The sequence below is a fragment of the Neoarius graeffei genome, chromosome 10 (genome assembly GCF_027579695.1).
Source record: "Neoarius graeffei isolate fNeoGra1 chromosome 10, fNeoGra1.pri, whole genome shotgun sequence".
In the NCBI taxonomy this organism is placed as follows: domain Eukaryota; kingdom Metazoa; phylum Chordata; class Actinopteri; order Siluriformes; family Ariidae; genus Neoarius; species Neoarius graeffei.
Window position 1 is genome coordinate 17,236,996 of NC_083578.1, and position 72,089 is coordinate 17,309,084.

Sequence of the window (72,089 nt, forward strand, 5' to 3'; positions counted from 1 at the left end):
GAACTTTGACCAGGTGGACAACGATAACAAACGCGGAAGGTTTGAAAGTAAAATACTGTACAGTGAATGTAAAGTGGACAATGGCAGAGGAATCAGATGGCAGTAATATAAGAGATCATTATGGTTTGGATGATGATGAAATGTTTTGGGAGGAAGTGAGGAAAAAACAAGCGAGACAAAGATTAGATTCTAACAGCAGCAATGAATCCGTAAACACTGTTAAAAGGAGCAAACCTGAACTAGACCGGACAATTCCCCGGGGGAAATTGTGAGAGGATGCAGTGCGCGAAGCAATTCGGTCACGCACGTTCGCTGGCCGTGAACGTGTGACCCGCAATGATGTTTCAATGCAATGATTATGTGTGTGCTTGAGACAGCAGCCGTCATGAAGAAGAGCTATTCAACAGTATAACCAAAGTGACTACAGGCGGAAATTAGCACGTACTGCTATAACCTGGGACAGACATCTGTCCTTACCACAAGGATAATGTTTAATTTGTGCACTGTCCCTTTTAAAAATAAAATAAACTCTAAACTCTAAGAAGAGTGTTTGTAGTTTGTATGTACGAACAGAAGTGTTCCTAATAAAGTGGGCGGCTAAGGTGAGGCCTGTCGGCTGCCCTCTTCTCAGTTTCTCAGAGCAGCGGATGTTTGAAAAAGTGCTTTTTTTTCCAATTAATTCCATAGAAATGAATGGGGTTTTTTTGGGACAAGTGTGACTACTACTTTTGAGAAAATTATGTCTGTAGTGTGAAATTTGTGGCTGAAAACAGTTTAAGTTTGAAATTTTGAGCATGATTTGTGTGTGTGCTTGAGACAGCTTTTCCCTCTGCCCCGTCACTGGCCCCAATCGGCATGGTGACGGGCCTGAACAGGAGAGTTAAGACACACACACAAGATTTCGTCAGGTGTCTGCTGTTTTGCTAAGGAGTAGGCCTCGAACAATCACAAATAACTCGACAACGAAAGCAGCTATTCACAAAATTCTTTCACAGTGAGCGCTAGAAGGGTCTCCTGAATAGACTGATGTAATTTTATTGTCTGTATTCTTAAAAATGAGGATGCTACAGGGAGTTAAAAACGAGTGACTTTTCAGCCACATTTATAATTGGAGTCAATGAGGCCGCTCACCTGTGCTCTCCTCACTTTGAGGCTTCTCATTTAAAAACTATAAATCCTATCATTTAGGTAGACACATTGTGTGAATCAGGACAAGTTTTCCTACTACTTTTGAGAAAATCATGTCTGTAGAGTGAAATTTGTGGATGAAAACACAGTTTAAGCGAGAAAGTTTGAGCTTTATTTTCAACCTCTCTCCACTCTGAGCTTAACGAGGTCCACTGGTGTGTAACGCAATAGACACCCATTCAAAAGCCGGATTTTCTCCCAGAACCCACATGGCGTTTGAACTGGGACTGATCCGAAAGTGTAGAACCTAGCAGAAAAGTTGAATGCCAGATCCACAGAGGAGAAGTTTTCCTACGTTTTAGAGTTTGAATCACGTCTCTAGGTTAAAGCATGCCAGAGCAGCGGACGTTTGAAAAACGTTGAAAAAGTGCTTTTTTTTCAATTAATTCCATAGAAATGAATGGGGTTTTTTTTTGGACGATTTTTTCGCGACTACGTCGCGAAAAAATCGTAATCTGTAGAGAAAAGTAATAGCATAGCGAGTCCGATCGAGCCGCACGTTTTGATATATTGTTTGTCTGTGTGCGACGTACGGTTATTGAGTTATTCGAAATCAAAATTTGCGTAGGAATAATAATAAATATAAGAAGAAGAAGAAACACGTAGAAGAAAAATAGTTGCAGTGCTTTGCACTGCAACCTATGGGCTCCCCTAGGGGAGCCCATAGGTTGCTGTGCTGCAGCACTGCATCCTAATTAAGAACTAGAACCAAGGAGCCAGACAAAGAGGTTTGGAAAGTAATCATAGTGTTTGATCAACAAGGAAGGCCAGATCTACACCCCATTCATGTTACCAAAGCAATAGAAAAAGAAATAGGTAAAATTAATCATGCTCGATTTATGGGAAATGGTAGGCTACTGATTTTTGCAGCGTCTGAAGCTCAGCGAGATAAGATCTTAAAGAAGAGTACATTAAATCGTTCTAAAATAACATCACGCATCCCAGGATTAGCGGCAAAGAAAAGAGGAGTTATAACTGGGATTCCAGTTTCAGTGTCCACTGATGAGGTCAAGAACAATCTGAAAGGGGGAGAAATAGTTGATGCAAAATGCTTGTCTAAAGGCAAAGAAAAAACAGTTTGTCAGTTTTACTCTTTTTTTAAGAATGAAATGCCTGCCAAAGTCCAAATGGGTTTCATGAGCTACCCAGTGCGAGAATTCATTCCCCCTCCGATACGATGTTTTAAATGTCAACGTTTTTGCCATGTAGCAGCACAATGTAGAGGTAAACTTAGATGTGCAAAGTGTGGAGGTGAACATGAGTATGGGAAATGTGGGCAGAATGTTCAGTTAGAATGTTGCAACTGTGGAGGTCAGCATAGTGCTGCTTATGGAGGATGTGAGAGACAGAAAGAGGCAAAGAAAGTTCAGAAACACAAACTAACTCATCAGGTGTCATATGCTAATGCACTAAAGGAGATAAATAGAAATAAGAAAGACATGAAACATTAACAGATTTGTATCTCCAACAGAGCAAAATTCTTGGACTCCAAGACAGAATGGTGGGAACCATATACATCAACAGACAATGGTAGGCCTGCCAAGGTCTAACCCAATGATAGAATGTTGTGAATGCAAAACAAGAATTTCAAAAGAGACTCTACTGATCAAGAAAAATGAATCCATAGCATTTATCTGTTCTATAGTTAATGTCACAATACAGCACTCTAGGAAGAGTGACAGAATTAGATCAGTTGTGGAAACAGCAAATGAATTTTTGGGTACCACAACCAAAGCTGATGAAATTCATGAAATTTTAAATAATAAATATGGAGAATCTCAAATTGGTTAAATGTCTAATGGTGTTGATCATTCTTCAGTGGAATGCAAGAAGTCTGATTACAAATGGACAAGAGTTTAAAATGTATGTGCATGAATTAAATAGTAAACCAGATGTTATCTGTATACAAGAAACATGGTTAAAACCACATTTGGATTTTGTCTTAGAAGGTTATAACAACATTAGATATGACAGGGGGAAAGATAGAGGAGGAGGGTGTATGACCTTTGTCAGAGAAGGAGTGTCAAACAGACATTTGAGTACAGCTGAGGAACATGAATGTATTGTGACTGAAATTTTGAATGGAGATAATGGTAAATACACTGCCGTTCAAAAGTTTGGGGTCACTTTGAAATTTCCTTATTTTTGAAAGAAAAGCACTGTTCTTTTCAATGAAGATCACTTTAAACTAATCAGAAATACACTCTATACATTGCTAATGTGGTAAATGACTATTCTAGCTGCAAATGTCTGGTTTTTGGTGCAATATCTCCATAGGTGTATAGAGGCCCATTTCCAGCAACTATCACTCCAGTGTTCTAATGGTACAATGTGTTTGCTCATTGCCTCAGAAGGCTAATGGATGATTAGAAAATCCTTGTACAATCATGTTAGCACAGCTGAAAACAGTTTAGCTCTTTAGAGAAGCTATAAAACTGACCTTCCTTTGAGCAGATTGAGTTTCTGGAGCATCACATTTGTGGGGTCGATTAAATGCTCAAAATGGCCAGAAAAATGTCTTGACTATATTTTCTATTCATTTTACAACTTATGGTGGTAAATAAAAGTGTGACTTTTCATGGAAAACACAAAATTGTCTGGGTGACCCCAAACTTTTGAACGGTAGTGTACATAATTGTTAATTACTATAACCCATGTAAAGCTTTAACAAATTAACTGTTGAGAAACATTATTAAAAGATCTCATAGAGAGATATGGTGTGGGGATTTTAATGCCCATAATAGCTTACGGGGAAGTAAACACACAGATCTAAATGGGGAGACTGTTGAAGAAATGATAAATGAAAGAATGCTAGTATGTCTAAATAATGGCAGTGGTAAACGGATGAATATATACAAGAATGAAACCTCATGTATTGACCTGACTTTAGTTGATAGGAAATTAGCCAGTAAATGTGAACGGGAGGTAGACCAGAAAACAAGCATTGGTAGCTATCATTTTCCTATCTTTTGTAAAATTGAAGTTGAAATGAAGACTGAAGAAAGTTACATTCATCATAAATGGCATTTTATGAAAGCAGACTGGGAGAAATTTTTAAAAAAAGTTGCAATGAAGAAATGAAAAATATTCCAAAAACTGATCAAACTATAGAGCAGATGAATGATAACCTAAGCATCCTCATTCTTACTGCAGCTAGTCAGAGCATTCATACCCCTTGAACTTTTTCACATTTTTCCACCTTACAACCACGAACTTAAAAGTTTTTTATTGAGATTTTATGTGATAGAGCAACACAGAGTAGCACATAATTGTGAAGTGAAACGAAAATGATAAATGGTCTTCAAAATTTTAAACAAATAAAAATCTGAAAAATGTGGTGTGCATTAGTATTCAACCCCCCTGTACTCTGATACCTCTAAATACAATCCAGTGCAATCAATTGCCTTCAGAAGTCATCTAATTAGTTAATAGAGTCCTACTCCGTGTAATTTACTCTCAGCATAAATACACTTATTCTGTGAAGGCCTCAGTGGTTTGTTAGAGAACACTGAAGATCAAACAGCATCATGAAGACCAAAGAACTCACCAGACAGGTCAGGGATAAAGTTCTGGAGAAGTTTAAAGCAGGGTTAGGTTATAAAAAAATATCCCAAGCTCTGAACATTTCAAGAAGCACTGTTCAATCCATCATTCAAAAATGGATAAAGTATGGCACAACTGCAAACCTACCAAGACATGGCCGTCCACCTAAACTGACAGAGCGAGCAAGGAGAGCACTGGTCAGAGAAGCAGCCAAGAGGCCCATGATCACTCTGGAGGAGCTGCAGAAATCCGCAGCTCAGGTGGGAGAATCTGTGCACAGGACGACTATAAGTAGTACACTCCACAAATCTGGCCTTTTTGGAAGAGTGGCAAGAAGAAAGCCATTGTTGAAAGACAGGCATAAGAAGTCCCGTTTGTGGTTTGCCAGAAGCCATGTAGGGGACACCGCAAACATGTGGAAGAAGGTGCTTTGGTCAGATGAGACCAAAGTTGAACTTTTTGGCCTAAATGCAAAGCGCTATGTATGGCGGAAAACTAACACTGCTGATGACCCTGCACACACCATCCCCACTGTGAAACATGGTGGTGGCAGCATCATGCTATGGGGATGCTTTTCTTCAGCAGGGACAGGGAAGCTGGTCAGAGTTGATGGGAAGATGGATGGAGCTAAATACAGGGCAATCCTGGAAGAAAACCTGTTGGGGGCTGCAAAAGACTTGAGACTGGGAAGTAGATTCACCTTCCGGCAAGACAATGACCCTAAACATACAGCCAGAGCTACAATGGAATGGTTTAGCTCAAAGAATATTCATGTGTTAGAATGGCCCAGTCAAAATCCAGACCTAAATCCCATTGAGCATCTGTGGCAAGACTTGAAAATTGCTGTTCACAGACGCTCTCCATCCAATCTGGCTGAGCATGAGCTATTTTGCAAAGAAGAATGGGCAAAAATTTCAGTGTCTATATGTGCAAAGCTGGTAGAGACATACCACAAAAGACTTGCAGCTGTAATTGCAGCAAAAGGTGGCTCTACAAAGTATTGACGCGGGGGGGGCCTGAATACTAATGCACATCACATTTTTCAGATTTTTATTTGTTTAAAATTTTGAAGACCATTTATCATTTTCGTTTCACTTCACAATTATGTGCTACTCTGTGTTGGTCTATCACATAAAATCTCAATAAAAAACTTTTAAGTCCGTGGTTGTAAGGTGGAAAAATGTGAAAAAGTTCAAGGGGTATGAATACTTTTTCAAGGCACTGTATGTTCCCAGAGTTCGATAATAGCAACTTGTTTCTTATTAAACTTCAAAGCCGTGAATAATTTTCATCTTCATTCTTTGCATACTCTAAACAAGGAAGTCTAAGACTAAACCCATACAACAGGGGTGCCAGGGTGAAATTGGTCAGGGGGCCAGATTGTTTTCAAGTGGGACCTCAGGGGGCCGCATTACCGGCGTGACAAGACCAAACACTAAATAAATAGACATACTATTTGATATCATTTATGAATATAAATATTATTTATAAATGTTTGTTTTTTTAAATAATAAAAAAACAACAAAATGGACAAGGACACATAAAAACACAACTAAACTGTAAATTACTTTGATCAGATTTATTGACAACTTGCACATAAAACCATGTCAATACACAGGCCTAATTAGGCCAATTAAAAAAGATGGCCCTAAGTAGCCCTAAAGAAGTCAAAAGATGTGCCAAGGTTAAGTACTCCACCAACAGGCCAAGTGACTAAATATTCACTAGAACTTAATAATAAAAAGACATAAATAACAGATGGTACATTAACTTAAACAACTCCCACAAACTCCCACTCCCACAAACATACCCTCCCAATCATTACTTCACAGCACTATGTTACATGGGCAGACAAGCCAGCTACGTTTTACATGTCGAAGCCAGAAGCCTTTTATTTTTCACCAGCTTGTCCACATTGGGGGACAGGCTCTGGGCCGTGGCTATTTTCATGACATCATTGAGATGTCCATGTGTCATACAATTGCGCATTTTCGATTTACTAATATTCATAACTGAAAATGCCTGCTCACATAAATATGTTGTCCCAAACATACAGAGTATTTTACCTGCAAATGCAGTGATAGTCGGGTACTCAGGTGGCAACGATTGGTAGAATGATTCAATACCAACAGATTTGTACATGTCCTTCAACCGCGTGCAGCATTGCAAGTCTATCAGTTCCATTTGCATTGCCTTGGGGACCTCGGAAGCATCCGTGGTGAATGGAGAGCCAAAAAACGCAAAGTCCTTTTCCAGTTCAGTGAAAACCGTGAATCGATTGGCAAACTCGTGCATGAGACCGGAAAGCAAGTTTGCATACTTGTCCATGCTCTGATGACTGACAGACAGAGATTTCAAACAGGGGAAGTGGGCTGCATTGCGCTGACAGAGCTGTGCCTTCCATAACGCAAGTTTACATTGAAACGCACGGACACCGTCGTATTATACTCGGTAACGAGTTTGTTGCGACCTTGCATATTAACATTCAATAAGTTCAGGTGTTCGGTAATGTCCACTAAAAAGGCAAGGTCCCTGGTCCATTCGGTGTCATCCAATTCCTCCACAGGCTTCCCTTTAGCCTGCATGAACTCGGCTATCTCTTTGCGCAATTTGTAGAACCGTTTGAGCACTGCGCCTCGGCTCAACCAACGCACATCGGTGTGATAGGGAAGGCCCTGGTGGATGTCATTTTCAGATAAAAATGCATCGAATTGCCGGTGGTTGAGCCCTCTCGCTCTGATAAAATTGACAGTGGCAATATAATTTAAAATTTAAACAGTCTGTGGCGCGAATTGGACCGATGCAAATGGCAGGGCCATCAGGCAAATCTCCGCCTCTGACGTCAATGCGATCGGCAGTGAAAGACAGGTAATTGTTCTGTAATAATTGTTCGATGGGGTGCGGCAGACATTGATGGCTCTCTGCCGGCCGAACGATTAGAGGGCCATCAGCAAGGGGGCCAGATTAGATGTTCATTCGGGCCGGATCCGGCCCGCGGGCCGCCACCATGGCACCAGTGCCATACAAGTTTATCAAGGTATCACAACAGGTATCATGAGGTATTATTCTTACAAAAAAAAAAAACATGTAGACATTTGCTTAAAAATGCTTATTACATACAGACAAGGGAAAATTGAAATATTCCACTGTATTCCATTTATCTTGCTGCTGAGCAGGAAATCACTGAGTAGAACAGATGGTAAGAGTCGATCATCCCAGTTGAGTGTACACGAGTGTGTATCGTAGGTCAGTATGCAGTTGTACAAGTTTAAGCGAAAGATGGTTAAATAAAGAGTGTGTGTTGTTGGGTTTTGCATACATGGCAGACTGCTGATTACGTTAACCCCCTGATTTATAAATCTGTTGACGTTGTATATATACCGTATCTCCAAAACTCATGTTTACATTGAGTGTTGAAAAAAGTAAAATTTTGTCAATTAAATTCCCTGTTAATCCACATTTACTGTTAAAGATAACAGACAGTGAATGAGATATTATATGTTGCATAATGGATTTTTTTTTTCTGGTTAATCTTGCCTCACAGCCGCATCTGAATCTTGGTTAACATGTTTAAGAAGTTATTACTCAGTTCAGTTCAAAATGTTATGCGCCTAGCAAATTTAGGGATAGATACTGCCACATAAGCTACTTTACAGCAATCCAGATCTTGATTTAGATGCCTAGTGAGCAACCAAGTGGAAACAGGGGCAAGGACAAACTCCCAGAGACAACATGAAGAAACTTTGAGAGGAACTAGATTCAAATGGGAAACCATCTTCTTCTGGGTGACACCTTAGAAATATGTATGAGAAGTAAAATAAATAAATAAATAAATAAATAATAGCCAAAGCATCCCAAAACATCTAAGCATCTTTTGTTAACCTTTAGGAGAGATGTGTTAGCGTGAGTACAGCTTATCTCAAGGCTTGAAAATTACTCAATAAGCAATTTTACTATTAGCATGACTTCATATCCTTGACTCTAAGGTGAACATTTTCTCATGAAAAAAGGTCCATTCATGTTCAAGGAAGCAAGTAAAATGGGTGGGTTGTCAGGTGTTAACACCCTGAAAATCTCTCTGAGACCTTCTTCTGATATTGGGCTTTATAAATAAATTTAACTAGATAACAAAAATGCACCTATTTATCTTGCCCTCAAATATGATGACAGCTAGGCAGCCCACAGTGTCCTGAAGTTTTTCATACTGTAATTGTCCCAGAAGAGTCCTGGTTTTTTTTTTTTTTTTTGCCTTTACCTGGCATTTACCTCCATATTTATACACTGATCATCCATAAAATTAAAAAACAGTGACAGGTGAAGTAAATTACATTGATTATGTTGTTACAATGGCACCTGTCAAGGGGTGAGATATCTTAGGCAGCAAGAAAACAGTCAGTTCTTGATGTGTTGGAAGCAGGAAAAATGGGCAAGCATAAGGATCTGAGTGACTTTGACAAGGGCCAAATTGTGATGGCTAGATGACTGGGTCTGAGCATCTCCAAAATGGCACATCTTCTAGCGTGTTCCTGGTATGCAGTGGTTAGTACTGAACGAAAGTGGTCCAAGGAAGGACAACTGGTGAACCAGCGAGAGGATCACGGGTGCCGAAGGCTCATTGATTCGCATGGAGGACGAAGGCTAGCCCATATGGTCCAATCCCACAGAAGAGCTACTGTAGCACAAACTGCTGAAAAAAGTTAATGCTGACACCTTTCTGTTTTAGCCAGCATTAAATCTTTTCAGCAGTTTGTACTACAGTAGCTCTTCTGTGGGATTGGACCATATGGGCTAGCCTTCATGCCCCATGAGAATCACTGAGTCTTCGACACCCATGATCCTGTCACCGGTTCACAGGTTGTGGGGGAACCAAAACACCAAGAACAGCAGCAGACATCCAAAAACATTTCAACATTTACATGAATACAGTGCAATACATTTTCAACATACCCACAATTTCACAACAAGCATTACATTACACACACATATCAAACCGGGAGCTAACAAATAGCCCCATCAAGCAGTGCAACAGTAAGACAGAATTAACATGTACAAGCAGGAAAACAAACAAACCCAACAAGAACAGCAGCAGCAAACGAACAAAAACAGAGTATACATGAGACAGCAGTTGTATATACAGTTGTGAATACAGGATATACACACCAGACCATCACATCCATACATGGATACATGGACCTTCCCCAAAGTGGCTTCACAAAGTTTGATGCACACAATATTTTTCCCTTCTTTTTCCTTCACTAAATCCAAGAAGCTGAAACCTGTTCCAGAATGACACCTGTTCCAACCCCACTGAACACCTTTGGGATGAATCTGAATGTTGACTTCACTCCAGGCCTCCTCACCCAACATTACTCCCTGACCTCACTAATGCTCTTTTGGCTGAATGGGCACAAATCCCCACAGCCACATTCCAAAATTTAGTGGAAAGGCTCCCAAGAAGAGTTGAGGTTCTTATAGAAGCAAAGTTGGACCAACTCCATATTAATCCCAATGTTTTTGGAATGAAATGTTCAACAAGTACATAGGGGTATGATATTCAGGTGTCCACAAACTTTTGTCCATATAGTATGCATGTATGAATTTAATGATACTGTTTTAGCGCTTTGTTTCTGAGGTACTTCTCCAAGCATCGAATGGTGATTGGGTCAAAATCTGTGTCAAATTTATTAGCAAATAAATGATGCTGCTCTGTTATCCACTGCAGGTCCCCCACCCCATATACACAAACACTCCGAACATGAATACCCTGACAGGCAGGGTACACTGCATTGATGTTCCCCTCATGTCCTGCCCATTTGATTAGCCGGGAGATGCTGTAAGAGTCCGTGATGTCAAATTTAGAGTGTGCACGAAGAAACCCTGGGACACCAGGAATGCGTTGCATTGTAGCCCAAATAAATTCATCAGGGCTGTATGTATCATTTAACCATGACATCAACACCTGGGCTTTGGGGTCCTCAAGCACATAACGCACAAAATCACGACTCACCACTATGTATGCACCACCTGTGAATATCTTCATGCCAAAGGGTGGCGGTTTTTTATTTTGGTTGGTTCTCCGAATTCTGCCATTTATCACTTGGTATCTTTTTTTCCATCTATGCACCTTATTCTGGGGTGTGATCACAGTCTCCAGGCTGTTACCACCAGCTAGTGCTTTAAGGGCATGTACTATCTCCAGGTTGGTTTTGATGGGGAAATCCTGCCCACACAGGTTGATGAAGTACTTCCAACGGTTGCTAACCTGGTAAAGATCCTTCATGCAATTGATGTCAGCCTGGACACGACTCCAGCTGGCGTAGACCACCTGTTCAAACTGGCTAGCCAAGAAAACGTTATCAATGCAAGAGACAATGGCATTAATCGCCCTCATAGTGGACTCGGGGGCTTTTTTGTCCACATGGATACAGTAAAAATTCTGAGGGCTGTATATGGACCTAAGGAGCCTCTCAAAATTCTGTACCTTGTGGTGAATGACAATGGAATATGCCACTGGGAATGCCTCTTCCTCCTCACTCAGTGGGGACAGGAGGTATTTCCGAGTCCTCAGGAACTTTTCACAGTCTTTCGTCTGCTTGACATATTGTTCATCAGTAATCCGTGTTATGTTCTTAAAGCTCTTTGTGATGGTCAGAATCTTAGCACGTTTAATCTCATCAGTGTCTCCTTGTAAAATTTTCTTGCAGTCACACTCGTCCTCTGGAGTTTCATCATCTCTGAACATCAGTGATTTGTAATTCATCTTTGACTTTTCATAGATGATCAGAGAGCCCAAGAGTATGAGTACACAAACTCCAGATAACAATGACCTCCAGAATCTTCTCTGTTGGACTTTTATTGACGCCATCAGCAAAACTGTTAGTAGTGTCACCTGTAACAATCAGAGTGCATTATGTTAGGACTGGGGATATTGTATTCCTAGTAACAAGACTTGTGCAGGCTTTTGTATGTCTAGTCTGTATCAACATTTAATTGATAGAGAACAAAACTAGATTTACAAAGGACCATTAGGAAAGGACTACCACAGAGTTCACTGGAGGCCATTTAATGCATTTCCAGAATCTGGCTGATATAACTGGGGGAAAAAAGTGTTACTTAGCATTTGATGACTCTGAGGAGAGCTGTGATGAAAATCAGTAAAACTTATTCATGTGGGACTGAAAATGTACAAGTCAACCAGTAACAATTAATTTGTAAACAAAAGTACTGATCACAATGAAACACTCTGGTGCAGTAAGTTTAGTTTGGTGCCAATCCAAAGATATGCACATTTATTCTATCCACATTCACTGAATATGAGCAATCGCGCACTCTGATTGGCTATCAGCTCATATACCATGAGTAGAGAAAAACAAAATGGCGGCGCATGTTGCTAAACCTACCAAAGACGAAATAAAAACTCTACTTGAAAACTTATTTTGAATGTGGAAAGAATAAAACAATTATTCCACTCAATCTCGTCATACATGGCTTATAGCCAACTCGGCGCTATGCGCCTCGTCGGCTATCAGCTCATATATGACTCAATTTCGTGGAATAACTTACCTGTAAATGCTGCTGTGGGTGAATTAGTGTTGAATCATTATTTATTATTAATGCACATCTAACACAATAAAGGACAATGACTTTCTCAAACTGTAACAAAATTTTAATCCATTTCTGCCAAATGTTTGATAACCCATATTTCATTACTGATAAACTGACATATCTTACCAATTTCAGCATCTCTCCAAAATAACAGCTTCCTGAAAACTAGTCAACTCAAGCTGGAGTCTAAATAAGTGTATGATTCTCTAAAAATGTACTGTCTAGCTCTATGCAGTAAATGTCTAACCAAGCTTTTACATACAGTGTTAGGGTTTTGCTGGGATTCGAACCTGGTTCGTTGGTGTGATGATCCAGCAAACCCCCGCTAGGCCACCAGGGGAATGACTCAAATGCAGAGGCGTGAGGCGGAAGTAGAAAAAGTAACAAAAGGTTTATTTATACTACGTACACTATATACAATCCAGGGCAAAACAAAAAAAAACAAAAACAAAGAGTATAATTCAAAAAGAAAAAGGCAAAAATGCAAAAGCTCAGAAGATCCACAAAACACAGTACAAAGGAAACTGGAGATAAACATAACAGCACAAAGACTCCGTGACAAGAGGACTGAACTCAGGGGTATAAATACACAAACTAATTAAGGACACAGGTGAAGATAATTAGGACTAAACAGGCAATTAACAAAAACACAAAACACAGGAACAGTGGCGGCCTCTAGAGGCCAAAATAAACATGACACGAAAAGGAAATAACAGCGGCCTCTAGAGGCCAAAACAGTCCAAGTCCTAACAGGACCCCCCCCTCTAGGAGCGTCTCCTGACGTTCCCAGGGCGATCCGGATGGGCCGAATGGAAGTCCCGACACAGTTCTTTATCCAGGACATCCCGAGCAGGAACCCAGCAGCGCTCCTCAGGACCATAGCCCTCCCAGTCCACCAGATATTGCAACCCGCCGCGGACCCGGCGGGAGTCAAGCAGGCAATGCACAGTGAACACAGTCTGCCCCTGGAAGATGCGGGGGGGGTGGGGGGTTCCTAGGGGCAGGGGCATACGTAGACGTCAGTACAGGCCGCAACAGGGAAACATGGAAAGTGGGGTTGATCCTCAGAGTCCGGGGCAACTGAAGCCGGTAGGAGACAGGGTTCACCCTGCGCACCACCTTGAAGGGGCCAATGTAGCGAGGAGCAAGCTTGCGGTTCTCCACCCGCAGCGGAAGGTCCTTAGTGGACAGCCAAACCCGCTGCCCAGGGCGGAGAGTGTGTGCAGGTCTTCTGTGGCGGTTGGCCTGAGTCTGGTTGGTTCTGGAGGTCTGTATGAGGGTCTTCCTGACCTTGCTCCAGGTCTTGCGACACCGTCTCACATATTGGTTGACCGAGGGCACCCCCGCGTCCTCCTCCTGGTCCGGGAACAGAGGTGGCTGGAACCCGAATTGGCACTGGAATGGCGACAGCTTGGTGGCCGATGACTGCAGGGTGTTGTGGGCGTACTCTGCCCATGGCAGCCAGGTGCTCCACGATGTCGGGTTATCCATAGCCAGGCCTCGCAGGGTGGTTTCCAGGTCCTGGTTGAGCCTCTCCGTCTGACCATTGGACTGTGGGTGAAACCCAGAGGAGAGGCTGGCAGTGGCTCCGATGACCTTGCAGAACCCGTGCCACACTCGGGAGGAGAACTGGGGCCCTCGGTCTGAGACGATGTCCTGTGGAAGACCAAAGACTCGGAAGACATGATTAAATATAAGTTTCGCTGTTTCAAGAGCAGAGGGGAGTTTGCACAGAGGTATGAAGCGGCAGGCCTTGGAGAATCTGTCAACAATGACCAAAATGACCATGTTACCTTGTGACTCAGGGAGACCCGTGATGAAGTCGACTGCCACGTGGGACCAGGGACGCCGGGGAATGGTCAGAGGATGCAGGAGACCCTGGGGACGCTGTCATGGGTTCTTGGTTCTGGTGCAAACCTCACAGGACAGGACAAATGACCTTACTTCCTGCTCCATGTTAGGCCACCAGAAGCGTCTTTTCAGGAAGTCCAGGGTCCTCCGAGCTCCCGGGTGGGCGGTGAGAGGGGAAGAGTGACCCCACTGGAGAACCTTGGCCCGGGCTTGATGTGGGACGTACAAGAGGCCCGGTGGCCCCGTCCCAGGACTGGGGTCCTGGCGTTGGGCTCGTCGAACAGCCTCCTCAATACCCCAGCGGACAGGGGCCACAATCCGGGACACCGGGATAATAGGCCCGACTTCATTCTCCCTGTTAGTGGCAGAGAACAGCCTGGACAGTGCGTCAGGTTTGGTGTTCTTGGAGCCGGGACGGTACGAGAGGGTGAAGTCAAACCGACTGAAAAACAGGGCCCACCTAGCCTGTCGAGGGTTCAGTCTCTTGGCTTGCTGGAGGTACTCCAGGTTCTTGTGGTCAGTCCAAACCAGGAATGGATGTTGCGCTCCCTCCAGCCAGTGCCTCCACTCCTCAAGGGCCAGTTTGACTGCTAGCAGTTCTCGATCCCCCACATCGTACCGGGACTCCGCAGGACTCAGGCGGTGGGAGAAGTAAGCGCAGGGGTGCAGCTTTCCTTCCGAACGTTGAGAGAGTACCGCGCCGACACCACTGTCCGAGGCGTCCACCTCCACGATGAATGGTTGGGAGGTGTCCGGGAGGACCAGAATGGGTGCCGTGCAGAAGCGGGCCTTGAGGTCTTTGAACGCCTTTTCTGCCTGAGGAGACCAGCCATAAGATCCACCTGTCCCTTTGGTGAGGTCTGACATGGGTGCTGCCACAGAACTGAAGTTCCTGATGAACTTGCGGTAGAAGTTAGCGAATCCTAAGAACCGCTGAACCTCCTTAACGGACTTGGGAGTAGGCCAGTCCCGGACGGCCAGGGTCTTGGCAGGGTCCATTTGGAGTTGGCCTGTCCGTACAATAAATCCCAGAAAGGAGACCTCGGGAACATGAAATTCGCATTTCTGGGCCTTGGCGAACAGATTGTTCTGCAGCAGCCTCTGGAGAACCTGGCGGACATGGTGGCGGTGCTCCTGCACGGTCTTGGAAAAGATAAGGATGTCATCGAGGTAGACAAAGACGTACAGGTTAATCATGTCCCTTAAGACGTCGTTGATTAGGGCCTGAAAAACAGCTGGTGCGTTGGTGAGTCCGAAGGGCATCACCTGGTATTCGTAGTGCCCAGACGGGGTGTTAAAGGCAGTCTTCCACTCGTCTCCCTGTCGGATACGGATGAGGTGGTATGCGTTCCGTAGGTCCAACTTAGTGAAGACGGTGGCGCCTTGGAGCAGGTCGAAAGCAGTGGACATCAGCGGAAGGGGATATCGGTTGCGCACAGTGATCTTGTTCAGGCCCCTGTAGTCAATACATGGTCGAAGCCCCCCATCCTTCTTGCCGACAAAGAAGAAGCCGGCACCAGCAGGTGAGGTGGAGGGTCGAATAAACCCAGAGACCAGGGCGTCTTTGAGGTATTCCTCCATAGCCTTGCGTTCTGGCTGAGAGAGGGAAAACAGTCTGCCACGAGGAGGGGTAGTCCCAGGGAGCAAGTCGATGGCACAGTCGTAGGCCCGGTGCGGAGGAAGAACGGCGGCCCTGCTCTTGCTGAATACCTCCTTGAGATCCCAGTACTCTGTGGGAACTTGAGATAACTCGGTGAGATCAGGGGGCTCGGCAGGAGACACAGGAGAGCTAGAGAGCAGACAAGAGGCATGGCATGCAGGGCCCCATTCCACAACCTGGCTTGTTACCCAGTCTATGCGAGGGTTGTGGCGAGTAAGCCAAGGAAGGCCTAGAATAACTGGGAACTCAGGTGAAGGAATCAGGTGCAGGGATATTTCTTCCTTGTGACCTTGAGACTGGAGGAAGACTGGAGAAGTAACTTGAGTGACTCTTCCATCACCTAACGCTTGGCCATCGAGGGCAGACACACACAGAGGGACTTCAAGAGGTGCAGTAGGTATATTGATGCTTTGGGCGAAGTGAATATCCATAAAGTTCCCAGCCGCCCCTGAGTCTATCAAAGCTTGACAAGAGTGGACAGACTCACCCCAGGAGATGGAGACCGGGATGTAGATTCCTTGGCCAGGGAGTCCGGGAGAGAGGGTAGGCCCCATCACAACCCTCCCTCGGCTGGACGGGGCGGTCCTTTTCCCAAGAGTTCGGGACATGATGCTCGGAAGTGACCAGGCTTGCCACAGTAGATGCAGCACTTGTCCCTCCTTCTGCGCTCCCTCTCAGATGCGGAGAGGCGAGTACGACCCACTTGCATGGGTTCTGGACAGTCACTGAAGGAGGTAGACGGTCTCCAGGTAGAGGTAGGGAGGCTGGGGGGGCTCAAGGCTTGGTGGCGTTCTCTCATCCTGTTGTCCAGACGAATAGCATGTGAGATGAGGGTTTCGAGGTCACTTGGGCATCCAATAGAGGCCAGACCGTCCTTGATGGGGTCAGACAGACCATGGTGGAAGGCTGACACCAGGGCAGTCTCGTTCCATCCACTTACTGCTGCGAGTGTTCGGAACGAGATGGCGTAATCTGCGACGCTTCCTCCTTGCCGGATGGACATGAGCTTTCGGGCTGCGTCGGTACTGATGTCTGCCTGATCGAAGACCCGAAGCATCTCTTCAGAAAACAGCTGGAAATCAAAGCACTCAGGTCCCTGTCTTTGCCAGATAGCAGTAGCCCAGGCTAGCGCCTTACCAGCTAATAAGGTGATCACAAAGGCAATCTTGCGGCAATCCGTAGTGTAGGTGGTAGGCTGAAGCTCAAAGGTGAGTTGACACTGGGTAAGGAACTCTCGGCACTCACTGTGCTTGCCGTCATACCTCTGTGGTGCAGGAAGGCTGGGTTCGCGAGGTGAAGAAGGCAGCATGGCAGGAGGCACTGGAGCAGGAGCTGGATCAGGATGAGGAGATGCAGGCAGAGATGTCAGCTGTGCCAGGGTTTTCCCAATTTGCTGAAGCAGTTCCTCGTGGCGAGCAAGGGCCTCACGTTGGCTGGTGAGCGTACGTCCATGAGCGTCCATGGTCGCTCCGAAGCGTGTCAAAGCTGCCATAATTCCCTGAAGGTTGGCCGGGTAGACAGTTGAAGCAGCCTCTGCTGAGTCGGTCATGACGGAGTCTTTCTGTTAGGGTTTTGCTGGGATTCGAACCTGGTTCGTTGGTGTGATGATCCAGCAAACCCCCACTAGGCCACCAGGGGAATGACTCAAATGCAGAGGCGTGAGGCGGAAGTAGAAAAAGTAACAAAAGGTTTATTTATACTACATACACTATATACAATCCAGGGCAAAACAAAAAAAAACAAAGAGTATAATTCAAAAAGAAAAAGGCAAAAATGCAAAAGCTCAGAAGATCCACAAAACACAGTACAAAGGAAACTGGAGATAAACATAACAGCACAAAGACTCCGTGACAAGAGGACTGAACTCAGGGGTATAAATACACAAACTAATTAAGGACACAGGTGAAGATAATTAGGACTAAACAGGCAATTAACAAAAACACAAAACACAGGAACAGTGGCGGCCTCTAGAGGCCAAAATAAACATGACACGAAAAGGAAATAACAGCGGCCTCTAGAGGCCAAAACAGTCCAAGTCCTAACATACAGAACCAATACAATTCTGTTTATATTCTATTTATACTATTTTATCAGTGCAATCTGTGTACATATAGAACCAATACAATTCTGTTTATACTATTTTACCAGTGCAATTCTGTATACTTTACTATTTATTTTTATACTTTATTTGTTCTTATTTTTTCTATAACTCATAATGAGTCAACAGCACCTTCAATTTCGTTGTACCTTTGAAAAAGTGACAATGACAATAAAGACTTATCTTAAATGTCTAACCAAGCTTTCCTTTGACCTTTTGTTAACTTCATACACTTCATACTGCACAGTGTTTCCTATTTGTTCCTGAATATTTAACCCAGTCTTTCCAAGCCATTGTATGATATTTGAAACTCCGCCCCCCCGAGTCTTTCAAATGCTTACTAAACCCAAGCTCAGCAGTCCACATTATTCTACTGATGACAGAAAATATCTCTTACCATGACCATGCTGTTGATATATGACACAAAGTGGTTGGTTTTACAGCTGTAATAGGTCCAGAATGTAGCAGCCAAAGATCTTATGAATCAGTTTGCTATTAATACCCTGGTTACCTATGGACCCTTTTCAGTCACGTGACCTTCGTAAACGCGACCGCCATTTTGGACATGTAGTGGACTTCGGCTCAAATCGGTTTGAATGCGAGGAAGGCGACAAACATAAAAGAAAAAGGAGCGAGATGCAGAAAACTGTATTTACTAGTTCACTGTAATTATGATCTGGCAGCTATTTACACCGGATCCAGTGTAAATAGTTGCCGGAGCCAATGTCCGAGGTTCCGGAGCGCACGCGCTGGCTCCGGCCGGAGCCGCGAGCGAGCGCGCTCCGGAACTTCGGACGTTGGCTCCGGCAACTATTTACACTGGATCCGGTGTAAATAGCTGCCAGATCATAATTACAGTAAACTAGAATGGAATGTTAACAGCAATGTAATGCCTTTTCTGGCTAATTTTATTCGTCTTACCTCCAACAAAGTGGTCACTACACAAGCGTTGGTATGCCGCTATCCATCTTCTCCGTCGGTCAGCATCTACCGGGATCCGATAAAATGATAACCCTTGCCTTGTTTGTTGATGGTTACTACATCCAGGTGCACAACAATATAGTGGCATGATGGAAGTCTTGCTGAAAATAAACACTTTCTTTGCTGCCGTTCCTCAGTGTTGGCTGTGGTAAACTACTGGTAGTACACGTCCAAAATGGCGGCCGCGTTTGTCGTGACGTCACGTGAAAAGGGTCCATAGCCATGGACACCGCACTGTTCTGGAGCATTGCGAAAATAAAATAACCTCCAGTCTGTTCCATTGAAAACTGCCTTCATATTTATACAGTGTGTTCCTGAGCCTCATTTGCTTACCTGTGGGTCGAGCTTATCATACTGCTGATATCTGATACAGAGTGGTTGGTGGTTCTGCTGTGTAATCTGCTATAGGTCAGGCATGTACACAGCTAGAAATCTTATTAGTTTTGTTAATCTTGCACTGTTTACCTATTTCAGTGATTCTTAAACTGGGAGCCAGGTCCCTTCACCATAGACAGTCCATATTTTGCTTTTGCACAGCTCTTAGCACACCTGTTCCAAGCACAGAGTGTATATACCAGAGGTGGGCAAACTACGGCCCGTGGGCCACATCCGGCCCGTTGGCGTTTTTAATCCGGCCCGCAGAAGACAATCATATAAACACGATTGAGCAGATCTATAAACTATAAGTGTCAGTGTTATCACGTAGACAGGTGTTCTAGAGATCCGTCTTTCGCCGAGATCTTTTTTTTTGAAGATCCGTCTTCAACCAACACACAACATTCATGCATAAGGGGAGAAGCCCCCAAAATTATCCCCGATTACAACATCCTTCCCCCCATAGTCCAAACAAGGACCCCAGCATCTTTTTTCTTTTCTTCTTATTTTTTTTCATATCTACTAAAATAACTGAACACATGAACTAGAACTACCTGAGAGTGAGGGGTAGACTGCCCTCACTCTCGCGGATAGGCCGGGGGATTATTATGCCCCCGTCTTGAGGCCCTCCGCCCTAACTACAACTACAAATCTAAACGAGAAGGTACTTTCCTCGCTCTAGATGATCTCTGGGGCTCAACAGCAGGCTCGGTGTCATCTGCTTCTGCCAACTCCGGGCCTGGAACCTCATCCGCATCTGATGGCTCCACAGCGGAGTCTGCCGGAGGAACAGGCTCGGGCTGGTCACTGCTCTCCAGCTCCCAGTCCTGTCTGGCTTGAGGAGAAGTGCTTCTGCATAGCAGGTGGTCGACATGCCTACGCCACACATTTCCTGCTACCTCCACCCTGTAAGACAGCAGCCCTGTCTTGTCGATCACTGTGCCTGGCAGCCACTTTTCCCGTCCAGAGAAGTCTCTGACCCACACAGCAGCCCTGAGTGGTACGTCTCGAATGACTGCGTTCCTTTTAGAGTTGGCTACCATCGTCTCTTGACCACGGAGAACCTTCGCTTGTACATCCGGTCGCAGCAGATCCCATCTGGTGCGCACACGCTGACTGAACAGCATCTCTGCTGGAGACAGCCCAGTGGTGGCATGCGGAGTGAACCGGTATGTCGCCAGGAATCTTGCAAGCTTTGCCCTTAGTGTCCCCCCTGCCATCTTCTTCAATGATTTCTTTAGTGTCTGCACTGCCCTCTCCACCAGCCCGTTGGAGGATGGGTGATAGGGGGCAGAGGTCAGGTGGTGAACACCATTCACCTTTAGAAACTCCTCAAATTCAGAGCTGGTGAAGACAGAGGCATTATCTGACAACAGTGTACTGAACACATCACGCAGATGGTCCACGGTAGCTGTCGAAGTGGTGGATTTCACTGGAAACACTTCCAACCACTTGGAGTGAGAGTCGACCAGCACCAGGAACATTTCACCTAAAAAGGGGCCAGCATAATCGACATGTAGGCGTGTCCAAGGCTTGCCAGGCCACTCCCATGGACACATGGGCGCCACTGGAGGGGCGTTCCTGATTTGCTGGCAAGCTGTGCAGGACTTCACTAGATCTTCTAGGGCCGCATCCAGTCCAGGCCACCACATGTACGCATGCGCTACAGCTTTCATTCGCGATGCCCCAGGGTGAGCCTCATGCAGCTCCTCCATTAGGGCTTGCCGCCCCCGTGGAGGAATTATGACACAGAGCCCCCATAACAGAGCCCCGTCTTCAACAGTGAGTTCGTCACGCCTCTTGAAATATGGCAGCAACTCACTTGTCGGACATGTCAGAGGCCAGCCCCCCATCACATATTGGCATACTCGGGCCAACAGGGGGTCCCGTCGGGTCCACTTTAGCTGTCCACTCGTGATGGGCGCCGTCTGAAGCTGCTGCATCAGACACACCAGCTCCGAGGGAGTGGGGGGGTCTGGTGCATTGTGAGGCAATGGCAGCCTACTCAACCCATCTGCGTGCGCAATCAGTGCCCCCGGTTTGTAGGTCAGGGTGTATTGGTATTGCATCAGGAGGAGAGCCCACCTTTGCAGGCGTGCCGAGGCTGTGGGCTGTATATTTTTCAGCTCCCCCAGCAACCCAAGAAGGGGCTTGTGATCTGTTTGGATTGCGAATTTGTGCCCATAGACAAACTGGTGGAATTTCTTAACAGCGTAGATCATGGCCAAAGCCTCTTTTTCCACTTGGGCATACTTCCTTTCGGCTGAAGCAAGGGCTCTGGAGGCAAAGCACACTGGCCGTTAGGTTCCATCTTGGTACTTGTGCGACAGCACCGTGCCCAGACCAAATGGTGAAGCGTCATCAGCAATCACCAGCGGTAGTGTAGGGTTGTAGTGAGCCAGCAGCGCCTCTGATGTCAGCATGGCCTTTGATTTCTTGAACGCTTTGTCATGTACAACAATCCACTCCCACTTCGCTCCTGCCCGGAGCAGGGCATGCAGGGGGGTGAACACCGAGGCTAAGTCCAGAAGGAAACGTCCATAATAGTTGAGCATGCCCAGATATGCTCGGAGCTCGCTGACATTCTGTGGCCTTGGAGCATCTTTGATTGCCTGTACTTTTCCAGGGGCTGTAGCCCCCTCGCTGAAATCTTATGGCCCAGATATTCCACCTCAGGGGCCATAAAAACACATTTGGACCTTTTTAGTCGAAGCCCTGCTCCCTCTAGTCGCGACAACACTAGGTCTAGGGTATGCAGGTGTTGGGCCTCACTGACACCCGTCAATAGTATGTCATCGAGGTAAACAGGGAAGAGCCGAGGTAATTATGCTAATTAACGGCGGCTGTGGCCTGCGGAGCTCCGTGGTTTTCGTCTGTGTTCTCCTTTCTTTTTATTTTCTTGACGACGTGAACTGTCGGCGGCCATGTCTAAGTGGTCATTGGACATCTTGGAGTATGAAACCAACGGAAAACCTTGAAAACTCTTTTGAAATTCCACCATTTGCAACTTGGGCTTCTTTGATTTCGCTAGTCGAACTTTGGGATGTTTTTCCTATAAACAATTGGAAGGATTCTATAAGCAATGGGCTATTGTCATCTAGGCTGTTCTGGAATGCTGACACGGCTATTGTCCATTGTCAACTCTCTTGTTATGCCTGGAAACGCGCAGTATTCAAGAAAACGCTAAAGCGCTCCAAGCGCCCGTGCTCATATTATTCAAATTCCTCGGCAACATTCCATTGCTTATTGGTTGGTGATCTCGTTTTCAAGCTTAATCCGGGACCCGTGTGCACTTTTGGTATTCCATCCATTCACTCGTATCGCTTGAGACCATCCTGTAATCAGTTGTCAGCACAGTCACGCAACCATTCTAATCTGGTTTCGGTGAACAGAGTGCTGAATGTAAATCAGCTAAATCAGTTTTTGTCTCTGTGTTTGCTGAATTCGCGCTCGGTTAGGAACAAAACCGCTGACATCCTCGATTATGTGTGTGATTGTAAAGCGGATTTGGTTGCTGTTACTGAGACGTGGCTCGGCCCTCAAGACGCTGCTGTTCGAGCTGAACTTTGTCCGGATGGTTATAATTTATTAGATCATGGGAGAAATGGGCATCGGGGCGGTGGGACTGCTTTGATTTTCCGCGATTCGCTGGATGTTAAGAAGGTGGCCGTGGGTGTTAAAGAGTCATTCGAGTTCTCGGAGTGGACAGTACAAAGTGTTTCTCATGATGTTCGTGTGGTTATTTTATATAGACCACAAGTGGATGCAGATGAGCGCATAATTCCTACGTCGAAGTTTTTCAGTGAATTTAGTGATTATCTGGAAACTATTGTACTATGCAAGGAACAGTTAGTGGTCGTTGGCGATTTCAACTTTCATGTTGATGTTCCTGAGGACAGAGACACGATAAAATTGTTGGACCTTTTGGAGTCATTTAGTTTGTGCCAACACGTTGTTGGCCCTACTCACATTCACGGCCATACACTGGACCTAGTGATTACTCGCCAGTCCGATCAGATTATTCGGTCTACTCCAATTATTGATCGTTATTTCTCTGATCATGCGTCTGTCCTTTGCTGCTTGTACTCTGTGAAGCCTTCTCTTTCATTCAAGACTGTTTCTTATAGGAAGATCAAGTCAGTTAATGTGGATGCCGTTAATGCTGACCTTTCTAACTCGGACTTGTGTTGTAATCCACCGGATGATATTGAAGAGCTCGTTGCCTGCTATGAGAATACTTTGCGATCCGTCATAGATAAACATGCACCTGTACAATCTCGTATGATTGTTGTGCGTCCCCGGGTGCCTTGGTTTTCGGATGAAATCAGGCAAGTGAAAAAAGAGAGACGGAAAGCTGAGCGCAAATGGAGATCTTCTAGATTAGAGTCTGACCTGGTTGCGTTTAAGAAAAAACGCAATGCGGTCACTCATTTATTGAACAAGGCCCGGCAGGAATTTTACACTAACGTTATCGCGGAGAACAGTGGTGATCAACGGAAGCTATTTAATGCTAGTAAACGCCTTCTCAATATGTCACGAGACGATTGTCTCCCTCCAAATTTGCATGCACCAACATTTGCCAACGACCTTGGGAGGTATTTTGTGACTAAAATTGACATCATAAAGAGAAAGCTTGAAAACGATCCTGTTACGTTATTGTCGGACTTCGTCTTTGTTGACAATCGATCTGCTCCTGCGCCCGTGTTCACGGAGTTTAAAACCTTGACCATCAGTGATGTTTCCTCTCTCATTCGGAAGTCTTCCTTAAAGTCCTGCCCACTAGACCCCATGCCCTCGCGGTTGGTCAGTGACTGTGATGCTCTCCTCCCAATAATTACATTGATTATCAACAAGTCTCTTCAGACGGGACATTTTCCTGAAGGCTGGAAAGAGGCCTTGGTCCATCCTTCACTAAAAAAGCTTGGACTTGATGCTGGATTTAAGAACTTGAGACCAGTCAGCAACTTGCAATTGGTTTCTAAGCTCATAGAAAAGGCAGTCTTTAATGGGACTTACAATCATATGGTCACAAACGGATTATTTCCTGTTGCACAATCGGCCTATCGAGAGAACCATAGTACGGAGACTGCACTGCTTAAAGTGATAAATGACATTCTATTAAATATGAACAAGCAGCATGTGACTCTTCTCGTTCTACTTGATCTAAGTGCCGCGTTCGACACTGTGGACCACAGAATCCTTTTGAAGACTCTTGGCATGCTTGGTATTGGTGGGAGAGTACTTGAGTGGTACAAGTCATATTTATTGGGGCGGGGCCAACGTGTATCTGTCCGTGGATGTACTTCGGAGAGGTTTGACTTGGACTGTGGGGTACCTCAAGGCTCTTGTCTTGGTCCCCTTCTGTTTTCCATCTACACTAGTTCTCTTCTAAGTGTTGTCCAAGATCTCTTGCCGTCGGTCCATTGTTATGCTGATGACACGCAGCTGTATGTCTCTTTTAGCCCTGCTGATGAGTTTGGTCAGTTCGATGCCATTGTCGCTATGGAGAGATGCGTTAGAGTAATTAGAGACTGGATGCGTGAGCATAGACTTTTGATGAATGAAACAAAAACCGAGTTTTTGATAATTGGCACAAAACAGCAGTTAGCTAAGGTTGACCTAGATCATGTTAGAGTCGGAGATGCTGACATAGTTCCACACTCCCCAATTAAAAATTTGGGTGTGTGGTTTGACTCAAACCTGTCAATGAAGGACCATATTACTAAGGCTAGTTCTGCGGCATTTTTCCATCTTTACAACATATGTAGAATTAGAAAGTACCTTTCAAGAGAAGACACAGAGACCCTAATTCATGCATTTATTTCTAGTCGCATTGATTATTGTAATAGCCTTTTGAATGGCACGCCTAGCTGTCACTTATACAAGCTACAGAGAGTTCAGAATGCTGCTGCGCGCTTAGTTTATCAAGAAAGTAAATACTGTCACATAATGTCGATTTTAAAATCATTACATTGGTTGCCAGTAAGTTATAGGATAATTTTTAAATTGTTGTTAATTACATTCAAGTCCATTCACGGTCTGGCACCAGTTTATATCAATGATCTTTTGTCTGTCAGAAATGTTGCTAGTAGTAGATATAGTCTGCGCTCTAACACTTCGTTGATGCTTAATTACTCTAGTCTTAAATCTTACAAGACACTTGGGGATCGTGCTTTTTCGATAGCTGCCCCTAAGCTATGGAATGAGCTCCCTGGCTATATCAGGGATATACAAAGTGTTTCCAGCTTTAAGGTTGCCCTTAAGACGTATCTTTTTAGAAAGGCATTTCAATAATTATAAATGATATTTTATCCTAGGTACCTTATTTTTAATATTATTTGTTGTGTGATATTGTATATATATTCTTAAATTTTATACTTCTATAATGTTTTTATATTTATATATATGTCTATATTTTGATTGTAATTATTGTAATGCGCAAGAGAAAATTCATATTGATACTTGCGCAATATAAATTAATACAATTATTATTATTATTATTATTATTATTATTAAACAGCGACATGGTCTATCCCTGCAAGCAAGCCTTCCATCACCCTCTGAAAAATGGCACATGCGGATGACACACCAAATGGAAGGCGTGTGTACTGGAACAAGCCACGGTGGGTATTGATTGTCACCAGCTTCCGTGAGTCTTCTGCTAAAACCAGCTGCTGATAGGCATGGGACATATCTAACTTGGAGAAACAGACGCCTCCAGCCAGCTTGGTGAACAGTTCATCGATGCGTGGGAGCGGGTAGTGCTCCACTCGAGATGCCACGTTCACTGTCAGTTTATAGTCACCACAGATGCGGATGGAGCCATCTCCTTTTAGAACTGGCACGATCGGAGCAGCCCACTCTGAGTAAGTCACAGGTTGGAGGATTCCCGATCCCACTAGCCGAGTCAACTCTGTTTCGACTTTCTTTTGCAAGGCCAGCGGAACTGGCCGGGCTTTGCAGAAACGCGGTGGCACACTGTCTTCCATGCTAATGGTTACTTTTGTCCCTTTTAACTCCCCTAGCTCGTCTTTGAACACGGCTTTGTGATCTTCGAGAACAGCTGCTAGGGAACAATCAGACACCTGGAAGAGCCCATCCAGCAGTGCAGGCCAGTCTAAGGGCAGAATCTTGATCCAGTCATGCCCAAGCAAATTGGAGCCCTCACCGGCCACCACAAGTGCACTCAGATGGTAGGATTTCCCTTTGTAAGACACTGTAACTTGAGTAGCCCCCTTCAAACGGATATGCTGGCCTGTGTATGACCTGAGAGAAATGTTACATGGTTCCAAAACCAGTGACAGTGTGTGGGCGTGCAGGCGTGAAAACGTCCTTTCTGCCATGACGGTGCGGGAGGCCCCAGTGTCCACCTCAAAACATGTCTCGCTGTCATTGATGTTTAAATCCATGACTATTGGGCTGGGTGCTTTCTCGGTCACGGCAAGCTCATATGCAATGTCTTCTTCCACACTGTCGGCCTGTACGTCCAACTGCTCAGTGATTGCATTGGCCCCAACCTGGCCAGGCATAGGGCTCTGACTGTCATGTTCCATTTTGCGACACCAGCGGGCGATGTGGCCCTGCTTACTGCAGTAGTGGCACTCTACATCTTTAAATCGGCAGCTCTCAGGCCTGTGGGCCTCACCACATCTGTAGCAGCGCTGTGACTGAGATGTCGCTGCTTTGGTGCTAGGCCCCCTCCTAGCCTTACTAGACTGATAATGTGATGCCACTTTGTTGATATCTTTTGAGGGCTGTAAGGCTAAAGCCCCCTTCTCTGCCGTTTCAAAAGCCAAGCACATCTCTAATGCTTTCCCCCCATGTTAAATTTGAGACTGCTAAGAGACGTTTCTGGAGCTGCTCCATATTTATGCCCCACACCAGCTGATCCCTCAATCTTTCTTCCAACGTGGCTGCGAATTCACAGCGCACAGCCTGATGTTTCAAATGAGCAACGAGCGAGTTCACAGATTCATCACAGCTGCGTGTGCATGACTGAAACTTGAACCTTTCCACTATGACGTTGTTCTTTGGATCATAGTGTTCCTGTAGCTTGGCTACTAAATCATCAAAAGACATGTCCGCGGGGGCAGCTGGTGCAATTAAGTCACGCAGTACTCCATAACCAACCGGCCCGCACACCGTTAAAAGTATGGCTCTCTTCTTATCACCGTCAGAAATGCCATTAGCAACGAAGTAAAAGTTCAGTCTTTCTGCATACCTGCTCCATTGCTCCGTGTTAGAGTCGAAAGCATCAATCTTTCCAAACGTTGCCATGTCAATTCACTCGTCCCAGAGTTGTGATTTTAGACTGCGGTTTCAGTCCATTAGATTAAACAGAGGCACACACAAAAAAAAAGTCCAACGAAAGCCAAATCCCATCCTCATCGCCAGTTTGTTGCAACTTAAACTCCTTATAAAGACGACGGAGTCATTTACTTCGTTCCTTGCACTCAGGAACATTCCGGTGCATCTTTATTCAACTTCAGGTCAAGTACATGAGAGCCAACGTTGCCCCAGTAACCATGCATGCGCGTTGAGGTGCGCACCACACTCACTCCACACACCAGGCGCACACACAACATTCATGCATAAGGGGAGAAGCCCCCAAAATTATCCCCGATTACAACAACAACCAACCACTTGAAAGAGTAAATAAGTTTTTGAGTAAGTAATAAGTAATCTTTGAAATAAGTAATCTTGGAATCTTCATGGATGAAAGAATGACATGGAAACATCATACTGTATAGCACATGTAGAAACTAAGTGTAAAAAAGTATTGAATTTTATGAGGATGATTTCTGGGCAGTACTGGGGTGCAGACAAACAATCACTGATAAACATTTATAAAGCATTAATCAGATCAACCATAGATTATGGTTGCATAGTGTATAGTTCTGCATGTGCAACATCTCTCAGGAAACTTGACAGAGTTCAGTTTAAAGGTTTAAGGATTGCTATAGGAGCTATCAAAACAACTCCTACCTGTGCACTGTTAGTAGAAGCTGAAGAAACCCCACTTAAACTAAGATTTGATAAATTGTCCTTAACATACTGGGTGAGACTTAAAGGGAGCATAAATAATCTTGCTGTATCAATTCTAAATGAGTGTTGGGAATACCATTCAAAGAGTTCTGGTTTTGGATGGCATATTAACAACACAGAGGTAGAATATGGAATTAAGGATTTTAACTTAAGCCCTGCATTTGTGTTGAGTACAGTTCCTCCATGGGTGCTGCCTGTTCCATCCATTGATTTAGAACTGCTGAATGGAAAAAGCAGAGCAGCCTAATGAACAAAGCTTTGCAGAATGCAGCCAAAGATATCTTATATCTAAATATTATGGTTTTATTAAAATATTTACAGATGAGCCAAAAGATCCACAAGATGGGCATTGTGGAATCGGAATATATATTCCCAAATTCGACAAAAAGTATGGATATACAAACGCCTTGTTGATAAGACAGATAAGAAGAAAATGGCCAGATTGGTTTGATCTGCCAAGAAGGATATAGCAACTTTTTGCAACCATGGTAAGCAGAAAAGCATCTCAGCAGGCAACAGCAGAAAACCACATTGGGTTCCAATCCTGCCAGCCAACAACAGGAATCTTAGAATCAAGAACAAGTTATTAATGCAGCTGGTGAGTGCAAGTCTGTATGGATCATGCTATCAAGAATATTGAATACCTTATACAAGTGTGCTGCATGGGAAAGAGCGAAAATGTGGAACTGGTTGGGCCTGAAGTCTTCTCGTGGAAACACTGACCTACTGAACGTACTGTTAAACTATAAACATATAAACTAGACTTGCCCCTCAATATTGGATTGATCTGATATTAACTAACTGCCAAGCCAACGTCAACCACACGTTCCTGGCCTTTTATAAGTACAGTACCATGTACACACCAAACTGGCAGATAGCAAAGCTATAAAACAGTTTTCCTTTTAATCATTGAATATCAATCCCAAATTCAGTTTTAAAGGCTAGACTGAAGAGACATCAATCCGACCATATTTAAAACACTGGACAGGGTTATTAAAGAACTGAACCGACTGAGACGTTAGTGCTGTTACCTTTCTAGTCAAATATGACTTAGTAAGTGGTGTGATCATTGCTGCATTTGTCCCTAGAAACTCTGATGGAAGTCAGAGCAGCCACATCACTGTAGTGACATGCCTAAGAGAGAGAGAGAGAAATAGATGGTGTGATGGGAAGGTGCTAACATCTCTTGTGTTAAAATGCACAGTATTACTTAATTATATGATAATTTGATTAATGCACTTCAGGTTCTTCTCTTTTCCTTGAAAAAAAAAGTAGAGTCAGGGACACTGCACAGTTCTGGAGCATTATTCCAGAGAATGAGAACATTTCTTAACTAATAAAAAAGATTCCAATCCAGTACATTGATTTCTGGCTTCACATTCATACAGCAAGTTCCTGAGAACTGCTTATTCTGCTTATCTGACTTTGGCTCCAAGGACCTGTTTTTGTGGACCTTTTCTCACAACCATCTGTCATTGACTTGTAAAATATTTTGGTAAAGTAACTTGGATTCAAAGTCTTGGAAAGATCAAACTCTCCACAATATATTTGGAGTCCAGATTTTGCCTTTTTTAAAATTCTCTCCGTTTTTCTCTGGAGCTACTGGATGCCAAAGTAGCAAAAGACCGGTAAGAAAATCAGTTCTGCTATTTTGAAGGGACTTAGAGAATTGATCGATTCTATTATCACTATGATGGTCGTGTGGTTCTGTGATTCTGAGCAGAAAACACATGGCATGGGTAGCTTGCACATCTGGGAAGGCACCATTAATGCTGAATGATATATACAGGTTTTGGAGCAACCTGCTGCCATCCAGACGACATCTTTTTCAGGAAAGGCCTTGCTTATTTTAGCAAGACAATGCCAAACTGCATTCTGAATGTATTATAACTGAATGGCTCTGTTGTAAAAGAGTCCAGGTGCTAAACTGGCCTGCCTACAGACCAGACCTGTCTCCCACTGGAAACATTTGAGGCATTATGAAATAAATACGACAGTGGAAGTCCTGAACTGTTGTGCAGTTGAAATCCTATATCAGGCAAGAAGGGGACAACATTTCTCTTTCAAAACTACAGCACTTGGTCTCCTCAGTTCCCAAACATTTACAGTGTATTGTTAAAAGTAGAGGTGATGCAACACAGTGAAACATGTTACTAGCATCAAATTCAAAATGAGCACATATTTTTCAAACAATTTTCAGTTTCAACATTTGATAAGTTGTCTTTGTACTATTTTCAATGAAATATATGGGTTACGAATGTTTTACTGATCACCATTGTCTTAGTTTTCTGTGTGTTTATTTTCATACCAAGGTATTTGCCTATCTTATTAAAAAATAGTAGACCAAGTTAATAAGATAGGCAAAGACCTTGGTATGAAAAACACAAAGAAAACTAAGACAATGGTGATCAGTAAAAAAACAGATAATCCTAAAGTAGGTGCGGCACGGTGATGTAGTGGTTAGCACTGTCACCTCACAGCAAGAAGGTCTGGGTTCGAGCCCTGTGGCCGACAAGGGCCTTTCTGTGCGGAGTTTGCATGTTCTCCCCATGTCCGCGTGGGTTTCCACCGGGTGCTCCAGTTTCCCCCACAGTCCAAAGACATGCAGGTTTGGTTAACTGGTGACTCTAGATTGACTGTAGGTGTGAATGTGAGTGTGAATGGTTGTCTGTGTCTATGTGTCAGCCCTGTAATGACCTGGCGACTTGTCCAGGGTGTACCCCGCCTTTCGCCCATAGTCAGCTGGGATAGGCTCCAGCTTGCCTGCTACCCTGTAGAACAGGATAAAGCAGCTAGAGATAATGAGATGAGATGAGAATCCTAAAGTAGACATACAGATGGAACCAACATTGAGCAGGTAGAGAAATTTGTGTACCTGAATCAACTCAACCACAGATGCCAAATGTGAGAAAGAAATAGCAAGGAGAATAGAAATAGCAAGCGGTGTCTTTAACAAAATGCAGGCAATACTTACTTCACATAGAATTGGCTTCGAAACAAGAAAGATTATTGAAGTGTTTTGTTTGGTCTACACTTTTATATGGAGCTGAAACACAGACAATAAATAACCAAATGTAAACTAGCTAGAACAGGCGGCACGGTGGTGTAGTGGTTAGCGCTGTCGCCTCACAGCAAGAAGGTCCGGGTTCGAGCCCCGTGGCCGGCGAGGGCCTTTCTGTGCGGAGTTTGCATGTTCTCCCTGTGTCCGCGTGGGTTTCCTCCGGGTGCTCCGGTTTCCCCCACAGTCCAAAGACATGCAGGTTAGGTTAACTGGTGACTCTAAATTGACCGTAGGTGTGAATGTGAGTGTGAATGGTTGTCTGTGTCTATGTGTCAGTCCTGTGATGACCTGGCGACTTGTCCAGGGTGTACCCCGCCTTTCACCCGTAGTCAGCTGGGATAGGCTCCAGCTTGCCTGCGACCCTGTAGAACAGGATAAAGCGGCTAGAGAAAATGAGATGAGAAACTAGCTAGAACTCGACGCCAACAGCGTCGATGGGGATGCCTCCGCCTGGTAGACTACACGCCTTATTAAGTTGTGATTTGGGGATGGACATTTGACCTCACAGTAAACTTGACCCATGACCTTTTAACCTCAAAATCTAATCAGTTTATGTTTGTCCCAAAGCGCACAAATGGTGAAAGTTTGGTGAAATTCCTTTCATTAGCCTTTGAGATATCATGTTCACAAGGTTTCGGGACGGACACATGCACGGACGCACGCACGCATGCATGGACAGACGGACAACCCGAAAACATAATGCCTCCTGCACCTTAAGGTGGCAGAGGCAGAAAAAGGGAGAGAGTTTCAATATGAGCAAGAAAAGTGATGAGATCAGGAAATGATACATTGTGGAAATGAAAATCAGATTCCAATCTTTAGAAGATGATGGTATAGAAGACGCGTTGGGAAAACGCAACAAACTTGGCGATATATAGAGAGACTAATAAACAAGGGTTGAGTACAAAAAAAAGGAGCAAGCCATGAACAAACGATCAGGCCTGAAGAAAAGTAGACGAAAGGAAGGAGGCCAAAAAGACTGAATGAAAGACAAATAAGAATAGAGAAGTAAAAAGAAGTGCACAAGAAGATGGAAGGAAATGGTTAGAAAGCAAGGCAGAGGAAGCTGAAAAAGCAGCAGAGAATGGCAGAAGCAAAGAACTGTATACTATCACAAAGATGTTATGTGGTGACAGAAAGAAACAACATATTGGGGTCAGAGGCAAGGACAGAACAATGAAGCAATATAGAGAGAGACAAGAAGAGTCAAAAAGTCAAAGTCCTTCCCATGCCAGGATCTAGTCTTCCCAAGCAGTTTTCCATCCCAGTACTAACCAGGCCCTTAAGGCGCATTGAGTGGCGCTGATATCCACTTCTATAGACCTCAGCTTCTCACCTATAGAGAGTATGCACGTGACATCCCGAGGTCACGTGATATTTGTTTATCCGCCATTTTGGACAGAAAAGTCGCGCATAGAACTTAGACGAACCCGTTCTAATTATCAAGTGTGTGGGAGTAGATCTTTCGAGAATGGTTATATCTTGTTTAGCATTTGGTTGTACCAATAGACAGGGCCAAAAGGAGGGCCTGTCATTTTATAGATTCTCCGCAGACGAGGAGAGACGCGCAAAATGGGTGTCCGCTGTGCGAAGAGAAAACTGGTACCCCAGTTCTACCAGCCGAATTTGTAGTGAACACTTCATATCAGGTAGGTGTAATCTTCTAATTCAATACTCCTAGTACATCTGTTAAGTTGATTTTCGGATTGAATGATAACTGCATACTTAGAAACTAGACAGTCTCTAACGTTTAAAATGGCTATGCCTAGCCCTACTACCCTGGCCTAGTCTATGACAATGTTTTATCTTTTTGGCTCATATATGCCTTTGAAAGGCCAATCCATAGTAGGGATGGCGAAAATTAAAAAAAAACCTTGACTGACCACCGAGCCTCATTAGCCGGTTAAAGTCGGTTAACCTATGAGTTTAAACAGGGATGCAAATGGCGGATGCGCCTTTTTCACGGCTGAATCGCGCAGATCCGATTTTTTTCTTTAGGGGGGGCGTTGGAGTGTCTGAATAATTTCATCAGAGTAAATTCTGTATTAAAATTACTAAATAAGCGATAAAACGTCCTGCATAGTCTCTTTATGATAAACGTCTTAATGCCACTTACCCGTGAGGTTATCAAGTAGACTTCCTTCTTCGGAACCTTCCAGAGGTATAGTTGAGATATCCATCCCGCAACAAAATATTTATAAGCTTCCAGGCTCTTGTAAGCTTTGAGGGCTTTGCCAGTGTAACACGATTCATGATTAACGAGAAAATTGTAAATGTCGTGGTAGGCCAGATCGGGCAAATCGCCGGCACCGCAGCTCCGAATTTCCCTGAACAAGGATTGTGCCAAGTTGTACGGATCTGCAATCCCCAACCTGGAACACTTTTCCACGTAATGCTGCCTCACATCACCTTCAAGATGCTGAACAAACTTAGACAAGTAATCACGCGATGTAGATGGGATATTTTCAGAATTTTCTTGGGGATTACTCCCTGGATCCATTACACTCGCGCAAGGTAAACAATCCTGAAGCCGTCCAATATGGCGGAGTAGGCGGAGTAAACACGGACGGGTCACGTGACTGCACATCCTCTGTATAGCGAGGGTTACAGTGGGGGGTTGGCCCTCTGGTAACCATGAGAGTTTGACTCCCCACTCACATCTGTATTGCAGCATGCCTTGCCAGATGGCAGTAGGTACTATTTTTATGATGGTCTTTGGTATGACCCGATCGCAAGTAGAACTTACGAGCTCCTGATCGAGAGGCAGACACACTAACCACTAGGCCAGCTCATAGGACAGACAAGAAAGCATGCTTGAAAAGATGGGTAGAGCATTTAGTGAGGCGTTGAGTTGAGAAGATCCATCGAATACAATAGAAGAAAATGAAAAAGAGCATTATAGAAGTTATAGAAGAGACTTACTTGGAGAGATGGTCTAGCACCAGAGTTCAACAAAGCTGACAGACATTTATGTTATGGGAAGAGGAGAAATGGCCAGCAGTTTGGAAGAATGGGCTTATTTGTAAGATCTTCAAGAAAGGTGATATGAGAGATTGCAACAGTTGGAGAGGAGTGATATTACTATCAGTAATAAGCAAAATATTTTGCAGAATGATGATAGGGAGAATGAAGAAACAGCTAGATAAACTGTGCATGAGCTGTGTTCAGCTCAAGCAGGAGTACAATGGAGAATGGAGACCATCATTATACAGTACATTTATAGACTTTGAGAAAGTGTTCGATTCACAAGCCAGATCTTAGAAGTTATGGGATACCAGAGAAGATAGAACAATTATAGAGGTTTATAAGGACTTTAAGTGTGTTGTCGTAGACGAGAATAGAACATCTGAGTGGTTTGAAATAAGTGGTGTAAAACAAGAATGTGTTCTGTCAGGACTTTTATCTCTATTTCTACTTATTTCTACTCTTCAGTTGAGCTATGAGGAGAGCAGCAGCAGCAGACAAAATGAGAGGTATATATTGGAAATTCAACAACTTCCTTGAAGAACTGAACTCAGATGCCATTGCACTGGTATAAGTCAACACTGAGTGATCTGAGTGAACAGATAGAAAGATTAATTGCTGAAGTGGCCAGATTTCATATGAAGCTCAGTGGAAAGAGCATGCCAGAAACCAACATCAGGTGACCAGCATTACCAGAAACCAAGTATCATCACTCAAAAACAGAGTGAGCGTACTAGAAACCCGTCTGTCTGTCCATCTGTTGTCTAGCCGCTTATCTTGTTTTACAGGGTCGCAGGCAAGCTGGAGCCTATCCCAGCTGACTACGGGCGAAAGGCGGGGTACACCCTGGACAAGTCGCCAGGTTATCACAGGGCTGACACATAGACACAGACAACCATTCACACTCACATTCACACCTACGGTCAATTTAGAGTCGCCAGTTAACCTAACCTGCATGTCTTTGGACTGTGGGGGAAACCGGAGCACCCGGAGGAAACCCACGTGGACACGGGGAGAACATGCAAGTCGCCAGGTTATCGCAGGGCTGACACACGGAGATAAACAACCATTCACATTCACACCTACGGTCAATTTACAGCCACCAATTAACCTAACCTTCATGTCTTTGGACTGTGGGGGAATCCAGAGCACCCGGAGGAAACCCACACAGACACGGGGAGAACATGTAAACTCCACACAGAAAGGCCCTCACCGGCTGCTGGGCTCGAACCCAGAACCTTCTTGGTGTGAGGAGACAGTGCTAACCATTATACCACCGTGCTGCCCCATACCAGAAACCAAGATCAGCTAAAAGTGAACAAACAAACAATGGAAGATGTAAACAAGTTTTTACATAGATATGCAACTCCAAGTCCAAAAAAGTTGGGACGCTGTGTAAATAAAATCAGAGTGCAATAATTTGCAAGTCATGGAAACCTTATATTTCATTGAAAATAGTACAAAGACAACATATCAAATGATGAAACTGAGAAATTTTATTGTTTTTTAAAAAATATATGAAAAAAATGTGTAAATAAATAAATATCCATCCAGCTCACTATGGGCGAGAGGTGGGGTACACCCTGGATAAGTCACCAGATCACCACTAATATACAGTGTGTGTGTGTGTACACACACACACACACACACACACATATACACATATATACACACACACACACACACACACACACATCTCATCTCATTATCTCTAGCCGCTTTATCCTGTTCTACAGGGTCGCAGGCAAGCTGGAGCCTATCCCAGCTGACTACAGGCGAAAGGCGGGGTACACGCTGGACAAGTCACCAGGTTATCACAGGGCTGACACATACTGTAGACACAGACAACCATTCACACTCACATTCACACCTACGGTCAATTTAGAGTCACCAGTTAACCTAACCTGCATGTCTTTGGACTGTGGGGAAAACCGGAGCACCCGGAGGAAACCCACGCGGACACGGGGAGAACATGCAAACTCCACACAGAAAGGCCCTCGCCGGCCACAGGGCTCGAACCCGGACCTTCTTGCTGTGAGGCGACAGCGCTAACCACTACACCACCGTGCCACCCATACACACACACACACACACTGTTTTCCCCAGAAAAAATTTAAAGCCCTAAATTCTGGCATGATAATACACAGACAATTGAGCGCCAATGGCGCGAAAGTGAGTGTCAAAGCCACGAAGCAAAACTAGGGGGGTCCGGGGGCATGCTCCCCAGCAAATTTTTTGAAAATAGATGCTCTCAGGTGCATTTTCAGGGTCTCTGAGAGGTTTTAGATCCATGATTATAGGACAGATTTTACCAGTGTTTCAATGATTTTTTACCTAAATAGTATTAATGTATAAGCATTTGAAATTTCACCTTAAAAGTTCAACATGCAAGTTAAACTGTTTTGTTATAGATTACTTAGGTATATGATAGATTGAAAATCTACGGGGATCCCTTAATTATTTATGATCAAGTAGTGTTGTAACAAAAATGTGCATGAAAATATGAACAGTGGTTTTGCTCCATCTTATGCAATCTAATGAAGAGAATCGATCATCACGACCTCCTGTTGATCACAAAGGGATCTGAACCTAAGAACTGCCACCTTAAAATAAGTTGCTGTATTACTATAACTGTAATGATTTAGAATGTTTCTGATGCAATTACCAAAATATATGTACAGTTAGGTCCATATATATTTGGACACTGACACAAATTCTTTTTTTACCTGTTTACTGAAACATATTCAAGTTATAGTTCTATAATGGACATGGACATAAAGTCCAGACTTTCAGCTTTCATTTGAGGGTATCCACATTAAAATTGGATGAAGGGTTTAGGAGTTTCAGCTCCTTAACATGTGCCACCCTGTTTTTAAAGGGACCAAAAGTAATTGGACAATTGACTCAAAGGCTATTTCATGGGCAGGTGTGGGCAATTCCTTCATTATGTCATTCTCAATTAAGCAGATAAAAGGCCTGGAGTTGATTTGAGGTGTGGTGCTTGCATTTGGAAGATTTTGCTGTGAAGAAAACATGCGATCAAAGGAGCTCTCCATGCAGGTGAAACAAGCCATCCTTAAGCTGCGAAAACAGAAAAAAACCATCCGAGAAATTGCTACAATATTAGGAGTGGCAAAATCTACAGTTTGGTACATCCTGAGAAAGAAAGAAAGCACTGGTGAACTCATCAATGCAAAAAGACCTGGACACTCACAGAAGACAACAGTGGTGGATGATCGCAGAATAATTTCCATGGTGAAGACAAACCCCTTCACAACAGCCAACCAAGTGAACAACACTCTCCAGGAAGTAGGCGTATCAATATCCAAATCTACCATAAAGAGAAGACTGCATGAAAGTAAATACAGAGGGTTCACTGCACGGTGCAAGCCACTCATAAGCCTCAAGAATAAAAAGGCTAGATTGGACTTTGCTAAAAAACATCTAAAAAAGCCAGCACAGTTCTGGAAGAACATTCTTTGGACAGATGAAACCAAGATCAACCTCTACCAGAATGATGGAAAGAAAAAAGTATGGCGAAGGCATGGTACAGCTCATGATCCAAAGCATACCACATCATCTGTAAAACATGGCGGAGGCAATGTGATGGCTTGGGCATGCATGGCTGCCAGTGGCACTGGGTCACTAGTGTTTATCGATGATGTGACACAGGACAGAAGCAGCCAGATGAATTCTGAAGTATTCAGAGACATACTGTGTGCGCAAATCCAGCCAAATGCAGCCAAACTGATTGGTCGGCGTTTCATAATACAGATGGACAATGACCCAAAACACAAAGTCAAAGCAACCCAGGAGTTTATTAAAGCAAAGAAGTGGAATATTCTTGAATGGCCAAGTCAGTCACCTGATCTCAACCCAATTGAGCATGCATTTGACTTGTTAAAGACTAAACTTCAGACAGAAAGGCCCACAAACAAACAGCAACTGAAAACCGCTGCAGTAAAGGCCTGGCAGAGCATTAAAAAGGAGGAAACACAGCATCTGGTGATGTCCATGAGTTCAAGACTTCAGGCAGTCATTGCCAACAAAGGGTTTTCAACCAAGTATTAGAAATGAACATTTTATTTACAATTATTTAATTTGTCCAATTACTTTTGAGCCCCTGAAATGAAGGGATTGTGTTTAAAAAATGCTTTAGTTCCTCACATTTTTATGCAATCATTTTGTTCAACCCACTGAATTAAACCTGAAAGTCTGAACTTCAACTGCATCTGAATTGTTTTGTTCAAAATTCATTGTGGTAATGTACAGAACCAAAATTAGAAAAATGTTGTCTCTGTCCAAATATTTATGGACCTAACTGTATAACTAAGATACACTGAAAAGAAAAGTAAGGCAACTGCATACAACCCCGATTCCAAAAAAGTTGGGACAAAGTACAAATTGTAAATAAAAATGGAATGCAATAATTTACAAATCTCAAAAACTGATATTGTATTCACAATAGAACATAGACAACATATCAAATGTCGAAAGTGAGACATTTTGAAATTTCATGCTAAATATTGGCTCATTTGAAATTTCATGACAGCAACACATCTCAAAAAAGTTGGGACAGGGGCAATAAGAGGCTGGAAAAGTTAAAGGTACAAAAAAGGAACAGCTGGAGGACCAAATTGCAACTCATTAGGTCAATTGGCAATAGGTCATTAACATGACTGGGTATAAAAAGAGCATCTTGGAGTGGCAGCGGCTCTCAGAAGTAAAGATGGGAAGAGGATCACCAATCCCCCTAATTCTGCACCGACAAATAGCGGAGCAATATCAGAAAGGAGTTCGACAGTGTAAAATTGCAAAGAGTTTGAACATATCATCATCTACAGTGCATAATATCATCAAAAGATTCAGAGAATCTGGAAGAATCTCTGTGCGTAAGGGTCAAGGCCGGAAAACCATACTGGGTGCCCGTGATCTTCGGGCCCTTAGACGGCACTGCATCACATACAGGCATGCTTCTGTAGTGGAAATCACAAAATGGGCTCAGGAATATTTCCAGAGAACATTATCTGTGAACACAATTCACCGTGCCATCCGCCGTTGGCAGCTAAAACTCTATAGTTCAAAGAAGAAGCCGTATCTAAACATGATCCAGAAGCGCAGACGTCTTCTCTGGGCCAAGGCTCATTTAAAATGGACTGTGGCAAAGTGGAAAACTGTTCTGTGGTCAGACAAATCAAAATGTGAAGTTCTTTATGGAAATCAGGGACGCCGTGTCATTCGGACTAAAGAGGAGAAGGACGACCCAAGTTGTTATCGGCGCTCAGTTCAGAAGCCTGCATCTCTGATGGTACGGGGTTGCATTAGTGCGTGTGGCATGAGCAGCTTACACATCTGGAAAGACACCATCAATGCTGAAAGGTATATCCAGGTTCTAGAGCAACATATGCTCCCATCCAGACGACGTCTCTTTCAGGGAAGACCTTGCATTTTCCAACATGACAATGCCAAACCACATACTGCATCAATTACAGCATCACGGCTGCGTAGAAGAAGGGTCCAGGTACTGAACTGGCCAGCCTGCAGTCCAGATCTTTCACCCATAGAAAACATTTGGCGCATCATAAAACGGAAGATACGACAAAAAAGACCTAAGACAGTTGAGCAACTAGAATCCTACATTAGACAAGAATGGGTTAACATTCCTATCCCTAAACTTGAGCAACTTGTCTCTTCAGTCCCCAGACGTTTACAGACTGTGAGAAAAGGGGATGTCTCACAGTGGTAAACATGGCCTTGTCCCAACTTTTTTGAGATGTGGTATTGTCATGAAATTTAAAATCACCTAATTTTTCTCTTTAAATGATACATTTTCTCAGTTTAAACATTTGATACGTCATCTATGTTCTATTCTGAATAAAATATGGAATTTTGAAACTTCCACATTATTGCATTCCGTTTTTATTTACAATTTGTACTTTGTCCCAACTTTTTTGAAATCAGGGTTGTATTATAAAGTTTAAATTTTGGCACTTTATTAAATGGACTCGATTAAGATTAAAACATATTTAAAGGAAAAGAAAACTTAATTGATACATTTAAGTTTGCAGAAAGATTATGTACTTATTAACAAATTCTCTTCATGAATGTGTTTATAAGTGTCAAATGTAGCATAATTTCAAATAATAATGATAAGCGTATTTGGCAGTGTGATGTCACTGTGACCCTTTAACAAAAGAATAATCCGGAGCCTTCGTTTGTTAAATGGATCCCAGTGACATCACACTGCCAAAAATGCTTATCATTATTATTTGAAATGATGCTATATTTGACACATTTGGACAACTTCACTTCATGAGTGTTTATAATTACATAATCTTTCTGCAAACCCAAACTAATGAATTAAGCTTTCTACTCCTTTAAAGCAGATTAATTCTCCTTGGCTTTTGCTTGGCCCAATGTTGGGCAGCCCTCTCATAGTCCATCTCACTGTCATCCATGCTGATGTGGCTCAAATTGTCCAGCGAGTCTTCTCCTAGCTTATTAAAATCAGTCGGCTTTGTCCATCTGGTGGGGGACAACATCGGCAGCCAATGAGATCGTTTATAATGAATCAGAAAATTCTGGGATGTCTAACGTTTTCTTTCAATATTTTTATTGGACGGTTTGAACACGTGATCTTGACATAGCTAACAGATCACAGTTTGTTTACATCATAAAACGCGGACATATTACTTTGACAGAATCAACACAAACATTGGGAAAAAAAAAACGCTTGTTTAACACAAATATCAATTAATATGTAAATGGATCTGTTATTTGCTCTCCTATGTATTTAGTTACTTGTGGGTAGGAAATTTAACATATCGGTATAAATCTAAGCATATCAGATTTTAACTAAAGCAACTAAGCGTATCGGCAGGCAGAGCAAGCGTATCGGGCCCGATACGCTAAAACGCTTTGGGGAAAACCATGATATATATAGTTCTATGGGTAGTTCTGACAATATTAACAGACTACAGAAGGCCTGAGGAGCATTTAATCAGCTTAGGAACATACGGTGAGCACAAGGGATTGGCAAAGAGACGAAGATACTTCTCTTCAAATCATTTTTTAAGACCTGTGCTATTATGTGGCTGCAAGACCTGGAAAATAACAAAAATCTAAGAGAAGAAATTGAACACCTTCCAATACCAGTGTCTCAGAAGAATGTGGAGAATTAGATGGCAGCAAAGAACATTCAACATAGAGATAAGAAACCTAGCCAAGATTAATAACATTAGTTGTGAGGTGAGAAGAAGGTGGAATTGGATCGATCCTGAGGAGAGAAGGAGAAAATGATCTTGTAACAGCTTTGGGATGGCACCAGAAGGAAAAATAGCTAGAGAAAGGCCAAAAACAACATGGCGCAGAACAATGGAAAAAGAACAGAACCAATTAGGGTGAAGAATCTGGAACACAACAAAAACAGCAGCACAGAATAAATCAGGTTGGTCAGCCAGAATGGAGGCCTCGTGTGCCTACTGGCATGGAGAGAATTATTAAGGAGGATTAAGGAAACTATGTCAGAATCATCTAATCTCATCATCTCTAGCCGCTTTATCCTGTTCTACAGGGTCGCAGGCAAGCTGGAGCCTATCCCAGCTGACTACGGGCAAAAGGCGGGGTACACCCTGGACAAGTCGCCAGGTCATCACAGGGCTGACACATAGACACAGACAACCATTCACGCTCACTTTAGAGTCACCAGTTAACCTAACCTGCATGTCTTTGGACTGTGGGGGAAACCGGAGCACCCGGAGGAAACCCACGCGGACACGGGAAGAACATGCAAACTCCACACAGAAAGGCCCTCGCCGGCCACGGGGCTCGAACTCGGACCTTCTTGCTGTGAGGCGACAGCGCTAACCACTACACCTACACCACTATCATTACACAAAATTGCATCAAGCTTTAACACTTTACCGTATAACAAATGTTATCTATAAAAATGCACAGACATAAGCATAACTTAAAATGTAACAGCAGCAGAATGTGAGTTGTGTGTGTGTAATTATATTATAATTTAGATAAAACTGTTAATCTGCACATTATACTATTTAGATCAAGAACGATGGGTGAGTATTACTTAGCCTCATCGCCCCCAGTAAAAAAAATAGGAATAAATAAATAAAATAAAAAGGATCTTGACTGTCTGGCTATTTTGACATGAGCAGAAGTTGTGGTAAATTAGCAGAATTTACGGCGGGCTGGGCGGCATGCCAAAAAAAGTTTTAGTATTGCAGATATCGAGATATGCCTGCCACTTTTTATTTAATTGATGAGATTTTTTAAAAATAAACAAAAATCATTATCTGGGCTTGAGCTGAAGGGTTTATGGTATAAATTTATAGTTAATAGTAGGTCCTAGCTTAGGTTTTTTCGCTCGTGACACGAATGCAGTGAAAAGCAAGCTGAGTGAGTCCTGTTGGATTTTAACAGGGTGTGGGAACTTCATGCATTGACATAACAGTGTGGGAAATAAGGCCGGACCGGCAGACACTGACCAGTAATTTTCGCATTTGTCCATCTGTATTTCAAAAGCATCAAATCGGATGGCCCATGAAAAATTGTAAAATTATAGGTCTAATCTACTTCTAAGTTTCTTCCAAATATTACACTGGGTGAATACATTGTCGTAACACGGCCTGTGATTGGCCGATCGTAGACGCTCTCGATGAATGACAAGTCGCCTCTCATTAGCAAGTAGCAGTGAGTTCTGGCATGACACCACATGACGCGGTTATCAGCTGAGTAGATATACCACTAACGTTCAAAGAAAATAGACTACTACAGGTTTTGAACCCTGACAAAGTGTTTTTTTCCATCGTATTTTAACCCTCTGGGGATCGAGAGCTTCTCCGGCGAAGCTCGGCAGGTTTAGAATGAGTAGGTCATGGATTTAGATAAATATCTGAGAGTTTTTATCATACAAGCATGATAAACATCTCATCTCATTACCTCTAGCCGCTTTATCCTGTTCTACAGGGTCGCAGGCAAGCTGGAGCCTATCCCAGCTGACTACGGGCGAAAGGCGGGGTACACCCTGGACAAGTCGCCGGGTCATCACAGGGCTGACACATAGACACAGACAACCATTCACACTCTCATTCACACCTACGGTCAATTTAGAGTCACCAGTTAACCTAACCTGCATGTCTTTGGACTGTGGGGGAAACCGGAGCACCCAGAGGAAACCCACGCAGACACGGGGAGAACATGCAAACTCCGCACAGAAAGGCCCTCGCCGGCCACGGGGCTCAAACCCGGACCTTCTTGCTGTGAGGCGACAGTGCTAACCACTACACCACCGTGCCACCCCATGATAAACATATTGGCAGAAACTTTATATTTTACACTTTCCTATGTGCCCACTGCCAAATATTATTATAGTTTTTAAATTACCTAAATTAGATGAAAGCCCTGCGATGACCTGGCGACTTGTCCAGGGTGTACCCCGCCTCTCACCCATAGTCAGCTGGGATAGGCTCCAGCTTGCCTGCAACCCTGTAGAACAGGATAAGTGGCTACAGATAATGGATGGATGGATGGATAAATTAGATGAAACATAAAACTTGTTATCTCACTCAGTCACACCTGAGTCGGAACACTGAGCATGCACTTCTGCATTCATAAAAGACTATTCACATGGTAATGGCATAATAATCACTTTCACTCTTTCGGTTTCGATTGGTTCCTCTTTCGCAGTGTTTTCTTCTATTTTCTAAGTTCTAGTCCGGCAGATTTTAGTCTGAATGCCAAATGATATTACCATGTCTAGTTTTGAGTCATTTTAAAAGTCATTTTGTTACAAAGTTACTTGGAATCTTGTCCTCAAAATTTTAACTCTATTATACAAGTTGTATTGTTAATTATTAAATTTCTGATAGACTTATTATAAACATAGTATAAAAATAGGTCATTGTTGACAATGTTTCATGAGTGTTATGACAGTACCTATATATTACCAGTAAGTTGTAACCAACTGGAACATCCTTGCCCCCCCATACTTTTTTCTAGACATGGAACTGACCTGCGTGTACTACTGTTTTCTTGGGTATAATTTAAAGGAAAAGGTATAATTTAAAGGAAATTGTCAGTTCTGTACACTTTGGCACGCACACCAGTGGGATTCTCGGGAGTGCGCCAAGCAGACTCTCGCATGTGCTGTTAACTGTGCTCATCTGTGCATGATTAAGGCACAATCTACAATACACTTCTTATTTCCAGTTTAATGAAAGTTTCTACAGACAGAAGCATGGATGCACCATGGGCTCACCGGTGTCCCTTATAGTGGCCAATCTATACATGGAGGAAGTGGAACATAAAGCTTTGACCACTTTTTCAGGAGTTGCTCCCAGCCACTGGTTCAGATATGTAGATGAAACTTGGGTTAAAATCAAAACCCAGGAGGTGGAAGCCTTCTCTAAACACATCAATGCAGTGGATATCAACATCATCAATTTCACTCGGGAGGACCTCAGTGGAAATAATCTAGCCTTCTTGGATTGTGATGTACACATTAGACAAGACAGAAGCCTTAGTATCGAGGTCTACCGGAAACCCCTCCACACAGACCGGTACCTACGCTTTGACTCACACCACCCACTGGAACACAAATTGATGGTTATTAGGACCTTGCAACACAGGGCTCAGAACATTCCTACAATGGTAGAGGGAAAAGAGAAGGAGCAGAATCACATCAAGAAAGCACTATAGAACTGCAGGTATCCCAACTGGGCTTTTTTCAAGAGCAGAAAAAGGAACATAACGGACAAGGATGATAACAGGAACAAACGCAAGAACATTGTCATTCCCTACATTTCTGGTCTATCTGAGAAACTCAGGAGGATTTTCTACAAACACAACATTTCAGTACATTTCAGACCCAGTAACACCCTGAAGCAGAAACTGGTCCACCCTAAGGACAGAATAGCCAGACACAAACAGGACAACGTAGTGTATGCAATTCAGTGCAGTGAGGAATGCACGGATTCGTATATTGGGGAAACAAAACAACCGCTTCACAGGTGCATGGCTCAACACAGGAGATCCAGTTCCTCAGGTCAGGACTCTGCGGTCTACCTTCATCTTAACAACAAAGGACACTCATTCCAGGATTGCAATGTACACGTTTTAGCCAGAGAGGATCGTTGGTATGAGCAAGGAGTTAAAGAAGCCATTTTTGTTAACCTGGAATGGCCATCACTGAACAGAGGTGGTGGTCTAAGGCCCTGTCCACACGGCAACGGATTCAGGTGACTCCGATACAATTGCTTATCGTTTAGGCCTGGCGTCCACACGGCACCGGCGTTTTGGGTGCCCAAAACGCAATCTTTTTGAGAACGGGTTCCAGAGTGGAAAGATCTGGCAACGTTGCCGTTGTGAAGTCGTCTGGATGAGTAGAACGGATTTGTTTACGATGACGTCACAACCACATGACTGTGAGTGCTTCACGCCGGGTAGAAGTGTAACGAATATCACCAGGAAAAAGCCTTACAGAGCACTAGTGAGAGTGAAACACGAGCTTGGATAATAATAATATTATTATTATTATTATTATTATTATGTTCAGTGTTAGTTCACAGTAGTAATGCAAGAAGCAGAATAGTGACAGTAATAGTGAAGCAAAAACATGCAATTGTACAAACACTGTAGCTCTACAGCAAAATATTCATTTATGAAATGGTCTGATTCTTAACACCAGTAGTGCCAATGATCTTCTCATTGCGATGCGAGTTGTCAACAAATCCTATAACTTGGTTCATGAAACGTGCTTACAAAATATTTTCACTGTGAATATTTATTGTGTAATGGTGCAATCCCGCCAGCAAAAATAGGGGAAAAAGGAGCGATCTCACCTCTTCAGATGTTGATTTAAGTCCGACAATACATTCCTCAAAAAGGGCGTAGAGGAGCAAATTAATCCAATTTATTCCGGACCATTAAAGACGCCGCCTTCCGCGTAGAATCATACGTCATCCTCGCCGCCATATTGGAGAGGTCAAAGCGGAGAATAAAGATTAGCTGCATTTAACTGTACCAACAGGTTTTCTGTCCAAACGAGATCACATGGGATTACCTTTCACAGGTGAGACTGGAAAAATACTTTTCATTGTATTTGGTCATTATAATGTAATTTTACAAACAGATTTTCCTGACTTTGTGGCTAATATGAAGTCTCGTGCATAATAGTTTATGCGCATGCGTCCTTACTTCTTCTATTGTTCTGGTGTCTCAGAAGGGACCGTCTTACAGCGCCCCTAGAGGTGTGGCATGTGTATTGCATCGTTTTCAGCAAGCGTTGCGTCGCCATATGGACCTGATATTTTACTGATTGTTGCCCATTTGGACGCGATATATTTTTAAATAACATCTCGTTGCCGTTGTCGTGTGGATGTAGCCTAAGTCATCATTTATCAGCCACCTACAATGCAGTCCTTGGCACACTTCCCAGACAACTGAATGCACACCAAAACCCAGCTGTTTTCAGTGACTCACAGGAGGACAGAGAGATCCAACAATCCATTGATCACCCCAACGACTCTCTAGGCCGTTCACACCCAGCCCCCAGTGACCCACACCAACAGGATGACTCAACGATACCTTAGGATTGCTTTTCATCCATGAGAGGATAAATACCTGATACTCCCTATTAGTCAGACAGAACTGAAGAAGCCTTTCGGATGAGAGGTGAAGCGTCTTCAAGAATCTTCAAGCAAGTCCAGTTGCTCTTTTTACCAACCACAGTTTACTATGACCTGGATGACTGAGAATCTTCACAGACTTCTATATACGGACTGTGTCTACGCACGTTCATTGCAAAATATTACGTTAGCGCACATTACAGAGCCTTAGGTCCCGTGTAGATTTCCTGGGTTTCTGTTCCTTGGTTTTGCTTTTGTCTGTCTGATTTAGTCCGTTTGTGCCTCTCCCAACCCATTGCTCATTTCCTCGTTATTGATTCTAGCCTGCCGATTTGGATCGTTTGCCTGTTTGTCACACTGTTTTTAATAGACTTCTGCATTTGCATCCGTCTACTACCAATCCCTGACAGAAATGTTACCTCTTGCTCACTGAAAGAGTAAATCCTATACTTCATTTGCATTTTTTTCAGTGTTGTTGACTTCTTGAAATTACTCATAATTTACTACATCCTGTGTCACAAACAAAAGCTTCTGTTGTGGCAACACCGTGGTCAGGCTGCTAAGGTGCATAGACACGAAAGGCTAAATGTGTCACAAGGATTTTTTTCTTTCTGCATGAGGAGGAGGTGGGCAATCAAATTAATGATTTTCATATTTTAAAGCTGAAAAAATACATATGGTGAGATGACAGTATTTATCTTTATTGCTATAATGGCATATTGTATATAGCCTCCTTGGCACATGACAAAGTCTATTTACAATTGAAATAAATACAAATGTAATTGGCAGGTATGAATACTGTCATTGGATTCAGATATGGAAAGAGCTGGAAAGTGTAATTTGAAAAGTGTGAAAGGAATAATATTACTGAGTTACAAATTCTCACTCAACTGAAAGAAACTGCAAGAGTCCTTGGACTCCTAATATAACTTAATAATAATAATAATCATCTCATCTCATTATCTCTAGCCGCTTTATCCTTCTACAGGGTCGCAGGCAAGCTGGAGCCTATCCCAGCTGACTACGGGCGAAAGGCGGGGTACACCCTGGACAAGTCGCCAGGTCATCACAGGGCTGACACATAGACACAGACAACCATTCACACTCACATTCACACCTACGGTCAACTTAGAGTCACCAGTTAACCTAACCTGCATGTCTTTGGACTGTGGGGGAAACACGCAGACACGGGGAGAACATGCAAACTCCGCACAGAAAGGCCCTCGCCGGCCACGGGGCTCAAACCCGGACCTTCTTGCTGTGAGGCGACAGTGCTAACCACTACACCACCGTGCCACCCCATGATAAACATATTGGCAGAAACTTTATATTTTACACTTTCCTATGTGCCCACTGCCAAATATTATTATAGTTTTTAAATTACCTAAATTAGATGAAAGCCCTGCGATGACCTGGCGACTTGTCCAGGGTGTACCCCGCCTCTCACCCATAGTCAGCTGGGATAGGCTCCAGCTTGCCTGCAACCCTGTAGAACAGGATAAGTGGCTACAGATAATGGATGGATGGATGGATAAATTAGATGAAACATAAAACTTATCTCACTCAGTCACACCTGAGTCGGAACACTGAGCATGCACTTCTGCATTCATAAAAGACTATTCACATGGTAATGGCATAATAATCACTTTCACTCTTTCGGTTTCGATTGGTTCCTCTTTCGCAGTGTTTTCTTCTATTTTATAAGTTCTAGTCCGGCAGATTTTAGTCTGAACGCCAAATGATATTACCATGTCTAGTTTTGAGTCATTTTAAAAGTCATTTTGTTACAAAGTTACTTGGAATCTTGTCCTCAAAATTTTAACTCTATTATACAAGTTGTATTGTTAATTATTAAATTTCTGATAGACTTATTATAAACATAGTATAAAAATAGGTCATTGTTGACAATGTTTCATGAGTGTTATGACAGTACCTATATATTACAGTACCTATATATTGTAACCAACTGGAACATCCTTGCCCCCCCATACTTTTTTCTAGACATGGAACTGACCTGCGTGTACTACTGTTTTCTTGGGTATAATTTAAAGGAAAAGGTATAATTTAAAGGAAATTGTCAGTTCTGTACACTTTGGCACACACACCAGTGGGATTCTCGGGAGTGCGCCAAGCAGACTCTCGCATGTGCTGTTAACTGTGCTCATCTGTGCATGATTAAGGCACAATCTACAGTACACTTCTTATTTCCAGTTTAATGAAAGTTTCTACAGACAGAAGCATGGATGCACCATGGGCTCACCGGTGTCCCTTATAGTGGCCAATCTATACATGGAGGAAGTGGAACATAAAGCTTTGACCACTTTTTCAGGAGTTGCTCCCAGCCACTGGTTCAGATATGTAGATGAAACTTGGGTTAAAATCAAAACCCAGGAGGTGGAAGCCTTCTCTAAACACATCAATGCAGTGGATATCAACATCATCAATTTCACTCGGGAGGACCTCAGTGGAAATAATCTAGCCTTCTTGGATTGTGATGTACACATTAGACAAGACAGAAGCCTTAGTATCGAGGTCTACCGGAAACCCCCACACACAGACCGGTACCTACGCTTTGACTCACACCACCCACTGGAACACAAATTGATGGTTATTAGGACCTTGCAACACAGGGCTCAGAACATTCCTACAATGGTAGAGGGAAAAGAGAAGGAGCAGAATCACATCAAGAAAGCACTTCAGAACTGCAGGTATCCCAACTGGACTTTTTTCAAGAGCAGAAAAAGGAACATAACGGACAAGGATGATAACAGGAACAAACGCAAGAACATTGTCATTCCCTACATTTCTGGTCTATCTGAGAAACTCAGGAGGATCTTCTACAAACACAACATTTCAGTACATTTCAGACCCAGTAACACCCTGAAGCAGAAACTGGTCCACCCTAAGGACAGAATAGCCAGACACAAACAGGACAACGTAGTGTATGCAATTCAGTGCAGTGAGGAATGCACAGATTCGTATATTGGGGAAACAAAACAACCGCTTCACAGGCGCATGGCTCAACACAGGAGATCCAGTTCCTCAGGTCAGGACTCTGCGGTCTATCTTCATCTTAACAACAAAGGACACTCATTCCAGGATTGCAATGTACATGTTTTAGCCAGAGAGGATCGTTGGTATGAGCAAGGAGTTAAAGAAGCCATTTTTGTTAACCTGGAATGGCCATCACTGAACAGAGGTGGTGGTCTAATGCCGCTTTTCCACTACAAACACGGCTGAGCCGTGCCGTGCTGAGTCGAGCTGAGTCGAGCTGAGCGGGGCTGTTGGAGTTGCATTTCGACTACAACCGCGCTGAACCGTGCTGGCTGGAAGTGGGTGGACACATTGGGTGGAGTTAGCGAAAGTGGGTGGACGTCACGTGATGTCGTTAAGCAGCGCAAACAGTGACATCAGTGACAGTGGCGGAACAAGTCAGAGCCGGGCCGGGGGCGGGGCAAATGACCGGGCACTTTATTAAAGCTTATCATAACATCATTTTAGGCTACAAAATGTCCGCAACTGCGGTGTTTACCAATTTCAACACTACCGGGTGCAACTATGTTATTTAGTACATCAAGTCCTTCAAACGAACATGTAACTCAGAAACAAAAAACATTAGGATACTGTACATGGCTCATAATAAAACATCAATAGCCTATACTGCGCACATTATTTGAAGGGCATACGAATGAGCGCTCAGAGGTCGCAACGGTGACAGGAAGAGTCAGAAATAAAAGGAGGGCGGTGCAAACCTCACTGAATGCACTGTGTTTACCAATTTCAACACTACGGGGTGCAACTATGTTATTTTGTACATTAAGTCCTTCAAACGAACATGTAACTCAGAAACAAAAAAACATTAGGTGACATACTGTACATGGCTCATAATAAAACATCAATAGCCTACTGCGCGCATTATTTGAAGGGCATACGACGAGCCTTGCGCTCCGCAAACTCGTCCACGATGCTCTGTATGTCACTGATTCAGTGATCTTTTAAGCGGTAGTCTCACGACCCGGATAGTAAACAATAAACATGGATGACATGGAGTCGTTAGTGTGGCTGGTCTTGGTGCTGTGGCTTGTTGTCACCGACAACGCCAACAGATACTGGCAAGAGCGTATAGATGAGGCGAGGCGCATAAGGCTTCAGAAATTCTCGTAATTCGTAATTATTATTCTTCCGGGTTTGCGGTGTTTACAGATCCCAGCGCGCTCGCGGGGCGTGTGTGGGCATGTGAGGACACTCCTCCTCACCAATCAGTGCACAGGGGAGTGTCTGCTCATGCCCCCAGCCTCAGTCGGCACGGCTTGGCTCGCTTCAGCCCCACTCCAAAACGGTGCGAGTTTTAGGGGCTAAGCAGGGCTGAAACGAGCTGAGTCGTGCCGGTTTTTGGTAGTCGAAACGCGAGCCGTGTCGGGCTGAAGTGAGCTGAAGCGAGCTGAAGTGAGCTGAAAAAGGGTAGTGGAAAAGGGCCATAAGTCATCATTTATCAGCCACCTACAATGCAGTCCTTGGCACACTTCCCAGACAACTGAATGCACACCAAAACCCAGCTGTTTTCAGTGACTCACAGGAGGACAGAGAGATCCAACAATCCATTGATCACCCCAACGACTCTCTAGGCCGTTCACACCCAGCCCCCAGTGACCCACACCAACAGGATGACTCAATGATACCTTAGGATTGCTTTTCATCCATGAGAGGATAAATACCTGATACTCCCTATTAGTCAGACAGAACTGAAGAAGCCTTTCGGATGAGAGGTGAAACGTCTTCAAGAATCTTCAAGCAAGTCCAGTTGCTCTTTTTACCAACCACAGTTTACTATGACCTGGATGACTGAGAATCTTCACAGACTTCTATATACGGACTGTGTCTACGCACGTTCATTGCAAAATATTACGTTAGCGCACATTACAGAGCCTTAGGTCCCGTGTAGATTTCCTGGGTTTCTGTTCCTTGGTTTTGCTTTTGTCTGTCTGATTTAGTCCGTTTGTGCCTCTCCCAACCCATTGCTCATTTCCTCGTTATTGATTCTAGCCTGCCGATTTGGATCGTTTGCCTGTTTGTCACACTGTTTTTAATAGACTTCTGCATTTGCATCCGTCTACTACCAATCCCTGACAGAAATGTTACCTCTTGCTCACTGAAAGAGTAAATCCTATACTTCATTTGCATTTTTTTCAGTGTTGTTGACTTCTTGAAATTACTCATCATTTATTACATCCTGTGTCACAAACAAAAGCTTCTGTTGTGGCAACACTGTGGTCAGGCTGCTAAGGTGCATAGACACGAAAGGCTAAATGTGTCACAAGGATTTTTGTCTTTCTGCATGAGGAGGAGGTGGGCAATCAAATTAATGATTTTCATATTTTAAAGCTGAAAAAATACATATGGTGAGATGACAGTATTTATCTTTATTGCTATAATGGCATATTGTATATAGCCTCCTTGGCACATGACAAAGTCTATTTACAATTGAAATAAATACAAATGTAATTGGCAGGTATGAATACTGTCATTGGATTCAGATATGGAAAGAGCTGGAAAGTGTAATTTGAAAAGTGTGAAAGGAATAATATTACTGAGTTACAAATTCTCACTCAACTGAAAGAAACTGCAAGAGTCCTTGGACTCCTAATATAACTTAATAATAATAATAATCATCTCATCTCATTATCTCTAGCCGCTTTATCCTTCTACAGGGTCGCAGGCAAGCTGGAGCCTATCCCAGCTGACTACGGGCGAAAGGCGGGGTACACCCTGGACAAGTCGCCAGGTCATCACAGGGCTGACACATAGACACAGACAACCATTCACACTCACATTCACACCTACGGTCAATTTAGAGTCACCAGTTAACCTAACCTGCATGTCTTTGGACTGTGGGGGAAACCGGAGCACCCGGAGGAAACCCACGCGGACACAGGAAGAACATGCAAACTCCGCACAGAAAGGCCCTCGCCGGCCACGGGGCTCGAACCTGGACCTTCTTGCTGTGAGGCGACAGTGCTAACCACTACACCACCGTGCTGCCCCAATAATAATAATAATGATGAGAGAATGGAACATGGTAATCTTGAAATTAAATTAATTAGCTGAGAAATAAGTTCTTAAAAGAAATAAAAAGAAGAAATCATACTTGAAAAAATATAATGGTAGTTAATTCGTGTTAAATCTTACTGAGTTTGGAGTTTGGGTGTTCTGAAGTTTTAATGGTAAATCTGTCATGGGCCAAATGAACATAGGTGCTGGCTAGGCCCAAAAGCAGACTCTCATGCACGGGATTGGAGTAGAAAGTGTCTTTAACCCTTGAAGCCTGAGGCACAGGAAGAGGAGAGCAGCAGCAGCAGCCAGGGAAAAATCCAGAACAGGAAATTAGGGAAACGGGACCTAGCACAAAACAGGAAGAGTAGAAGTCTCAGAGGAGCGCAGAAGCGGGGAGGGGAAGTCACTGAGTCTTGAATACAACCCTGTAGCAGGAAAAAAAGAATTTGCAGTGCAGAAACAAAAGTAAAGAGTTCAGAACGCTTCTGCGACAGGAGAAATGCGCTCGCAGTCCCAAAAAAGGAACAGGAAAAGTAATCCAAAAAGGGGGAGAGGAGTAATCCCAAAACGCACAGTAAAGTAACAGAGTCCAAAGCAAAACAGGCGAAATAACATAGCACGAGGTGAAGACAATCCTGTGCTGAGTGAATCTCCGAGCAGTATAATATAGAGCTGTGGATGAGCTGATGAGAGATAGGTGTGCTGGTCACAGCTCGGGGAAGGCTCAGCGAAAATCAGGGAGTGGAGTAAAAGATTGGATCAGGACCTAGATGTTCCCAGCTGGCTTATGACGGTACCCCCCCCCACCATGGACACCTCCAGGTGTCCCAGATGGGGCCTCTGGGTTCTTGCAGTGGAAGTCCCTGATGAGTGAGGGGTCCAAGATGAAGTATGCTGGGGCCCAACACCTCTCCTCCATACCCCTTCCAATCAACCAGGTACTGCAACCCCTGACCTCACCGACAGGCCTTTAGCAACTTCTTGAAAGTGTAGGCCTCACCTCCATCAATGAACCAGGGGGAGGGGTCTTGGAGGGAGGGAAGAAAGAGCTGGAGACCAGGGGTCTTAGTTGAGAGATGTGGAAAGAAGGGTGAACACAAAAGCATGGACCTACATAGGTAACATCAGCCTGACAGTAATGGGGTTAATAACTTTGGAAATGGGAAAAGGAGCAACAAAGCTGGGTGCCAGCTTATGGGAGGGGGTTTGAAGGGGAAGGTTGGCAGTGGATAACATGACCCTCTGTCCGGGATGGTAGACTGGGGCTGGTGTGTGGTGTCTGTCCATCTTCCTCTTATATAATTGGCTGGAGTGTAGCAGACAACGCCTGGCACATGCCCACACCCTGCAACAGCGCCGGATGAAGGCTTGGACAGAAGGGACAGATGCTTCCTCCTCTTTCTCAGGAAAGAGAGGTGGCTGGTACCTGTGACAACACTGGAACAGGGTCAATCCAGTAGAGGATGATGGGAGGCTGTTGTGTGCATACTCAGTCCGTGGCAGGGACTGGCTCCAGGAAGATGTGTCGCCCAAGGTCAAGCATTGTAGGGCAACCTCTAAGCTCTGATTAGTGCACTCAGTCTGACCATTAGTCTGAAGGCAGTAACCTGAAGAAAGGCTAGGGGTGGCTCCAATGAGTTTACAGAACTCCTTCCAAAAGTGAACAGAAAACTGAGGACCTCTGTCAGACACAATGTCCAATGCCAGGCCATGAATCCTGAAAACATGGTTGATAAGGAGTTCAGCAGTCTCTTTAGCAGATGGCAGCTTGGGGAGAGGGATAAAATGAGCCGCTTTAGAGAAACAATCAACAATACTCAGGATACAGGTTACCCCTTGGAACTGGGGAGGCCAGTGATAAAATCCACAGCAATGTGGGACCAGGGATGATGAGGTACAGGTAGCAGTCTTAATAGTCTGGCCATGGGCTGGTTACCAGTCTTGCTTCTGGAATGCACGTCGCAAACTGCCACAAAAGTCTTGATGTCCTGCCACAGCATTGGCCACCAGAAGCATTGCCTGATAATGAAGAGCTTTCGGGCCACCCCAGGGTGACAAGCAAGAAGAGAACTGTGCCCCTACTGAAGCACTTGGGAATGTACACAAAGGGGCACAAACAGAACATTAGGTGGTCTGTTACCTGGACCTGGATCGCTGGCCAGAGCCTCCTGGACAACCTTCTTGATGTCAAACCAGGCAGCAGCCACAAGGCAGTGGGCAGGAAGGATAGGTTCTGTGGTGTCTTGCTGAGAGTCAGGTGAGAACTATCTGGAGAGGGCATCTGGCTTGGCATTCTTGGAGCCCAATCTGAAGGAAAGCACAAAGTTAAAGCATGAAAAAAATACGGACCACCTGACTTGGTGTGAGTTAAGTCGCTTAGCAGATTTGATGTATTCAAGATTCTTATGGTCAGTCCATATGATAAAAGGGGTCTCAGTCCCCTCTAACAATGTCTCCACTCCTCCAGGGCCAACTTGATTGTCAACAGTTCCCGATCACCTATGCTGTAGTTGCACTCAGCTGGAGTCAAGCGGTACGAGAAGAATGCACAGGGGTGCATCTTGTCATCCTTAGATGATCTCTGGGACAGGACTGCCCCTACTCCTGTGTCAGAGGTATCCACCTCAAGTACAAACTGAGCTGTAGAGTCTGGGATGATGAGGACAGGTGCAGTGGAAAACTTGGTCTTGAGGGATGTGAATGTATTCTCAGCGTGGTTGTTCCAGAGAAAGGGGCACTTGGGGGATGTGAGTTCTGTAAGAGGGGCAGCAATGGAGCTATAATTCCTGATAAACCTTCGATAAAAATTAGCAAACCCCAAGAAGCATTGCAGCTCCCTGCGAGAGGAGGGAATGGGCCAGTCTGACACTGCCTTGACTTTGTCCAGCTCCACTTGGGCCTTACCTGGGGAGATGATGAAACCCAGAAATGAGTGTGCACTTATGGAACTCAAATTTCTCAACCTTATTTAAAAAAAAAAAAATCAGCTTTTCACTAACCGCTGCAGAACCTGTCTGACATGGGACCGGTGAATTTCAAGCATAGGAGAAAAGATCAAGATGTCATCGAGGTACATGAAGATGAACTGATTGATGAAATCTCGTAAGACATCATTGATCAGTGCTTGGAAGACCGCTGGTGCATTAGTGAGCCCAAATGGTAAGACCAAGTTTTTGTCGTGCCCAATGGGCATATTGAAGGCCATCTTCCACTCGTCCCCCTCCCTAATTCATACCAGATGATAGACATTGTGGAGATCCACCTTGGAGAAAAATTAGGCCCCTTGCAGCAGCTCAAGGGCCATGGACATGAGAGGTAGCAGGTAGCGGTTCTTAATGGTGATTTCATTTAAGCCTCGATAGTTGATGCGCAGCCTGAGAGACTTGTCCTTCTTGACCATGAAAAAGAAACCTGCTCCCAGCGGAGATGATGAGGGACGAATGATGCTCGCCACAAGAGACTCTAATATATACTTGTCCATGGCCTCTCTCTCAGGGGGAGAGACGGAATAAATGTGACCCCTAGGGGGAGTAGTACCAGGAGGCAGATCAGTAGCGCAATTGTAAGGTCAAAGAGGAGGGAGAGATGTGGCCCGGGCATTACTGAACACCTGACTAAGGTCCCGGTATTCCTCAGAGAAGTTGGAAAGGTCGATGAACTCATCAGGACTGGAGACTTGGAAGGTAAGGGGAGTCTTGGCAGAGGACTGGCAGGTGGCCAAGCAGCGGGTGCTCCAAGAGAGGACTGTACCATTACTCCAATTCAAACAGGGATTATGCAGGTGCAACCAAGGAAGACCAAGAACAATGGACTCATGAGAGTTATTCATGGTGAAGAAAGAAATAGATTCCACGTGGTTCCCCAAGACCTAAGAGTGAGCGGCTCTGTGATGTGGAAGACAGGGCTGAGTTCGGTGCTGTTGAGTGCCCTGGTGGCTACAGGGTAGTCTAACTTCTGTAGGCTGACCCCCAGCTCCTCTGCAAAGGAGGTTCTGATGAAGCTGTGGTCTGCCCCAGAGTCAATGAGCACCTTAGCCAGGTAACACCTGTTCTGAAAGATGATCTTAATGGAAAGCACCAGCCTCTCAGCAGGGGAAAACTGTGTCAGTACGCCCACCAGTATCCTTGCTGAACTAGTGGGCAGGCCCTTTCAACAGGCAATGAAAGATGAAATATCCAGGTTTGCCACAGTAAAAGCAGGACCTGGTCTCACGGCAGCGCCTTCTCTCCTTGGGGGTGACCTGGGTTCTGCCTAACTGCATGGGCTCCAGTTCAGGGCAAGCAGCAGTCTCAGATGGGGAAACAGCGACCTTAGGTTCAAACCTGGGGCTCCTTCTCAGGTTCTGTTGGCAAAACTGGGTATCCATCCAACCAGCTAGGTCCACAAGGCCATCCAGAGTCTTGGGGAAGTCGTGAGGGATGAGCTCATTCAATACAGAGCTGTTTAGTCCATGAAAAAATGTGTCATACAGGGCACTGGTATTCCAGTCCGCAGCTGCAGCCAAGGTACGAAACTCAATGGCATAGTTGTAAACCAGCCAGCTGCCTTACCTGAGCCCCATTAGTCGCCTAGCTGCCTCCTTGCCCTTGGGTGACCAGTCGAAAACCTTTTGCATCTCTTCAGAGAATTTCTTGCAACTCGAACAGTAAGGGGCCTCAACATCCCAGACTGATGTTCCCCACTCATTAGCCCTTTCACTCAGAAGTGTGATAACATAGGCAACTCAAGAGCTCTCAGAAGGGAAAGCGGAGGCCTGGAGTTCCATCAACAAGGAGCACTAGAAAAGGAATGAGCGGCAGGTCCCAGGCTCCCCATCACAAGGCAGGCAGGCATGGTTCTCAGTGGGGTTGTGTAGCCAGAACGACTGTTCGAGCAATGGGTGAGCTGACTGGCACGGGGGGGGAGTCACTGAGTCCTGAATGCAACCCTGCAGTGGGGGAAAAAAAAAAGAGCTCGCAGTGCCAAAACAAAAAGTAAAGAGTCCAGAGCATTCCCATGGCAGGAGAAATGCTCTCGCAGTCCCAAAAAATGAACAGGAAAAGTAATCCAAAAAGGGGGAGCAGAGTAATCCGAAAGCACACAGCAAAGTAAAGGAGTCTGAAGCAAAACCGGGGGGAAAAACAGGTGAAATAACATAGCGTGAGGCAAAGACAATTCTGCGCCGAGTGAATCTCCAAGTGGTATAATATAGAGCCCTGGATGAGCTGACGATAGGTAGGTGTACTGGCCGCAGCATGGGGGAGGCTCAGGGAAAACCAGGGAGTGGAGTAAAAGATCAGATCAGGACCTAGAAGTTCCTGGCTGGCTCGTGACATCCACCAGAAGAAAATGGCACCAGTTTTTATTCTTGATCTCTCTCTCTCATACTGTCTGGCCCCACCCTTTTGTTGCATTTACAAAACTACAACCACAAATCAGAACAAGTTGGGGCGGATTGTTGAGATTTATCTTGAAAGAGAAAACAATGATTTGTAAATAACCTTTGACCTGTGTTGCACTCAAAACAATAAAACAGGACATTATTTGATGTTTTACCTTGTGAATTTTTTTTTTTCAAAAGAAACACATTTCAATTTTGATTCTGGTGACACATTTTGAAAAAAGTTGTGACTAAAGCATTTATGACTTTGTAATGTTGCTATTCCTACTCACAACACTAAAGATATTTAAGGACTGAAGACACCAAGTGATGAAGCATTTCAGGTGTTATTTTGTCCCATTCTTCCTGCAAACAGGTCTTAAGGTGTACAACAGTATGGGGTCGCCATCGTCATTTTTTTTTTTTCAAAATTCCCCACACATTCTCCATTGGGGACAGAGGGGACAGGCACCCTCTTCTTCCACAGCCATGCCTTTGTAATGTATGCAGAATGTGGTTTTCCATTGTCTTATTGAAATATCCCTAGAAAAAGATGTCGTCTTGAAGGCAGCATATCTTGCTCCAGTTTTCAATGTACTTTTCTGCATTAATGCTGTCATCACAGAAGTGTAAGTTACCTTTGCCAAGGGCACGGACACAACCCCATACCATGACAGACCCTGGCTTTTGGACTTGTTCCTGGTAACAGTCTGGATGGTCCTTTTCGTCTTTGGTCTGGAGCACATGGTGTCCATTTCTTACAAAAAAAAGACCTGGAATACTGATTTGTCTAATCACAATAGACCTTTCACTGTGTGATGGTCCATCCCAGATGTCTCCAAGTCCAGAGGAGTCAATGGCGCTTCTAGACATAGTTAACTTAAGGCTTCCTTTTTGCACAGTAAAGTTTTAACTGCCATTTGTGGATGTAACTATTTTAGTGCTTGCCAAAGTAATCCTGAGCCCATGTGGTTATATCAGCTATAGATGAATGACTGTTCTTGATGCAGTGCCATGTGAGGGATCAGAGATTACAGGTGTTAAGCTTAGGCTTGTGCCCTTTGCGCACTGAAATTCCTCCAGATTCCTTGAATTGTTTAAATGATATTCTGCCCCGTAGAGAGTGAAATACTGCACAGATACTGAGTTTGTACCAAATCATGATTATAGTCACATGTTGACATCACCTGTTTCAAATCTCTCATCTCATCATCTCTAGCCGCTTCATCCTGTTCTACAGGGTCGCAGGCAAGCTGGAGCCTATCCCAGCTGACTACGGACGAAAGGCGGGGAACACCCTGGACAAGTCGCCAGGTCAACACAGGGCTGACACATAGACACAGACAACCATTCACACTCACGGTCAATTTAGAGTCACCAGTTAACCTAACCTGCATGTCTTTGGGGGAAACTGGCACACCTGGAGGAAACCCACGTGGAGAACATGCAAACTCAGCACAGAAAGGCCCTCGCCGGCCACGGGGCTCGAACCCGGACCTTCTTGCTATGAGGTGACAGCGCTAACCACTACACCACCATGCCCTGTGTCAAATCATGTTATTTAATTATTTTAACTCATTACTAGCCCTAAATTGCCCCAGTCCCAACTCATTTGGGATGTGTTGCAGGCCTGAAATGCTAGAATGGATATACCATATGTATTAACAAATGAAATGAGGTTGGCCAGACAAGGCATGAAATATCTTAGGTTCATACTGTCTGCAATGAAATACAAGTCAAAGTAAAATTTTCTTTTTTTTAATTTGCATTTTCCATACCATCCCTTTTTCTGATTTGAGGTTTGTGGCAGTAGGGGCATGGGCAAGCGTCAGCTGTGGGCACCAAGGAGTCAGGTGGAACCAGCAGGTAGCACATCATGACTTTCACCTGTGTTTGATTACAGACAATCTATTTGTGCGTCTTTGGTGTTCTTTCAGGAGAAGCTGGTAATCAGAAAGAGAGCTGAGCTACCCAGCTGTGTGTGTGTGTGTGTGTGAGAGAGAGTGAAAATAGTCACTGAAAAGTGAGCTCTCAAATTAAAAATGAACTGCACCCCAAGTTATCAAGCATTTCTCCCATTTTCTCATTGCTGGAGCTGTCAGAGTGTTACAGGGTTGGATTTTATGTGGTTTAGGCCTGAGAAGATTTAAATGACAGATTAAAATTAAAATATGGTTTGTTTTCTTTCTTTCTTTCTCTTGTACTTCAAACATACTTATGCAGGGGCGGCACGGTGGTGCAGTGGTTAGCGCTGTCGCCTCACGGCAAGAAGGTCCGGGTTCAAGCCCCATGGCCGGCGAGGGCCTTTCTGTGCGGAGTTTGCATGTTCTCCCCATGTCCGTGTGGGTTTCCTCCGGGTGCTCCGTTTTCCCCCACAGTCCAAAGACATGCAGGTTAGGTTAACTGGTGACTCTAAATTGACCATAGGTGTGAGTGTGAATGGTTGTCTGTGTCTATGTGTCAACCCTGTGATGACCTGGTGACTTGTCCAGGGTGTACCCCGCCTTTCGCCCGTAGTCAGCTGGGATAGGCTCCAGCTTGCCTGAGACCCTGTAGAACAGGATAAAGCGGCTAGAGATAATGAGAGATGAGATGAGATACTTATGCATAGGAAGTATGGATATGTATAACAAAGTATGCCAAAGACGTGCAGTATAACCGTCATTGTCAACCATCTTGGATTTTAAGAGGTGAAGCTCAACAGAAATCAGGATCATGGATTAATGGACTCATGGCTCTGTCATGAAATGGCTTAATTTTTACGTACTTCAAAAAAGGTTCCTCAGGGACTCTTTGTATCGTTTTGGGACAACTCCAAAAATTAACACAACTGAAAATGTTATCTTTGGTTAATCTTTCTTGTTCTTTGGTCTCCAGTACCACAGAAAGAGTGACTCCCACTCAAGGGGAGGGGCTGGGCCAGGTGGGCCACCCTCTTCTGATTAGAGGGTGTTAACATTTTTTCATAACGTAGAGAACCATTGACTCTACATCAGTCTTGGCCTTGCAAAGTTCAGGGTGATTTTAACCAATAGATGGTATTCTGAACCAATTTGAACCCATAAAATGCAGATTTTTATTTTTAAAAATAGTATTTTTGTCGGCGGCATGGTGGTGTAGTGGTTAGCGCTGTCGCCTCACAGCAAGAAGGTCCTGGGTTCGAGCCCCGTGGCCGGCGAGGGCCTTTCTGTGCGGAGTTTGCATGTTGTCTGCGTGGGTTTCCTCCGGGTGCTCCGGTTTCCCCCACAGTCCAAAGACATGCAGGTTAGGTTTAGTCCGGGAGCCAAAGGCCCAAATTTGGCTGAACCTGGCTTCGTCGGTTAAAGTTTTTTTTTTTTGCTGTTTGTTGTTGTCCAAGGTCTACTCATTAAGATAAGAGAGGGTGCCCGGTGATATCCCTTGGGCAATTCCGGATATTGGCCCTTTATTTTTGGATGTGCTGCAGTCATAGCCTAAATTCTGACATTTTGACATTCTTCACTTTATGTTCACCAAAGTCTATATATCATACTTATTTTTGTGTTTGTTAACATAATAGGATGAGTTTAAGGCCTGGGGGTGGGGTTCCAGCCATGGTTGGGGGTGTGGCCATGCAATTGGGGGCGGGGCTTATACCAAAAAGCCCTTTATTACTCTATTACTTTGGTTGTTAATGCGAGCCTTAAATTATTAGGCATACACTCCATTATCATCCTTGTGTTTACTTCTGCAGGGGCATATGAGGGACACAATTAGCTAATTCAAGCCAACTTGTGTAGCTATCTTGCTAACTCTGTCAATCACACTGCCCCCAAAAGATCACAGCACGCATAAGCTAAGCAGAGAAACTATTTGACTGTAATCATGAAAGAGCAGTGACATGTACTCACTGCTCACCAGTGAACTAGACCCATAGTTTCACAACACTGGCTAGCACACCCAACTCTCACCTAGTAAATGCTAGTCACTGATTTTTTAAGCTAATACATTAAGCTAATAGATTGCTTATTTTAACGATATTGACTGTTGAAATAGTAATGTCCCTGGTTCCCTAGTAAAATTCAGGGCATTGTCCCCGATTATCATCTCAAAAGTCTGTTAACCTTACCCTCACCCCCACTCCAAACCACACTGCTTGTGGACTGAGAGTCATGTGCACTAGCCAGTCCACTGACTAGCACGACTTTTAAAACGTTGGGCAGTAAGGTTTCCTTAAGCTAATACATTAAGCTAATAGATTGCTTATTTTTATGATATTGACTGTTGAAATAGTAATGTTCCTGGTTCCCTAGTAAAATTCAGGGCATTGTCCCCGATTCACCCCCACTCCAAACCACACTGCTCTTCCACTGACTAGCACGACTTTTAAAACGTTGGGGAGTAAGGTTTACTTAACATTCTCCTCTGTACTAGCTGGCATCCAGTACATAAGCATATTTTTACAGACACTAAGCAATGGCAAAGGGTTTAGAGGGGTTTTTTTTTCATCTGAACTCTTAGTTCTTTCCTTAAATAGTTTTTGTGTTTTGTGTGTGTGTTTGCATACTGTATGTAATTATTTTACATAATTGTTGCTCATTAGTGTGTGTGCATGTGTATGTGTGTGCATGCATGCATGCACGTACATGCTTTATGTACTGTAGTTCTTGTATCAAAATTGTTAATTTTGCAAATTTATGAAAGGGTCAATTACACGTTTGACTAATTTGAATGACAGTAAAGCGTGAATACTGTACAGCCAATTTGGTTAATTGAAAATCAGTATCTTTTGCTATTCTTGTGTGTGTGTGCGCATGCTGTATATGCCATTTTGCATGCTTGATATATTGCATACTGTAGTTTTACATAGTGGATCACTGGTGTGAGTGTATATGCATGCTGTATATAGTTATATTGCATGCTGTATATAGTTCTTTTACATAGTGGATCACTGGTGTGAATGTATATGCATGCTGTATATATTTCTATTTCATGCTGTATATACAGTAGTTCTTTTACATAGTGGATCACTGGTGTGAGTGTATGCATGCTGTATATAGTTCTATTGCATGCTGTAGTTCTTTTACATAGTGGATCACTGGTGTGAGTGTATGCATGCTGTATATAGTTCTATTGCATGCTGTAGTTCTTTTACATAGTGGATCACTGGTGTGAGTGTATACATGCTGTATATAGTTCTATTGCATGCTGTAGTTCTTTTACATAGTGGATCACTGGTGTGAGTGTATACATGCTGTATATAGTTCGTTTACATAGTGGATCATTGGTGTGAGTGTATGCATGCTGTATATAGTTCTTTTACATAGTTATTGGTCATTAGTGTGTGTGTGTGCATGCTGTATATAGTTCTTTTGCATGCTGTATAGTTCTTACATAGATATTGATCATTATTTTATATTAACTGTGGAGTTTATGTAATACTTGTATAAAAATCGCTAATTTGGAAAAGTTATGAAAGGGTTAATTAATCCACATTTGATGTATTTGAATGACAAATATAGAGAAAAATGTGAATACCTATCAGATACAGCCAACTTGGTGCATTTAATATCAGTATTTACACTGATATTATTTTTTTTGTATTTTCTTCCATTATTTGGGCATATAGGGCATTAAAGGGTTAATATATTAAATTGCCCAAGGGATATCACCGGGCACCCTCTTAAATCTTGAAGAGCTACCTCAAATCTATAAGATAAAGCAAAAAAAAAAACTTTAACCAAAAATTCCGGGTCCGACCCCATGGCTCCCGGACTAGTTAACTGGTGACTCTAAATTGACCGTAGGTGTGAATGTGAGTGTGAATGGTTGTCTGTGTCTATGTGTCAGCCCTGTGATGACCTGGCGACTTGTCCAGGGTGTACCCCGCCTTTCGCCCATAGTCAGCTGGGATAGGCTCCAGCTTGCCTGCAACCCTGTAGAAGGATAAAGCGGCTAGAGATAATGAGATGAAATGAGTATTTTTGTCAATATTAGCAGCAGCATTGAAGTGTTTCGTATCAATACAGTCATATCATTTAGTTTATAGCTAAAAAAAACCATATTTAAGTGTGCAGTACATTTTGAATGAATGAATGAACGAATGAATAAATGAATGATCATCATCATTCCGGCTTTTCTGCAGGACAAGCTCTCCCAACTGAGCGTGCCTGACTCCACCTGCAGGTGGATCACTGACTTCTTGTCTGACAGGAAGCAGCACATGAAGCTGGGGAAACACATCTCTGACTCCCGAACCATCAGCACCAGATCCCCCCCCCAGCTGCGTCCTTTCTCCTCCACTCTTCTCCCTGTACACCAACAGCTGCACGTCCAGTCATCAGTCTGTCAAGCTCCTAAAGTTCACAGATAACACCACCCTCACTGGACTAATCTCTGATAAGGATGAGTCTGCCTACAGGTGGGAGATTGACCATCTGGTGTCCTGGTGCAGGCAGAACAACTTGGAGCTTAATGCTCTAAAGACAGTAGAGATGGTTGTAGACTTCAGGAAGAGCTCTGCCACACCCTCCCTCCATCACCCTGTTTGACTCCCCAATAACCTCTGTGGAGTATTTCCACTTCCTGGGCACTATAATCACTCAGGACCTCAAGTGGGAGACATATACCGTACCTGCTCTCTCACCAAGAAAGTACAGCAGAGGATATATTTCCTGTGGCAGTTGAAGAAGTTTGATCTGCCAAAGACAATGATGGTGCACTTTTACACCAATTGAGTCCATCCTCACCTCCTCCATCATCGTCTGGTACGCTGCTGCCACTGCCAGGGACAAGGGCAGAATGCAGCGCATCATTCGCTCTGTTAAGAGGATGATTGGCTGCAATCTTCCATCTTTTCAGGACCTGTCCGAGTCCAGGACCCTGAGGAGAGCAGAAAGGATTGTGGCCGAGCCCTCTCACCCCGGACACAAACTTTTTGAATCACTCCCTTCTGGTAGAAGGTTGCAGTCCATTAGAACCAAAACCTCATGCCATAAGGCCAGCTTTTCCCCCACTGCAACTGGCCTCATCAGTAAGGTCAGAGACCCCACTGACTAACTTCACACTTCCAATCTGTAACATTAATGCACTTTAAATTGTGATTCTGCACATTTCATGATCATGTGATACAGTATATCTTCATTCTGTGAACTTTTATTGCACATTCCGGCACACGCTGTACAGCTTGGCTATTCATTTAACCCAGTGCACATATTCTCTTCTTCTCGCACATTCATGTCATGACTCATCATCTTGTGACCCATTTTTGCACATTCCAGAACACACTGTACAGCTTGGGCCTCAAAACAACCCATGTACGGTACATACTGATCTCTGCGTAAAATATCTGGACAGCTCATTTGCCAATACACACTGTACAGATGAGTGAAGCCATCTGGCCACCATATTACCACGCATATCGGAGGTATTTGGTTTGTGTGTTAAACCGTAGTATCCGATCAAATTTGCCACAAGAAAAGTATTTCCTGACTTTCCCCCCTTTCATTAGCTCCTCTTATTTTCGCAACTTTACCCCATTCCTTACATATCTTTATAGCACTCCCCTTCATTGTTATTGTTATTTTTCCCCTTTTCCATTTCAGTCTCTGATCATTTTCTGAACAGGTCCTTTAGTACTAAAATTATTTTTACGGAGATTATTTCAGTTTTTCTCTTATACAGTGCAACTCTCTCTTTCATACATTTCTTCTTCCTTTCTATTGAGGACAGTTGTTGAAGCAGGATTATTTTCTCATGTTATTTGCCATTTTCACTTCATTCTTACAGTCATGTCTTAACAGTATTTATTGGTCACTTAATTTACATCACACATGAATCGATCCTGATAGAGTTCAATAACTTATAGATTATTCCTCAGTGCTCACACTAATATCTCATGACTAATTTTCTTTCATACACATTGGCTTTTTATACTACTGAACTGTTATATTGATTTTATTTTTATCTGATATAGTTATAAATAGATATGGCCTGAGGTTATTTAGGTTTTCTTGAAATTTGTGTCTTTTTTTAATGTTTTGGAAATAATTTGTATGGAAATATTTTCTAATAAATGGAATATTAGAATAATTGTTTTGTTATAATTATGCAATAAATTGTAATTAACTTCAGACTTGTTTCATTTTATTATTTTTAGACGATTGATTATGCATAATTTGTAACTATAGTGACAGATTGAGCAATGAGCAAACGCATTGTACCATTAGAACACTGGAGTGATAGTTGCTGGAAATGGGCCTCTATACACCTATGGAGATATTGCACCAAAAACCAGACATTTGCAGCTAGAATAGTCATTTACCACATTAGCAATGTATAGAGTGTATTTCTGATTAGTTTAAAGTGATCTTCATTGAAAAGAACAGTGCTTTTCTTTCAAAAATAAGGACATTTCAAAGTGACCCTAAACTTTTGAACAGTAATGTATAATTTTTTTAAACAGTTTTATGCTGGTGCTATTTTTGAGTTCATTATCCAGACTGTTCCACAATTGCACCCCACAGACTGTTACGCACATACTTTTCATAGTTGTTCTAACATTTACTCTCTTAAAATTCATTTCCCCTCTCAGGTTATACCCACCCTTCTTCTTCTGTCGATTTATTGGCGGTCAGCCCTCGTCCCACCTCACCGGAGCTTAGACAAACTCCAGCCAAATTGTCCCATGAACCAAACAAAATCTTCCCGTAAACCAATTACGAGGATAACCAAACAAAAATCTTCCCGTAAACCAATTACGAGGATAACCAAACAAAAATCTTCCCGTAAACCAATTACGAGGATAACCAAACAAAAATCTTCCCATAAACCAATTACGAGGATAACCAAACAAAAATCTTCCCGTAAACCAATTATGAGGATAACCAAACAAAAATCTTCCCGTAAACCAATTACAAGGATAACCAAACAAAAATCTTCCCGTAAACCAATTACGCACCCTGCCTTTCCATGTCTCCTTTATGAGAGACTCAGGGGTGTCCAAACTGATCCATAAAGGGCCGTGTGGCTGCAGGTTTTCATTTCAGCCATGCAGCAGCACCCTGATTTGGCTTATTCAATCAACTGACACACCCACCCTTTAATCAAGGGTGGGTGTGACTGCAAGTATTTGACTATGTGAAGACAGTTCAGTTGATTGAATGAGCCAAGTCAGGTGTGCTGCTGCATGGCTGGAATGAAAACCTGCAGCCACGCGGCCCTTTATGGATCAGTTTGGACACCCCTGGACTATATACTTGATTCTGATTCCAGTTCTGATGAACGATCATTCTTCGAAAGGGTGCCAATAATTTTGGACTTGGCTGTAGGTACAATTAATTTAATTAAAAATAGTCAATTCATAGTGCTTTATTTTGGTACAAGCTTACTCTGTGTCCTTTTATGTTTTAACGCGCTAGGGTGTTATTTTGAAATTGGATTTTTTTTTATGATGTCGTCATATCCGGCGCGGTGGGTGGGGTTTGTCGGAAAACGTGTGCGGTTTAAAAAAAAATTCTCATTACGCTCTCTGCTGGGTTCCAGTAGATCGGCGAGTGTAGACATCTTTAGATCCGTGTAAATGTTGTGATACAGTTAGGGAACTCTTTTGGCGCTCACTACAGACGGCGGCTGATTGTTTTATTGTCTGTATTTAGGGTGTGTTGTGAATTCAGCCATATTGCGTAGTGAACTCTAGAAGAATCCACAGCACAGGGTCATCGGTGCGCGTGACGTTTCCTGCCGGTGTTTTAACAGTAGGTGGACAGAAAGAGGATTAGCTAGCTACAGTAGCATCAGTTATTAACTTCAGTCTGAGTTAATCGCGGATATGAGGAGTCTGCCGTATTTCTGCCGAGGACCAGTGATTCGAGGATTTGGACGAGGAAGCAAAGACCTGGGAATCCCGACAGGTAAATAAATTAAAAAATGATTTTTTTACTCAGAACACTGCGCCTACGTCAGGTTGTGCTTCAAATAGCTGCCTTTACTTCATGTAGGCGACCTGCATAGGGTATGAATCAATGTGTGTATTCACCCTACCTAGAGCCCTAGTCTTCTAATATGTATGATACCATTCAGGCTTTAAACAATGCCGACATCATTCTCAAACGAGTCGACTCTTTTGAGTCGGATCTTTTCTGTGAGCCGACTCGCACATAAGCTCTGTGGTGGTGTTTTTTTTTTCCTTTTTCTACTTTTTTCTTAGTAAATGTAGGCCATTCCTTTACTGTTTTAACTTTAATTGAATTAAAATACTTCCATTTTTAGCTCATGAGCTTTTCCTTCGCGCGAATATTTTGAAAGAGTCGGCTCGTATTGGTGAGCTGAGCCAAATGATCCGATTCACTGAAAAGAACCGGAACTCATCACTTCTGTACAGCTTTGCTAACACAAACTAGATGTCTAATCTGTGAAGCTAACTTGAGTTTAATGAGAATTAGTATAACATTTTCTCTTTGGTGAAATATTTGACTCTAAAGATGGCATGAGTAGTGAAATTTTGACACATTTACCTGGTTAGCTAGCTAGCTAGCTGCCTTGTTTGACCTTCTGTCTCGACTCAAAAGAAATGACATTAATCTTCACGTATTAATTGAATTGTATAAGCAGCTTTCCTCACATTCCTCTATATTTTAACAACATATCTCTATTACCTCAGTGTTCAGTTAGCAATAAAAGTAAAGTGGCTTCTAATTTCACAAAGACCCCCATCACTTCTACATGCACAAGTTGTCCTGTATTCATTCATCCATCCATTCCCCCCCTCCATTGGACTTGGAGTCAGTAAATTCTGAGATGTCAACCATAACATTATACACTACCGTTCAAAAGTTTGGGGTCATTTTGAAATGTCCTTATTTTTGAAAGAAAAGCACTGTTCTTTTCAATGAAGATCACTTTAAACTAATCAGAAATCCACTCTATACATTGCTAATGTGGTAAATGACTATTCTAGCTGCAAATGTCTGGTTTTTGGTGCAATATCTCCATAGGTGTATAGAGGCCCATTTCCAGCAACTCTCACTCCAGTGTTCTAATGGTACAATGTGTTTGCTCATTGCCTCAGAAGGCTAATGGATGATTAGAAAACCCTTGTACAATCATGTTAGCACAGCTGAAAACAGTTTAGCTCTTTAGGTGGGGTTTACATTAGACCGTATCAGCGGATCATCAGATTAACGTTTTTAAAACGATTAGTGTGCACACAGCAACGCCAATACACGATTTGCGTGCACACAGCAACGCCAATACACGGATACGCTCGGCTCCGCAGGCATCCTGCGCTCCAAATCACTCCGCCCTGAACAGCGAGTGCCCTCTGGAGGGTGCGCACTCCGGCCCTGCGCAGCTCACAGAGCGCGCGAGTGAAGTGCACAAGCTGTGATTCGGGACTGAGCCGCTGTGTGTGTGATCTCAGTGCATGTCGGGCATGCGCGTCACTTACCACTTGCAAGTGGAAGGGTGGCAAGCCTAAAGACAATCATAACTACACAATGGGCAGTATTTGCATCAGTATTTGCAGTATTTTCATACTTTTATACTCTTTAATGAAAGGTGATACAAGGCGGAAGTCCGCGCCGTTTTTCAGCAGTTGCGTCACATGACCAACGCCAGCGAATCAGGAAGGTGGATGTCACAATGACGTTGTCCAATGACGACGCCAGCTAGAGCTCAGCACAGCGTATCCGCGTATCTCAATGTTTACACAGCACCGGACCAGACACGATCTGGATTGAATACGTGGACCCTGATGGATTCCCGTTTCCCGGCGTTTTAATGTAAACGGACAGTGCATCCGCGAAGAAAACAAGACACATATGGTCTAATGTAAACTTGGCCATAATGTATGACTTTTCATGGAAAATACAAAATTGTCTGGGTGACCCCAAACTTTTGAACGGTAGTGTAAATCCTCCCAGTTCACAACAAACCACACAAATGTGAACCATCTAAAAGATCAAACCAACAGGGCAGTGGTCCAAGGTTAAGAGTTGTTCTTGTATGGCACAAACTACTTTAGGTAAACTCATACATTCTGATTGGTTCCTTGGTGGGCAGTATTTCCCCCGTAATGCCCGCGGGCAATTACAGACTTTCTTGCCAAGGCGCCAGCTTTCAGTGTTGCAAAAAAAAAAAAAGATTAATTGGAAATCAGAAATGGCCAAAAGACAAGTCACAGAGTTATTCAAGAAAAGAGCAACAAAGAGCATTCAGAAAGCAAATTTTATTACCCCAAAAAGGCTGCACAGGGAAGCAAACAAGGAAGTCATGACGAAGACGACATCTTTGTTGACAACAAAAACAGTGCTGGTGAAAACAGTCAAGAAGTCATTGAAATATTCGTCCATACCCCCCCCCAAAAAAAGTGTTAACGCCTTAAAAAAAGACCGCAAGTGGCGTGAAAACCTTTCGATACCTTGAGTCAACTGAGAAAAGGAACGTAAACATTCGAGAGCTTACCTGCACAAGAGTTTGACCACTTTCAAAGTTTCTCATCAATGTACGGAAGGTAAATTTAAAAAAAGCCATATATATACAAACTCCTTATTAACTTCACTTGCTCAGCCTTTTTGTATGGGCCTTGCCTACAGCTCATCCATACTGTCAAGACCTACTGTAGGGCTGATATCTTCCTGTAAAGACCTCACACTTGGTTAATAAAGTTATTAGGTATGCCACTCCTTGAGAATTCCATCCTAAATACCAGACTTGTCTAAGTTTTAACACATTGTACAAATTGAGATCTTATCCACCTTCTTCATACGTACCGCAGCAAACTTCCCCGAGTCTGTAGTGGACAGTCTGCCGTCTGACATGAGCACAGGCATCTACTATGGCTGGGCACGCGTGGACAACGGAGATATCCACAAGATGGTGATGAGCATTGGCTGGAACCCCTACTATAAAAACGTCAAGAAATCCATGGTGAGAGAAGACGACTTGATTTACAAAAATGCATAGATTTCACAGAACAATGTGTCCGTTATGTCTCTCACCAAACAGTATATGTACTGGTATTAAAGATTCAAGCCCAATAGAGAGAGAACTTATGCATAACATAGAACAGTTAGGGTTAAAGTATAAATGAAGCAGACCAAAAAAAAGAGAGATTTGGAGTATTAGGTTTCACCAGTGGTCTTTTAAGACTTTGTATCTTGTTGTAGACACCGAGTCAGAAAAATCTGAGAACTACTGAGTTACAGGTCTGTTTAGGATTTCAGCATTTTTATGACTGGCTCTTGAGTGGTCTGGTTATGTGAAAACATGTTGCCTTTAGAATAAGCCAATCTGATACCAAATATTAGATCAGTTGTGTTCTGGCTAACATCGAGAGCACTGATTTTGCTGTTGCGCTTAAAAAAAAAAAAAAAAAAAAAGTGTATTAGATACATCACTGATACTCTCCTTGCCTAGATTTTTACATTTATGTGCAACGTGTGCATTTTCCGTATGTCTATGCATCCATGTGTTTATTGGTCTTTTGTTTTATGGCAGGAAACGCATTTGTTCCACAATTTTAAGGAGGATTTCTACGGTCATATGTTAAGTGTTGCAATGGTGGGGTACATTCGCCCAGAAAGAGGATTCAGCTCACTAGGTAAAAAACACGCAACCCTATTTACAATGACGCACACACACGTGACCAATCCTAATCCAGACACACTGCAAGAGTGACCAATTGACTCCTAGTCAAAAAACTGTGA

The 72,089-nt window shown here is 43.5% G+C and overlaps 2 protein-coding genes across 4 annotated transcripts in view; one reads left to right on the forward strand and one right to left on the reverse strand.

The window, feature by feature from the left end:
• Positions 1-9,539: 9,539 nt before the first annotated feature.
• On the reverse strand, positions 9,540-47,414 carry LOC132892441 (beta-1,3-galactosyl-O-glycosyl-glycoprotein beta-1,6-N-acetylglucosaminyltransferase-like). Of its 3 annotated transcripts, none has more exons than XM_060930721.1 (2): positions 47,011-47,414; positions 9,540-11,620 (listed from the first exon to the last, which is right to left on the reverse strand). In XM_060930721.1, the coding sequence occupies exon 2, from the start codon at positions 11,594-11,596 to the stop codon at positions 10,331-10,333; it is 1,266 nt and encodes a 421-aa protein (XP_060786704.1). In that variant the 5' UTR covers positions 11,597-11,620; positions 47,011-47,414; the 3' UTR covers positions 9,540-10,330. The 3 variants fall into 3 exon arrangements, with proteins under 3 accessions (XP_060786704.1, XP_060786702.1, XP_060786703.1); XM_060930719.1 differs by lacking the exon at positions 47,011-47,414 and adding an exon at positions 29,378-29,574; XM_060930720.1 differs by lacking the exon at positions 47,011-47,414 and adding an exon at positions 18,343-18,540.
• Positions 47,415-67,890: 20,476 nt separating this feature from the next.
• rfk (riboflavin kinase) overlaps positions 67,891-72,089 on the forward strand; it is a 5,188-nt gene continuing 989 nt past the window's right edge. The window contains exons 1-3 of the mRNA XM_060931381.1: positions 67,891-68,294; positions 71,159-71,310; positions 71,881-71,983. Coding sequence (XP_060787364.1) covers positions 68,213-68,294; positions 71,159-71,310; positions 71,881-71,983 — 337 coding nt within the window. The 5' untranslated portion in view covers positions 67,891-68,212. The remainder of the gene's footprint in view (positions 68,295-71,158; positions 71,311-71,880; positions 71,984-72,089) is intronic.

What these genes read in the sequence shown, in the direction of transcription:
- LOC132892441 (XM_060930719.1), bottom strand. Translation starts at nt 29,416, where the DNA reads ATGATCACACCACTTACTAAGTCATATTTGACTAGAAAG. An exon ending in AGTCATATTTGACTAGAAAG is followed by an intron (nt 11,621 to 29,377) that starts GTAACAGCACTA and finishes TGATTGTTACAG; the next exon opens with GTGACACTACTAACAGTTTT.